This window comes from Clarias gariepinus, chromosome 14, assembly GCF_024256425.1.
Source record: "Clarias gariepinus isolate MV-2021 ecotype Netherlands chromosome 14, CGAR_prim_01v2, whole genome shotgun sequence".
NCBI lineage: Eukaryota > Metazoa > Chordata > Actinopteri > Siluriformes > Clariidae > Clarias > Clarias gariepinus.
The window spans coordinates 28,961,405-29,016,904 of record NC_071113.1 but is presented as its reverse complement, the minus strand read 5'-3'; the positions used below and the strand labels follow the sequence as shown (position 1 = coordinate 29,016,904).

Genomic DNA, 55,500 nt, shown 5'->3' with positions numbered 1-55,500 from the left:
AACAAGTCACCTCACACACCAATTAGGCTTTTAATCATACAAATAGACTAAAATGTAATAAATACCCATTCATAAAGTATTTCTAAGTTTCATGTGTGATCAAATACATTTGTCATAAAATCCAAATGTCATAAAAGCTTTTTCCTGTGTACAGTGGAGCAGGGGGGCTGAGACTTAGGGCACGCAGCGGGTAGATTTTTAATAAGTATGTATTTAATAAGTATGTATATATGTATATACTTTAATAAGTATGTATTTAATAAGTATGTATAAGTAGTATAAGTATATGTATATACAGTATAAGTTCAGCTGGGGAAAAGTTTTCATAAGTCTGGATTAGACCTGAATTTTTTTTTTCCAATTTATTTCCCTCTACTGTACTCATTATTAAGTCTAACAATTATAACAATATTCTAAGTCACCTTACACACCAGTCATGCTTTTTAACTATACAAATAGACGAAATTATCAAGTTTCAACTAAAATGTAATTAATTCCTATTTATAAAAGTATTTCTACGTTTGTCTAATTAAATACATTTGTTACAAAAATCATTAATTAATTTATCTTCTATACGGCTATATTTGTCCTGGTGGGTCTTATTTTTAGGCTTGTTTGTGTTTATTTATTTGATTTGTTAATTGAAGTTTGTTTGTAAATACATTCTTTATTTAACTCTTTATTCATATTAAGTTAGTACAGAGCTTTAGTGTAATTATATATTTTCCATCCCTGTCTATTTATTAAGGCTAGTCTTTGTCACTGTATATACACTGTACCTTTAGAGGAATAAATTATTGTTTTTTTCCCTATATATTTAGATGATTTTATTTTGTGTTTAGGGCCGTAAGTTTAAAGTTTTCTATTTAATTTAGTTGTTTTGTATTTTACATTTTTAATTAGTTTGGTAATTTCTTTTCGGTATATTAATAAATTGCTCCTTTTTTTTTTTTTTGCCATGCACATTTGATGTCCTTTAGCCGTATGTTTTTTTTATCATATGTAAAGAGAGAGTGAGTTACTGATCAGAAGGTCGGTGGTTCGAGACCCAGCTCAGCCAGGTTGCTGTTGTCGGGCCTTGAGCAAGGCCCTTAACCCTGTCTGCTCCAGGGGTGCTGTATTATGGCTGACCTTTTACTGACCCCAGTCCTGCTGGGATACGTGAAGTAAAAATTTCACTGTGCAGTAATGTACATGTGAAAAATAAAGACTTAACGAATACTTCTTTTTTTTTCATGTAAAATAGTGGGTTTATTTTTTACCAAAAAATGCTAAATGTGTTAGTGGTTGTTGTTGTTTTTTTTTTTTTGCACTGTTATTCAGACTTTTTATGTTCTGTGTTCAATGTGTGATGGTTTTATTTGCACTATTAACCATCAAGCATTTTGATTCTGAGTCTGATTGTGGAGAGAATCAGCAGTTCAGTATATTCTGTACTGTACATATGTATTAACTCATAGTTCAAATCTCCTGTATTGTAGATAGATTGGATGTTTACATAAAGCTTTACATCTTCTATGCACATCACGTTGATACTGTACTTTATGCAGGAAGGCATTTTCAAATGTTTTCTAATATGTTTTGATTTATTTCTGTTGCAAAAGAAAAAAAAAGTTAGCCAAGCCAACTCAATCCACTTTCACTATTTAGAGAGAAGAAATAATCTAAAAATAAAAATAAAAAAAACAATGAAAAATGAATAGAAAGAGGAAACCTCTTTTCTATTGTTTATAAAAGAATAACAGAATAAAACATTTGGTTTAGACCACACCCACTTTAGAATATGGAGCAGAACACAGAATACACAGACACAGAGAACATGGTGTTACACTCTTACAGTGTGTAAGAGTGTGAGGTTTGTTGACTCCCTGGTTGGTCATGCAGGCTGCGTAGAATTCAACTTATAAAGGAGGAAGTTCAGAAATGTATATAAGACCCGAGGAAAAAAAACAAGTGTGTAACGGTTTACCATTTCACAGTTTTTTCTCGTGGTGGAAGTAAAAAAAATAGAAACTTTTCACTCCTCCCGGAAAGAGAGGTGTTACTGGTACTGTAAGTGAGAGAAAGGAATCCAGGGTACAAAATTTTTTTAAGTGTGGTTACAACTGAGGAGATTGTGTTTTTCTTTTAATATGTGGTATGTATTATGGGATAAAACTAATCACATGACAAAATAGAAGCTGCTACACAGAGTGATGGAGGTTCACCCAGGTACTCCAGAGCGTCCAGGTATACACCCGCTCACTCATACTGGATACACTCTTATTTCATTTTGAGAAAGTTCTTTGTTGTATAACACAAGCTGTTATGATTGCAGATAACGAACATAAGCTTGATAAAGGATCAGTTGGGAAGTGTATGCGCTTGGTTCTTCTCTTTATCACCGTCGTGCTGGTTAAAGGACTTTTAATCATAAGTGCCAACTTTGGTAAGTCTGATATAAAAGTACATCTAATCTTTTTTCTTATCTCTGAATGTAAAGTCTTGGCTCTCCTTGACGAAGACTGGTGCAGAGTCTGGAGTATTAACACTGGTGCAGTAAAAAAAAATGTTTAATTAAAATAATTAAAGCTGAATGTCTCCATATTTCTATTTATGACATTTATTGTAATTTTTTAACATATATTTTTTTTATCATTTTGGATTTGCAAATCTTTTTTTCATTAGACGAAGTAACAAAAAAAAAGGAAATTGTAAACAACTACACAGCCTTAAAGCAAAGCACAAAAAATAAACAAGCAATTTAATGATTTTGGATTAAACGACTTTATTACACTGTATGTCTTTTGAATTTTATTAAGATTTTTTTTAATTGTGATTTTTATTGCCGAATCTGAAATAAAGCATACTTTTATTTTGTAATTGCCTTGATCAATTGTTTTGGATTCTTGTCTCATTTTCAACTTGCTATTTAGTTTTTTATAAAACAGAGATATATTTGTTTTGCAAAGACTACGGGTTGTTCGTCCTTCTGTAGCTGCTCTTATACGATAGTGCGGTGTTTTTTCTTCCACTCTTTTCAGTATTGAGGGTAAACGTTGGAGAATCTGGAGACCTAAAGGTGAAGTCAGTTTGTGTGAGTGACGAGAGCACAGACAGCGAGAAGTTACAGCTTCAAGCAGAAATCCAGAGACTCACAGCGCTCCTACACAACTTCACTACAGGTGCAAAAATTCACTTTTATTATAATAATATAAAGCATACTGTGATATTTATCTTACCCAGAGTGAATATGCACTACGATACACAACAGAAAACAAAATATATCATATATAACATACAGTATCTGTGAAATATAGCAGGGGTGTTCAAGTCAAACCAGGACTTGTAATTAAATTTCTGGTGAATGAAGGCGTAAAAGTGATTGACATTTACAGAAGACCTACCGACAAGGACAGTACGGTGATGAGACTCTTGGGCACAACGGTGCACGGTGCAAACGTTTTAAATAAGTCCACATGTCTGTGCATAATCCCAATCCTGGCCGAGGTGGCTCGGAGCCCGCTGCAGTCGTTCCCTTCAACATTCAGAAAGTGGAACGCTTGAATGCCATTAAAGGAATCATTAAAGGAGTTCCTGGGAGGCCAGCGTTTTAGATGTAAAGCAGGTGGTCTGATCATGGCTTCAGCGTATTAAGAAAACTTTGATTTGATTGTACGTTGATTGTATCTAAGCACTAGTGAAACACTGGGATAAGTGCATTAGTGCATCAGGGGATTATATAGAGAAATAAAGAGAGTTTCTTTTTTTCTCATAACTGTGTTCTGTTATTTTGTGTAATCAAAAGTCCCAGTTTGACTTGAACACCCTTTGTATAATGAAATGTTGGTGGATACAACTGACACATTTCCCTGTATATGGGAAAAAACACAGTAATAAGAAATTCATTAAATATTTCCCAATATATTATTGATACACACTCAACTTTTTGTTATGAGGTATTTTTATTCTACCAATATTATTTGCACCCACACCATTAATATAAGATTAATCATTTTTAAATCCCCAGCCTAAGTTCCTAGGTTCACTATTTATTTGTTTGTTTGTTTTTTGCTTGTTTTGTTTGTTTGTTCCTAAATGATTATTTCCTCCCAGCTTCCCAGGACAGTAACAGTATCTTTCAGCAGGATGTGTTTCCAGTTCACCCTGACAGACCGTCTCCTTCGCTCACACCTCCTTAGATTAGTCTTTTCTTTTCTCTGGGCCATGCAGACCCTCGATGCCAGCTTTGCCCGAAGAGATGGCACTGGTTAAATGGTCACTGCTACTTCATCTCAGCTGGACTTGAAGAAGACCGCAAGTGGGCCGAGAGCGTGGAGCACTGCGCCGAGCAGAACGCCAGTCTGGCCATCATTCAGCAGGAAGCTGAGATGGTAAGAAGTGATCAACAGCAGGGGTAGCATTTGTGTGAGAAATCAGAAGAAACATCAAAGTGTGAGATGAAAGGAGGATTCGTTAGTTAGGATTCTTCAGTTAGAATTGAGTTAGTTAAGATTTAGTTAGTTTCTATTATGAAATAAAAGTGTTCCTTGATTTCACAGGAGTTTCTCCTGAGTCAGTTGAGCAGGTTTTCAGAGACGCCGTTCCTCTGGCTCGGCCTCACTGACGCACAGGTGGAAGGTGTGTGGGTGTGGCAGGATGGAACTCTGCTACAAAACCACAGGTTGTAAGTATCATCTAATTAGAAATGTATCACTTTCTTGAAGGTGTGATCTATGTCTTATTAAGTCTAAAGCAACACCCTTATATGGGTTTATACCACAACACAACTGTGAATAAATCACAGATTTATGTTGACGCTCTTGTTTTAATACAATATAATTTAATTATATTTACAAAACCCACACAGCGACAGATGATCAACATCATCTCAGGAGAACAATAAACAGATTTAAAAGAAATTGTAATTTAGCAGAGATAATTAACACTCATGGAAGGAGTCTCCAATGTCAGTGCTTTGTAAACAGAAAGTTTTCTGTAACATGAACGGTATATTAAGAGTGAGGAAAAAGAGATGCTTGTGAGGAAACACATTTATTGCTAAACAGGAATCAATTTCTACGACTATACACATGCAACGTTTTAAAGAAAAGACATTACATAGGTAAATATAAAAGGTAAATATATTTTATTTTTATAAAAATAATAATAATAATAACAATAATAATAATAATAATAATACTTTTTTGCTAAACATCAATATTGGCTCTTCCAAATGGTTGAGATGTCAGTTCATGGTATAACTATCAATACATTAAAAAAAAACAAACAAACAAAAAAAACATGGATACTAGAACATTGTTTTTCTCATGGTAAGTGATGTACTAATTGAAAAGGCATACACCGATTGGTATAACATCAATATCACTGGCCAGTTAACTGAACAACACTGTGTACACTGTGAATTGATCACCAACCATGTACCAGTAAACAGGTGACAGGATGGTGGACACTCAAGATTCACCCATGGCCTCTAGGACCGAAAGCCAATTACAGAAAAAACTTTATGATAGAAAGACCAGAACAACCAGTGCACCACATCTTACCACATACTGGTCCCAGGAGGCAAAAGCCCAAAGCTACTGGCCCCGTCTACAAACTCCCCAGATCAACATCCCATTGAGCAAGCAAGCAAAACACAAGTCCAATCCATAATGATCCATTGCCAACAACCCGGTGCCATACTACACAGCACAGAGAGCCACGCCCTGTAAGGTCAGAGCTTCCCCAGCAAAAGTGAAAGCCACAACCAAGACGGTTTTATAATGGGTGGTCGATGTACTATTTAAAGATTTAGTGACATCTAGTGATTTTTTTATTTATTTTTATGATAGCTTACCTCAACCGAATAGTAGAGATGCCTCAATCAGGTTACGTTTAACACAGTTTTTCACAAAGATATAGTTGAGCTGAATGTCAAAGGATTAAAAACATGATCTTTTGTTCAGTATTAAGTAAAAATTAAAGAAGGCACATTGGCGGGGTAAAGGAGAGGAAAAGTCGTTAGATAATCCTGTATAGGAGAAAACAAATTTGTGAATTATTTTGAATTACTTTCCTATAACAGGAAGGCTTGTATTGGCTTATTTCTTATATAAACTAGTCTGTATTATTCTTTACATATGCTTAATGTGTGTGTGTGTGTGTGTGTGTGTGTGTGTGTGTGATTGTTTAGCATAAAGATGCAGTGGGACTCTGATCATAGAGACTGTGCGGATCTGAGAGGTGACGGAAGTGTGTTCGCGTCTGACTGCGAGTCCTACGGGCCCTGGCTGTGTGAGAAACCCATGGAGCCAGCAGGGATTTAAGTTGTATTAAAAAGCTCCAAAAGTATTGGCGCCCTTCATCAAAATAAATATATATGGCATTTCATAATTAATATTACCTGTACAGCACTGATGATCAATGTTGGAGACTCGGTTTGTCTTGGATTCCAATGCTTCTGCTTTTCATTCGTATCCAGAGGATGAGTTTGTCATGATGAATATCATGTCCCAGAATTGTTTCTCGGTTGATTTAGTTGCATGTCTCAGCTTAATATCTTTTTTCAAAGTTCCAAATTTTGCCAATGATTACCTTCCTGATACATGCAACAAGCATTTTGGGGGGTAAAACATCCTGCTTCAGATCCCAAAGCCTCAGTAATCCAGAGTCATGTTTCCCAGTACGCTGGTCAGCTTTTCCTCATGCGCATTCGCCCTCTTCACCAAACATAATCACCTAAACCTTTGGCCTTTTTTCCCCACCCATATGATCCGATCTGTAGTTCCACTGAGACACGGTGAAGATGAAGGAGCTCCATTTTGCGTCTTGCTATCAAGACGGACTTGTCGAGTGAAGGGTGCCAATAATTCTGGAGTTGGTTGTAGGCATGAGGCTGTTTTGATATATTAATCATGATATTGTTGCTTAGTGAGCGATTAGACCGGTTTTCACCTCCACTGACTGTAAATAATGTGTCTTAGTATCTACATGAGGTCTTCCCTCTCCCTCTCTCTTTCTTTTCCAGTATTAGTCAGGATAAATCAATGAACCTGAATCATAAATACAGAATTGTTGAGATGAAAGTATGAAATCAGTTTTGAAATCTAAAGGTTAGTTTTATCTCTACATCCATTTTAAAAGATGTGAAGAGGTTTTCTCTTTTTTTGTCTTTCTTAAAAAAAGTAATTTTATTAAATTTCTGTAGTCTGAATGCCGTCTTTACATGTATATATATATATATATATATATATATATATATATAATTATAAACCTTATTCTGACTTCATTAAACAAAAAAAAGACAAAATACAGTATATTTACACTACAAATTAAACACTACTATTATTATTAATAAAGCAAACAGATTTCTAATAAAACTCCATGCATTACTATCATTTCTCTCCTGCTTCCACCATATGAAAAAAATATGCTTTTAAGAAATATTTTATAAAGATATAATATCTACATTCTGGTTCAGTAATGTTCATTTTAACACATGAAGGCGGAATAATTACAAAATAAAGTGCAGTTTAGCAGCAATCACGGTAATAATTGAACATCGATAAAAGAAAGTCAGAGCATATACTACATGCATACACACACATACTGTACATACAGTACATACAATATTTTCAGAAAAACTGGCACCATAAATATATTAAATAATGCTACTATGTGGAAATGTTTCCTGAATTAGGCGCAGGCCGAAGAAAGTGTTCAATGTCATGTAGAACGACAATAATTTATAGATCGCTGTTGTTTTCGGGACAGGACAACGTCATGACAGTCCTCCCGTCCAGCGGGGCGAAGAGAGGGTAGAGCTTCCCGCGAAAATGCCCCGTGAAAGTGAAGATGTTTGATTTGTTCTCCACGTTGTAGAAGGAGATCTGGCCCTCCTCGTAGTCGATGTATATTCCTATTTTCTTGGGCACCAGGGTGAGAGGCAGCGGCGTCTCGGGGTCCGTGCAGGCGTAGAACTGTCGCGTGCTCCTCCACAGCGTCCAGTAACCCTTGGAAGGCTTCATGGGGAACCGGCCGTGCCTTTTGGAGGACGCTCCGGTGACTCCGACTCTCCAGTATCCGTTGTTGGCTAGATCCACTTCCCAGTAGCTGCGTCCTTTCGTGTAGCCCGTCCAGCCGAGGACGCACGGCCAGTTGTCGAAGCGCTGAGGGCTGTACGGCAGGTCAACTTCCTCCGAACCCTCCTGAACCTTCTTCTGATCCTCGGAGATCAGCAGCCAGGGGTGGGCTGTCAACGGGTCGAGGGTGACATCGACTAGGGCAGGAAGAGAGGAGAGTGGAAGAGGGTCAGTATCCAGTCAAGAATGAATCAGTCATTTTATTTTAAGAAATCGTCATTTATGACGTACCTGATGCGCTGGTGATCCAGTTCCACACTAGAGAATATGAAACACAATATATTACTCAGATGAATGCACACACACACACACACACACACACGCAATTACATTGTTGAGAAACGATCTACAATATCTGGTGCTGTACATGAAAACTTACCAGAGTTAGGGATGTACTGCTGTGTTCCTATTTCACACACACACACATATAAAGAGAAACAAGTCACAAAGGCTAAAGCAACTTTACTTTTAACTACCCTTTATTATATATATAAATATATATACAGTGGTGTGAAAAACTATTTCCCCCCTTCCTGATTTCTTATTCTTTTGCATGTTTGTCACACAAAATGTTTCTGATCATCAAACACATTTAACTATTAGTCAAAGATAACACAAGTAAACACAAAATGCAGTTTTTAAATGATGGTTTTTATTATTTAGGGAGAAAAAAAATCCAAACCTACATGGCCCTGTGTGAAAAAGTAATTGCCCCCTGAACCTAATAACCGGTTGGGCCACCCTTAGCAGCAATAACTGCAATCAAGCGTTTGCGATAACTTGCAACGAGTCTTTTACAGCGCTCTGGAGGAATTTTGGCCCACTCATCTTTGCAGAATTGTTGTAATTCAGCTTTATTTGAGGGTTTTCTAGCATGAACCGCCTTTTTAAGGTCATGCCACAACATCTCAATAGGATTCAGGTCAGGACTTTGACTAGGCCACTCCAAAGTCTTTATTTTGTTTTTCTTCAGCCATTCAGAGGTGGATTTGCTGGTGTGTTTTGGGTCATTGTCCTGCTGCAGCACCTAAGATCGCTTCAGCTTGAGTTAACGAACAGATAGCCGAACATTCTCCTTCAGGATTTTTTGGTAGACAGTAGAATTCATGGTTCCACCTATCACAGCAAGCCTTCCAGGTCCTGAAGCAGCAAAACAACCCCAGACCATCACACTACCACCACCATATTTTACTGTTGGTATGATGTTCTTTTTCTGAAATGCTGTGTTACTTTTACGCCAGATGTAACAGGACACGCACCTTCCAAAAAGTTCAACTTTTGTCTCGTCGGTCCACAAGGTATTTTCCCAAAAGTCTTGGCAATCAATGAGATGTTCTTTTAGCAAAATTGAGACGAGCCATAATGTTCTTTTTGCTTAAAAGTAGTTTGTGCCTTGGAAATCTGCCATGCAGGCCGTTTTTGCCCAGTCTCTTTCTTATGGTGGAGTCGTGAACACTGACCTTAATTGAGGCAAGTGAGGCCTGCAGTTCTTTAGATGTTGTCCTGGGGTCTTTTGTGGTCTCTCGGATGAGTTGTCTCTGCACTCTTGGGGTAATTTTGGTCGGCCGGCCACTCCTGGGAAGGTTCACCACTGTTCCATGTTTTTGCCATTTGTGGATAATGGCTCTCACTGTGGTTCGCTGGAGTCCCAAAGCTTTAGAAATGGCTTTATAACCTTTATCAGACTGATAGATCTCAATTACTTTTGTTCTCATTTGTTCCTGAATTTCTTTGGATCTTGGCATGATGTCTAGCTTTTGAGGTGCTTTTGGTCTACTTCTCTGTGTCAGGTAGCTCCTATTTAAGTGATTTCTTGATTGAAACAGGTGTGGCAGTAATCAGGTGTGATAAACCGAAGTTAAGTTATTTTTTAACAAGGGGGGTAATCACTTTTTCACACAGGGCCATGTAGGTTTGGATATTTTTTCTCCCTAAATAATAAAAACCATCATTTAAAAACTGCATTTTGTGTTCAATTATGATATCTTTGACTAATAGTTAAATGTGTTTGATGGTCAGAAACATTTAAGTGTGACAAACATGCAAAAGAATAAGAAATCAGGAAGGGGGCAAATAGTTTTTCACACCACTGTATATATATACAGTATTAGTGCTGATTTTATTTATTTTGTTTATAAATTTATTTTGTTAAAATGCAAATTATTCATATTTCTTTAGAATATTTTTCTTTAGAAAAATTGTTGCTTGAATTAAAGCATTCAGTACAAAATAAAGATTCCACCCCCTACAAAAAAAAGTCTGTAGTGTCCGTAACCATGTAAATTTCATGTTGCAATATCCTAAACATCTAGCATTTTAAAATAATACACTTGTTCAGATTTATTTCTTGTGTCATGTGAAATCTTAATTGTAAAGAAAAGTTTCATCTAAATGACAATTAAGATCATTGAAACATTTGAATTCCAAAAACATATGGACATAAAAGGGCATGGAACTGTATTTAGTGAATATGTTTCTTTTTATCCCATATAAATATAAATTCGTATGCATATTCATAATTCTAAATTTAATTCAAATTTGAATTCAAATTTTAGAAATTTTCTCATTTTCAAATTCTAATTTACAAAAAAACAAAACAAAACAAAGCATGGGTCGGGAAATTAGAAGCATTAAGTTAGGGTTAGGTAAAATACTGTTATATGATCCTATCTGAAAATTCATTTTTTTCACCTAGTTGAAGCACTTTTGAGCACCGATACCGTGCTCTGACTGATAGTTAACCTGAGCATGTTCTCACCTGCCTCCCAGGAGCGCTGCTTAGCCGAGAGCCACAGCTGAGAAACCACGTCCTGCATTAATGCAACAACACAAAAAGAAACTATAAGATTTTTCCACCCATCTCAAACCTGCATGATTAGCACGATTACTAGAGAGTATACTGTATAATTGCGTGTCTTATCATATATCACACATGCACAAAGGTTATCTGCTTGGTCTCTGCTTCAGGAGACTCAGGGCTGAACTTCAACCAGCGTTTCCTGGTAATCTGGACTAAACTGATCCTGCTCTTATCATGCATAACCTCAATAAACTGAAAAACATCCATGTCATTAAATAAATCTATAACTTAGCTTCAGCCTGCACACACAGCTATTCATGTTATTCTTATTAATTATTTCCTACATCAAAAAAAAATCACTAAATTAATTTTTGTTTATTTACATTTTTATTTTATTAAACAATTTTACTGAAATTATTACATGTTACTGCTATGATTTGTGATTTATGATTTTATCTTAAAAAGCAAACTTTTTTAAATAAGATAACCATTTGGGGTTTTTGTTCATGATTAATATTTTGATACACACGTGATACATGTTAGCAAGTGTAAAGAGAATCTTAAATATAAGAAAATGGTTTAGTCTATTTTTTTGTTTTTATAGATCAATCTAACTCAAATATGCTTCAAATGCTTTTTATACATGTTAAAGTTTTTATTCTATTGGCAGATCATTTTAATTTATTCTAAGGAAATAAAAAGCTTGAAATGTGCAAAAAAGCTTAGAAATATGTTTAATTTTTTTTGCTTGTTTATTGTAATTTTAGAGTCTTATGGTAGGATTTATGGAAGGAACTCGACTATGTTCACTGCTAAGGCAATGTTTTGTTTTGTTTAGGTTTTGCAGTAACTCTCATTTTTTGCCACAGGGTGCACAAACTTTTGCACTGGTATATCAGTTGTTATATAAAACCCTTCTGTGCTTGTTCTGTGTATCTGAGGGTATATAAAGGCGAGTCCACGGGTGATCTGACCTTGCTGTCGTCCTTCAGTAAGGACCAGGTGATGAACTCGAGCAGCGGCATCAAAGTACCCAGCCTCTTCTTCTTCAGCCCGAGCAGACGAAGCATCTGCGTCAGCTCATCTCCCAGCATGCCACAGCTCTGAGTGGGAACAAAAGTCAGCCATAAACACTGGGGATATTTGCCAGGTTCAAGTAATAACAGCTTCGTGATTGTGTTTTGTAAAGCTGCCAAGAGCGACTGAGTGGAGTTTAATCACTCTGCGTACAGGTGAAGGGTTCACTAAGGACGTCTTCAATCTCGCTCACCTCTGAGACACTCTGCAGCTCTTTGGCCCACTCCATCACCCTCTGCTGCACCACTTCTCCGTGTTCCTCCTCGTTCTTCTTCTGCTTCTCGTCCTCGCTGCACTTGAACCTCTCCTGCAGCCACGGGCTCTCTTTAGATACCTGAAGGACGTCGGGACGAGGTTTCATTAGCAGTAACATCACAACAAAATGGTTTGGGTTTAAGATTATTTTGGACTTTATGCACTAATGATTGCATGAAAAACATGCAATGTCTTTCCAAGCCACAAGTCTACAGCATTGGTGCTGATTTTTATTTTTTTTATGTTATACATATAATACAGAAAATGTGTGGCCAAAGAAGCTACTTCTGAAGTTTATGCAACATGGAAGTGATTAATCTTGCTTCCAGAAAATTGCTAACATCAGCCGTGTTGATTTTATATGTGTTCAGTGTTTATTATACTGTCCCACTTCAAACAATGATTATTTAAAATGCAAATTATTCAAATTTATTTATTTATTTATGAGTATTGATACTTAAATTGGTGTAAGCTTCATGAGGCATGACTTCTAAAAAAAAAAAAACGTTACTTAAATTAAAGCATCCCTTGTAAAATTAGGTATTTTTTCCCACCAAAACATTTGTAGTGTCCGTAACCATGTCAAATTCATGATGCAATATCTTAATTTATATTGCTTTACATTTTAGAATAATACACTTTTTCAGGTTGATGTCTGAAATCATGTTTCATCTGAACGACAATAAAGATCATTGAAAGTCTTGAATTCTAAAAAGTTTTCTACACTTTTTTACAATTTACTGTAGGAGAGACACTTTTTAGCACCAATACCATGTACTGTACATTCATGCAGCCAGTCAGTTGAGTTGATGAATTTTTTTATCAAATAGGATAAGAAATCATTATTATTATCATTAAACATGCATAAATTGCAGTTGTAGTGTAATGAACTCAAACTGGATTTGATTAGTTCCCATCAAAATGCATCTGAACAAGGAGCTGGAAGTATTCACTCAAAACATCACTCAAACAAAGTACAAATCATAGAAAAGCAAATAAGACAGAATTAGAATTAACCCTGTGAAAATTTACAGACCTGACATAAATTATTAAACAAATGAATAAATAATAAAGAAGCTGCCTATCAGTGTGTGTGTGTGTGTGTGTGTGTGTGTGTTGCTCCACATCATTCCTGTTCATCAATAACACATTATGATATAATTATCTATTGTTTTTGTTTTTTTCACTCTGTCTCACCTTGTCGACGCTCTTGAGTTCATCGGCCCACTGCAGGATGAGTTTGCGGCTCTCCTCCAGGCTGCGCTCGGTCCGAGGGTCGTCGTGTCGAGACGACGCACCTGAAGCACCTTCCTCTTCGCCGTCGCTTTCTTTCTGCACTCACATAACACACGTATCTCTGCATTACTATATTGTTATTAATTCATTTTCCAAAAACACATAAAGTTAACATGACGTCATGCTCCACTCTCCCTTCATCCTCTTTCTCTCGTTCTCTTTATGCATGTCTTTCTCTCACTTTCTTTTCTCTAAAACATGACGATGTGCATGAAACCTGTACTGTAAACCTAAACTGATGTCCTCTTTCTTTTATCAGCATTCACAGCTTTAATACAAGCAGGTCATAAAGCAGGACTCAGAGTCCCAGGGAGACAGTTTATCAAGGTACAATAAACATCACCAAGTCTCCGATTGCACGCGAGCAATAAATTATAATCATAACGAACTTACTGCAAAATTAGTGCGTACAAAAAGCGTACAAATGACGCAGTCTGTCTCAGCTCGATCAGGATTTACAGTCGCACAAACTGCTAGTGGTGTTAGGCAAATTGAGCATATAAAAAATAAATATTAATATTAAAATTATTAAAAATAATACTAAACAAAATGATAATTATTTTGTAATAGTGCACACTTTAATAGAAAAATAATCAGCCCTAAAATAAAAAACAAAAAAAAACAAAAAAACATACCCCCAACTGTTTAATTTTTTCTTTTGACCAAAACAATTTTCCAATTATTACTATATAAATATATTAAACATATATATATATATATATTCAATTCAATTTACAAAAGGCAAACAATCCATGCTTTTTAAAATTAAAAGTCCCTACGAATGACATCATATAACCCTGTATTTGATTTATTACAGTATTAATAGACCAATATAGTCATAAACCGAAACCTTCAAAGTTATTAAGAATTTCCTTTATTTAAATAATTAACCTTATTATAATTATAAATAGATTATAAGCCAACATTACTGTAAATATAGAGTGTAAAAAAAGGGATAGAATGAAAAATGAAGATATTTATCATTTACGGCTACATTGAATTTGCCGTTGTTTTCTTCCATGGATTTTTCATTTATGGACGTTCATCAACCGTTCCTGCCCTTATAGTGTAACTGTCTCTTTTGCCTTTTTTTGACCTGGAAACTATGAACAATGCAAACGTTTGTACTTGGCTAGGTCATAGATTGTATAGAATATAATAAAGTTATGACTTAACCGCCTGATGAACCTTTATAAACACATAAAAATCCATCTTGTGTGTCACCAGTTCAAGCAGAGAAATAAGGAAGTGTGTGAGGGGGAAAACCTCAGTCCTGCATGATCAGCATAAACCTTTATGAATATTGCTTTACATCAGTCTCTGATTATGTATTGTATTTTAAGATTTCCTGGAATTATACTGACAATCTTATTCCCCAGGGTTTCTGTTTCTGTCTCACCTTACAGACTTGTGCCACTTGTAACTTCCAGTTGTTGAGAAAGCTGATGCACTCCTGCAGACTGCGGAGGTCTTTCAGGCTCTGCTGGTGGTGTCTTTGCTACAGGGGACGCAGACACGCATGTGAACGAGAAGCTGATAAATAATATTCAACAATTCTTGCAATATCTATAATTTTAGATGTATTAGAGCAATGTAAAGTCTTGCACATTTTAAAATATGACTTTTGTCTCCATCTATACATTATGTTTGGACCTGACTGGACCACGTGGTGCCTTGTCCAGTTCTTACAGAACCACTGCGGTACCTGAACAGCAGCGTCTCTACAGAAACACAACCCTCTTTGGGACTACTACAGAGCTCTACTACAGAGGACCACTGCCTGCAGATCTCTAGACCACTATAGTCCCGCTACAGAACCCTGTACGGAACCACATGCCTTGTGTAGAACCTTTAGGACTTCCTATGGAAATCCAGCCCCTGTGTAGTACCTTTCTGGATATCTATGTACCTTCTGTAGTGCTGTTTTAAAACCACGCATCCCCAGCATTAATACAAAGTACCTCTATGAGACCAGGTGAAGTTATTTTCCATATCAATTATGCCATAGTGCCAGTGCAGCACTTAAAGAAGTACCTTAATGGTTTCCTACAGAACCACACACCACCAGAAGTCCCCTAACCGACTCGTACAGGATTACAATCCGCCTGCTTTATTGCCTAACTAGGTGATAAACCTTCTGAAGTACTGTTTCAAATCTCTAGAGATGACAGTCCACCTGTGGGACGTTTAGAAACCACACTGATCACGGCGGACAGCTATGACACATGTAAGTGTCATTACAAAAACCCATGAAGCCATAATCTGGAGTACCCTTCTAGACATGGACCTCCATGCAGAACTGATTTAGAACTCCTACAAGACAACGTTTCCTCTACAGTTCCTTTGTAGCCTTCTCTAGATCAGAAACACGTCGCTTAAAGGAAACAGAGAGCAGGCTTTACCTGTGAGCGTGAAGAGGTGCTCTTGCCGCCCTTGAAATTGCTGCTGGGAGCTGAGCTGTGAACCTGCACTGTTTCTTCTGGAAGATTCCAGCGCACCGCTCCGATCGAGTGGCTCTGCGTCTCGACCTTGGCCACAGCATTCCCTTCGGCCACAGACAGAATCATTATTATTATTATTGTTATTATTATTATTATTATTATTACATGTATTATATCATGTATTATATCATGTATTATATACATGATTTTTAGCATTTTAAATACGCTGGACTTAATACACATATACACATCACATATAATATTATGTAAGACAGATGGAAATTAAAACTAAAGTACATACTTTGACTTTTAAGAATCCCCTTCATCTTGCGCAATGTTAGAAGCTCTGCTAAATTATTAAGCAAACAAACAAACAAACAAACAAAGTTAATTAATGAATAAATAGATAGATAGATAGATAGATAGATAGATAGATAGATAGATAGATAGATAGATAGATAAACAAATAAATAAATAAGTAAATAAGTAAATAAATAAATAGAGTTTAAATCCAAAACAAATCTACACATGATTCAATAATAAATTATACTTATTTAATATTAGTACTGAATAGAGTAGTTTCATTATAAATAAGATAATAGAACAACACTCCTTTGTTTATAATTTTTGTTTCCTTAAAAATAAATAAATAAATAAATAAATGGGAACCCCAGCAGGACTCACCTTCACTGCGTGATGAGGCTGGTGGATGTGGCAGGTAGAAGTGGCTGGACACAAAAGCGACTGATCTCTCTCGTCTCACGCTTTTGTCTCTTTAGCACCATGTGAACTTTGGACCTGCTGTAAAAACCTGGTTTAAACGGCCGAGAAAATCTCCTCCGCTCGTCTTATGCAATACCTTAGAATAGTCACAGGGCCGACCCAGAGTAACCTCTGCATTTACAGGAAAATCACGCACCCATTACTGTCACCTACAGTTTAGTTTCTTTAAAAAAAAAAAAAAGCTGTAAGCCAGCTTTAAATAGGTTTAGCACCAGTAAAACTGAGTTAAATTAAATACAATTATTAAACATTAGTAAGTATTATATTTAGAGAGCTGTAAGTTTTATATATTGCAGTGGCTGCTCCTAAACACATTTCTACCTGAGTTACATTACATCACCTATAACCTGTAAAACTTAAAACTCAATTATTTAGAATAGCTTTGGATATTTTACAATTTTATGTGTTTTGGTTTGTCTATTTCTTTGCTATCTTATTTTTCTAATGCTGTGAAGCACTTTTGTTCAACTTAGGTTTTGATTGATTAATTGTTTGAGTGCTTATGATATTAATAATATTATTATATAATACTGAATTATAAATAATTAATAGAGAAAAAATACTTTTTAAGATCACTTTTTTTTAAAATGTTTTTAAACATTGCCTCAGATGAATAAAGTCAAATTAAGTGAATATTTCTATATATATTTTTTTAATTTTCAAAATATGAAATAAATCATTTACAGATTAGACCTTGTCATTAAAAACATACACCAATAAGCCGTAACATTACAATACAAAACATTATGCCCAATATTCTGTGTGTAGGTTCTCTTGTGCCGCTGGGATAACTGTGTCCTCTCAGGGCGTGGCTCTGCAGGTCCTGCAGTGTGTGTGTGTGTGTGTGTGTGTGTGTGTGTGTGAGTGTGAGTGTATGTGTCATCCGGAATGCTGGCAGTGGATTGGGGTGGGGCCTCTATGAATCAGACTTGCTAGTTAAGTGTATCCATGGATGATCAATCAGCTTTAGTGCTCTGGGTGTTCCGGTGCCTTTCTATTGTGTGCAGCATTGAGTTTTCTTTGGGATCGGACCGGAGGGGCTCACACTGGGTCCCCGTAGCAATGGGTGAACCTTGGGTTCCCGCGATCCTGTCACTAGTTTACAGTGGGGTATACCTGATAATCAATTTTATTCACAGCACTTGTCAGTGGTTCTAATGCTTTGACTGAGCGTTCTACGCATGCGCAGCATGATTTTATCACTCTGTGTTAAGTCTACTTGCATGATATTGTCATTATGACTAATTTCCTTTATAAAACCAAGAGAAAAACTTTTCAAATTTTTTGAGAATTAGCATTGTTACAATTAACACCTGGTGAGGTTTTTAGCATCTTGGTACACACTTGAAGATATTTGAAGAAGAAGTCTGTTGAGCAGTTGAACCTTTTTTTTTAAAAAAATATTTACTTCTGTTTCTCATCTGACATGGATGCAAATCCAACCTCACTGATATTGTAAAAATAACTGTCTAAATAATCTTCTTCTCTGACGAGAAACAAATGTCATGTCTACATATCATGATACAAGGAAAACCTTTATCACATTATAATAATATACAGCAGATAACATTAACATCCCTTCTCCCCACCTTACTGTAAATGACTCTGATGGAAATGAGGAAGACCTCACATGTTGTCTGATCCAGAAAGCGATTTCTGGGGAAATGTTCGCAGGTAACAGATTAGGTAACACCAGCATGATCTTTGCTCTAGTTTCTGTCCCTTGATGACACATCTCCAAGAAATCTAAATAATCAAGAGGCTGGAATGATTTTTACTACACCATAGTTCTTCTTATCTGTCTTATTCATTTGTACGTATTAGGAGTAGGAGTATCCCCCCCCACACCCACCAACACACACACCTACACACATACACACACAAAACACAAGCTGAGGGAGAATCTGTAGGCCCTTATTACCTATATAATTTATATGGTTATATGTTTATAAATATAAAAATCTGTATAAATAATAATAATAATAATAATAATAATAAACATATGAATTCATATTTATTATATGATGTTACTAAAATCTCCATTAATATTATTATTATTATTTTTTTAAATAAATAAGTTTTAAGGGAAACATTTATATATATATATATATATATATATATATATATATATATATATATATATATATATATATATATAATCTATGAACATTATATAAAATAAAATATAAATAATATATAATATTTAACATATGATATTACTAATATCTACATTAATACAGACTTGGCATGTCATTGAGTCACTTATTGTCTATAGTGCTCATACTCTACAGGTTCTTGGAGCTTTTCCCAGGAGACTTTGGGCACATGGCAGGGACCCAATACATCGCAGGGCACGCAATCACGCACACACACACTCACACACACTACGGGGAATTTGGGAATGGCAATTAGCCTAATCTGCATGTCTTTAGACTGTGTGAGAACATAGAAGCTCTACAAACGGAGACCCGAGACGGAAATCGAACCCAGACCCTTAAGGTGCGAGGCCACAGTGATAACCACTACGCCACCGTGCGTGGCATATCAGATCTTATGAGACAACACCTGGCTGAAGGACTGCAGATTTTCAGCTTATTACACAGAACAGCTGTGTGTCTCACTCTGTCTCACTCTGTCTCACTCACCTGAAGAGCTGCGACAGAAATAATGATGTCACAAGATTGAACTTTGCATGCAAACGAAACTCCCACCCTTCTCAAAGACTCAAATGATTCACATCGTCCTGGTGTTTATTACACTGTAGGTTAGATGTTTCTCCACCACGACACTGTCGGATTCTGGACTCTGATTGGTCAGAAGGTGTTGATGAATTTTCTATAACAGCAGGTCTGACTGTAGTGCGGCTCCAAATCACAGAATTGTACGAAATTAATACACTTGTTCTGATACCTTATCATTCCGATGTAAGCGACTTAATCTGAAACCTAATAATAAACATATTAGTAATGGAGCAAGATAAATGTATAATTGTTGATATGGTAAAATAAGAAAGGCTGTCATTTTTTACCCCATTTTAAATCCATGTGTTGGTTTAAGGGACAACAAATACCAACACTGCACTTATTTGATGATTTTTTTTTTTATATTATACATATAATACAGAAAGTGTGTGGTCAAAGAAGCTATTTCTGAAGTTTATGCAACATGGAAGTGATCGATCTCACGTCCTTTAAAATTTCAAGTTGCTTCAGCCGTTTTGGAGAGATGATTTTATATGTTGTCCCAAAAATGCTTATACTGTCTCACTTCATATAATAATCATTAAAAATGTAAATTATTTATATTTATATTTATATTAATACTAAAATTGGTGTTAGCTCCTAAAAGCATATGACCTGTAAAAGGTATTGCTTGAATTAAAGCATTCCATGCAAAACAAAACAAAAAATTTTACAAAAAAATCTGTAGCGTCCGTCAAACTCATGTTGCAATATTTTAACAATTTTGCGTTTTAGAATAATACACTTTTTCAGGTTTATGTCTTTTCATTTTAAATCTAAATTTATCAAGTTTCATCTTGAAGGGCATGAAATTGTTTTTAGCAAATTGTTTTTTTTATCTGATAAAAATATAAATTCTAAAAATAAATAATAATAAGTATGAAAAATGACATCATATGACCTTATTTGAAAATTCACTTTTTCACCGAGGTGAGACACTTTAGCACCAATACCATGTTTTGGCCGTTCTATATATTAACATTTCACATAAGGACTTACAGGAAAAGTCAAAACATAAACATAAAAAAAACAATATGTGTTGATATGTTGATTTTTTAAAGTAGAAATATTACAAATATTACAAAAGCTTGATGGTGTAACTCAGAAAGACTGGAAAATACTTTAAATGTTGATGCAAAAGAGGGCATAATGAGACACAGGTGAGAGTGATTAGTGAGACAGGGGACGTTCTGAGGCTGATGGACAAGTTGTTTTTATTTATTGTGCAATTTTAAGGATTTCAAACAGATAAAGCAGTCAACAAGATGTGTTGATCCTGAATATACCGGACAAGCCCGAGTCTACCTTGAACCTCCAGCCGTGCAGCCGGTCACCTCGTAATCTCATGATAAACAACTTTATCATCAGGGCTGTACATCTCCACGGAGAGGTTTTCCCTCGGCCACAGTTATCACAGATACAGTGCAGTATATGACTGTTTACATGAGCTCATATAAATCTCACGTTAAACCCTGACGCCTGCCTTATCCGTTAGATAACCAGCTCACGGATACACCCGCTGCTCCGTATCGCTCCGGAGAGAAAAACTAATCAAAAAGGCAATAACGACCATGAAGGTTTGAGTTTTTATTGCTTTGCTGCCAATTTAGCAGAGTAAACAGAGTATTAACAAACAAAATGTATACAAAAAAAAAAAATTCTGTAAATCTTTGTTTAACATCAAATTGGCCTGAATGACTGGCAGTTTGTTTTATTTATGAGAAAAAAAAATTGCAAAAGTAAAAAAAAAAAAAAAAAGGGGAAAAAAAGTAACTCTTCTCCAGACTAGACGTCCACTAAACATAGAGACACGTTCAATAATTTTTTTAAAAGATATTTCTATTATATCTCTGTAAATCTGTAAGTAAAAATGCTAACTTTTATTTAGTTGTTTACTTTTTTTTTTCCAGTTACAAAATACTGTCCGAGTCACTGTGACATTAGGTTTATTTTCAGTACCCTTAAGTGAACGGAATCATTCTGTACATCTTAATTCCAGTTTTGGAAGAACTGCTTGAAGATGACGTTCTCGCGGCCCTGCGGTATGATCTCCACCTGTAGGAAATAAAGATGAAAGTTTATTAAAGGTCATTTGCGTTCCAGCATTGATCGCATCAGAAACTTACAACCACATAATTTTTACAATCATAAAAACTTTATCGGTCAGAGTTTTCAGTAGGAGACACATTGCTTGTACTAGGGGACACTTTTCTTGTTCTTCTTCTTCTTCTAATAATCATAAAAGCTTGAAAAACATCATAAGGACCTATGTACACCAGAATTCTGTTAAATTGTAGATTCTCATTGGACAAAATTGAAACTGATTAAATTTCTTTAGCCTATATATTGATAACAGATAAATTCTATACGTAAGGTGTTAGTTTGAACATGTTGAAGTTTCTCTAGTAGCGCTTTAAGCAGGAATGCATACAACAGATTCTGAACAAAAATGGATTTAAACTTTATTATTATTTTTAATTATAATTATTGTACAGTAATTATCGTGGCAACATGGTGCCATAGTGGTTAGCACTTTGGCTTTGCGTGTCAAGGGTCAAGGGTTCGAGTCCTGCAATTATAGTGAGTGTAAGTGTTGATATGCTAAAGTTTATACGCATTTATTTAACATTTATGGACGGAGTCTTCAGGGCTTCGACGGAAAGCTGTGACTTTTCAGACTTCTTCAGGACTTGACGGAGGAGTTTATGGATCTATGGATCTTTCAAACCTGACAAGCTGCATATGATTAACTTTCTATTGGTGAAAGAACAAATGTTTACACTTTTTGTAAGTGAGAACAGGAACATTAAATGGATAAAACATACAACGTCCTGTACGGTGGGTCATTTACAAGTAAACATAGCTGTAATAATTGTTGTGGTGTAAGAGCAATGAAACATTACAGAACATGAAGTTATGAGAAGTTCAGGGTGTTAATAATAAATCTGCTTCGTTACAACATGGTGCGGTTGATTGTTTTTCTCTTAACCGCACAACATGGCGTGTTTTTTGGATTACTTATCAGACTTTGCACCAAAAAATTTCTTGAATTTATTAAGTGACATTCATGCTTTTTATTAAAAAAGAGAAAAATGTATGTTGTTATACATAATAAATGAATTATTTCATTATATTTTTTCAAAGAGGAGATCTCTGTATGCAGTGAGAGAGGACATGAAGTTAGTTGGTGTGAAAGCAGAAAGGGAAGAGCCGAAAGACAGAAGAAGAAGATTTATCTGTTAACAACAAATTTCACAATCACGTTAACCCTGTTGATCATCTACACAAAGCCTGGTTATCTTAGGATCCTAGTTATCTGGATTTTATCTACAGCCCCCTAATAAAAATAATAAATAAATAAATAAATAAATAAATAAAAAGAGACAACAACCAGTCCTGGCTATGACTTTAACAAACCTGTGTTTTCATCTTGGGGTAGTTCATCTTCTGTATAAAATCATCTGCGACCTTCAGAGCAGCTTTTTTCTCTTCCGCGTTAGCACCACTGCCTGTAGGAAAGGGGGGTGGGGGGGGGGCGGTTAATGTAATCGAGGTATTTGAGATAAGCATTAATCTTAAACGACGTCAACAACCACGATAAACTCGTGTGACGTGAAACAGCAAATCGTTACAGTTGTCTCGGGAGAGACAAGAAGAGGTTTGGATCAGATCTACACTGAATAAGATAAATAAGATAAGAGAAGATAGTAAAAGGCTTGGGTTTGCTCCTGCAGTGTAGCATTGTGTAAAAAGTCTGATAAGCAGCACATAAAAGGTAAAGTGGTTTCAGATGTTTCCTATCAAGGTGTCGCCTCAACTTGGCAAAGTGTTAATCTCAATGCCTTTCCTAATGCAACCCTCACACTCTATCCAGGCTATGCATTGGTTCTGAGTCCAGTGGCTCCGCCAAAGCCGCATAGCAATGAAAACAACAATCACAGAACAACGGACAACATTATGTCATCCACTGTGAGCGAAACGGATAATTTCTTTATATACCTCGGCTTACGAATTTAATCTATTCCGGAGGTGAGTTCTTAAGGTGAAATGTTGTCTTGTGAAACACATTGTCCCATAGGAAATAATGTAAATTCAGACAATCTGTTCCAGCCACCCAGAAATTACCAATTTCCAACACTATAATCATTTTTTTTTTGCATATAAAAACAATCAAAACTTTCCAAAAAAAGACATGTAAATGAAGTAAAATATGAACGAAATAAGACATTAAACCTCACCTAACCTTACTTTATGATTCCTCTTGGCACTTTAAAAAACAAACTGAAAGCGGCTCCCTTTTCTCCTTGCTAACATTCTGAGAACCCACGGTTCAACTGTACAACACGTCTTCATGTTCGTATGCCGAGGTACCACTGTGTACGTATACTGTATATAACGTTTTATTGGGGCTTGGGACCATCACTGGATCCAGTGACACCAACCACTAAGCTTGAAAGTGACTTTTAAATTTTAAGCTTCTAGACATTTCCTAAAGCAATCGTGCACATTTTGTAAATACAAGGATTTGTGCATAATTTCTCAAACAACATGAAAATTCTTATTGTTTCATTGGGACAAAATCACTAAAAGGAATTGTACATCATTCTTCCTTATAATGCTCTCTCAGTTTGTCAGAAACTCGTCATGTTTTAGCTTGTGGTCTTTCTGAATCACAAAATTAGTCTATTCTCGTATAGACGAAACCTTTAGACACATGTGCTGATTTATTTTTCGCTACCCTGGAAGTGATGCAGCTCCAAATCGCAGGTTTATATTGTTATAAATGTTATAATATGTAATTGTTGCTATAGTAACAGCTCGTTCTGCGGAGGCTGCACATAAACAGATGTGATGAAGTTTTCTGTAGGGTTTATAGAACATTTCAGGGAAGGAGTCTCCAGTGTCGGTTTGGTAAAGCCGTAATTTAATTCAATAAAGTTTATCAGCATCTTTAGGACGGAGGAGTTTATGTGTTGTGCTTTTGTTCTGACTAGCATGACAAGTGTTTTCCTCAACTCATTAATAAATGAAAAATAGCTCTGGTATAAGGAGAATAAACCTGATATATGAGATATATAACCCGAGATATGCTGTTATAGAAAATTAATTAAACTTTGGCTGATCACAGTGACGCTCTTGCATTACATCTCCCTGATATTAATTCGTTTCCTATAACGACATGATACAGCCAGAGTGTTTCACTTTATACTTAACGTTTTCAGTGTGTTAAGCCTTCTCACCTTTCCAGACAAAGATCTTGCCGTTGGCTCCGTTGTCCAAGATGAAGCAGTCGTCACGTACGAGCAGGTCCTTGGCAAACGGACTCTTTTCAGAGACTTTGGTCAGCTTCATCGATCCTGTCGCATCTGACACCTACGACATCAATTGCATCAGGATTTAATTTCTGGTGAAATGTGGTGATTTTAAACCGCGGCACTTTAATGAAGACTTGATCAAGTACCTTGTATAGAGAAGCCGTGTTCGATGCGTCTGCCTTGCTGTCATCTTCGGGACTGCTCTCTTTAAGCACCGGCATCGGACCAAGAACCTGTTCATCACACAGGGAGGAAATGTAACGTGAGCATTTAAATATCTCTTATATTATATCTTTAGTGCAGTTTTGTTGTTAAAATTTCATGTTTTTAGGGGAAATCACAAAGATCAGGCGTGATCCAGAGATTACAAAAGGTTTTCTGCATTTCTAAATCAGAACAAGGAGGAGGATCTACTCACCTGTCAATCATGTTCTCTTTTTCAGTTTAAAGCTGCACCTTTTATTATTATTATTATTATTATTATTATTATTATTATTATAATATTCTTCTGCCCTTACAACATATTTTGCTTTTTGTTTGTGTGACTAACTTTAGAAGAAACTTAAATAGATGAGGGAGTCATTTCCAGTCTCAAAGCAGCTCGTTTCACATCAACAAAACAGTTCTGAGAGTAAAAACTTCCTTTATTTCTCTATATAATCCCCTGATACACTAATGCACTTATCCCAGTGTTTTACTGGTGCCTGGACACCATCAAAGTTTTCTTAGTTCACCGTCATGATTGGACTGTCTGTTTGACTCACATCTGGACCCCGGCCTCCCAGGAACTCCCTTAATGACTTTTCCCAACATGTGGTCAGTAAGACTTTTAAACCTTTATTAACCAGAAATGTTTTACATTTAGACACTTTAAAGTAGTCAAGTGTAAATATTCTGTTTTTTTTTTTAATACAGCACAAAAAATTATTTTTTTGTGGCTTAATAAAGACACACACCCAAGTTTTTTCATGAAGGTTCCTCAATCATGTGCATTTCACAGTAGCATTAAACACTGTATATCCAAACTAAAGTGAGAAAAGTTATTATGAGAATTATTGTTAATAACCTAACACTGCAGAACACCATGTCCTAAACCCCGGGTCACATCCAGGGCATCGCTTATGATTCTCACCTTCAGCATCTCGGGTGTCTCCTCTCCCTCGTTGACTTTAGTGATCTGCGCTTTGCCGTGTCTCTCTGTGTCTCTGATGAGAGCGGCGATCTCCTGCACCTTCTGCTTCTCAAATATATTGGCTTGAGAGCCGACCCACGACACGATCATCTGGACACGGACACACACACACACACACACACACACACACAATGTATCAGCTAGGAGATCTCTCTGTGTATCTATTCATCTTTTCATCTGTCCATTCATCCATCCATACATACTTCTCCCAGGTCGAGGATGAAGCAGTCTCCTTTATTAAAGCTGGACCAGTTCAGCTCCACCTCCTTGGCCCTGATGTTCTTCTTCCCTTTAATGTGATACAACCTCTGAACAGGACCAGCACTAGATGTCTGTTTCCTAAAAGCTGACTCTACTCCTCCTTCCTGAGAGAGAGAGAGAGAGAGAGAGAGAGAGAGAGAGAGTATAAATATATATATATATACACACACACACACACACACACACACACACACATTACAGTACATACATACATACACATACACACACACACACATATTTATATACAGTAAAACCTTGGATTACGAGCATAGTTCGTTCCGGAAGCGGGCTCGTATTTTAAAACACTCCTAAACCAAATTTAATTTTCCCATAAGAAATAATGGAAACTCAAATTATTTGTTTCACAGCACCAAAAAATAAATAAACACAAAATATAAAGTAAAAAATAAAACAAATTTAACTGAACTTTACTTTAAAAAAAGTAAAAAGAAATCCCGACAGATAAGTGTTTCGCTGTGTGTGTGTGTGTGTGTGTGTGCGAAGCCCCTCCCATCCCAAGAGAGAGTGTATAAACAAGCTCGGTGTCAACTTACGCGCGCGCACACATAAGAGAGGCTGAGGGAGAAAATGGATTTTTAACCTTCTAATGAGACTTTATTACACAGTAAACCTTTCTTATTTGAATTTCACATAAACACACATTAACGGAAAGACTGTTTTGTCTGAAAAGTTAGCAAGGTACATCGCTAATGACACTCGTGTGAGCACATACTAACGGAATCACTGCTGTAAAACAAACAAACAAATTAACCGGCACTTTACCTTTGAAAGGAATTGTGACAGAGCAGTGTTTATGTAAAATGCAGAGTGTGTGTGTGTGTGTGTGTGTGTGCCATTAATTTCGATCTTTTATTTAAACCCAACCCCCCAAAATTCATGCCATCCCCCCCCCAGACACACAAACAAAAAATTTTATTTTAATTGAAATTTAGGGCACTTAGGACCCTATAAATGATTCACGACGTTTTACACGATGTAATGTTTCAGCACACTCTGGTACTGTGGGCTTCTTTCTCATAGTGACAACTCAAACACAAACCCAGCTCCTGGTTAAATGTGTTAACCGAGTGTAACGGGGAATGAGTCACCACGAGAAGTGCCGATTCATCGTCGCAGATAAAAGGCTCACCGCAGAGACCTACGCATGGCTTTCTGAGAGCGTGTAAATGAACCACACTGAAGTGTTTATCTTGAGGAACTGTAATACTGAGAAACCACCCTTTCTGCAGATCCTGGAAAAGTGTATGAAAAGTGTTTGTGTGTTGGATTTTGTTGTTAAATTAAAAACATGAACATGTAGAGAGTCGTCCAGGCTCGTATACAGTACGATGTGTACTGTGCATATACAGTATGATGGGACGTGAAATTGTCTTCAGCTATTAAGATATGATATTTCTTGCCTCGGCTTCCTGGGAATCTCGTTTCCCAGTTAGGTAACTGGGGTCAGAGCGTGGGGTCAGAGCGCGGGGTCCACCAGCTTACAGTACCCCTGGAGCAGATATTATTAAGGGCTCAACAGTGGTGGTGCTGGGGCTCGAACCCTGAACCTCGAACCTTCCCATCAGTAAACCGCCTGTCTCTTTGATTCACGTCTAAAACGCTGGCCTCCCAGGAACTTTAATGACTTTTCCAAACATGTGGAAATGTCTTGGAACGAGGTCAGGACTGTATGGGGGACGCGGCGATAACTCCCAGCCAAGTTCCTGCAATGTGCAAGTGGTGTTGGTGAATGAGTGTGTGATCGTGTTTACAGTCCCCGCAGCCCTAAGCGTTTGAGCCGCCCGTGCCCATATGTACATCGAGATGTGTATCAGTTAAGGTTTCTCACCTTATAGCTAATCCCGCGGGGGAAAAGGCTCATGAACTCGGGCGACTCGTAGCCCTGCACCTGTCTGTGCTGGACGGGGTCGCCACCCAGGAAGTTATCCAGCTGTGTGGCCAAGACGGCACAAGCGACCTGCTCATCACGGGATGACTTCTCACCTGAGAGAGAGAGAGAGAGAAAAAAGAAACTATTGTTACCATAGTTACAACTGTTTTTATTTGTTAAGTTAGACTTGAGTGCAAAAGTTTGTACCCCCACAATGATTTGTGGATGAAAATGTAAAGCCTCATCTCTAATTTCAACAGATAACCTAATCTAATCTAACAAACAAACAAAGCAGAAATTTAAAACCCAAAATGAAAAAAAAAAACCTGTTACAAAACCAGTTTGCCTGTTGTCACAAGCCTCTCGGTCTCCGCCCATGTGGTACCCCTCTGGCAAATTTAGAACAGCTAGTTTGTTGGGTTTAAAGTGGAGACAGGTAATATATGTGTGTGTGTATATATATATATATATATATATATATATATATATATATATATATATGAGAGAGAGAGATTTTGTTTAGTATATAGCAAAGTCAAAGGTTTGCACATGATTGCGCAATACTCAAGTAATATACAAAATATAGCGGGCATGTGTTGTATGAGAAGATGCTTTACTTTAGGTTCATAATAAAACATTTCACATTTGATATCTCTCACAAAAGACACAATGCTAATATTTAATCAGCTAGCTGTTCTCTAAACACTAACAAAAGGTTTATTGTGAAAAAAGCCTGCTGTATTCAGAGACGTACTGTATACATGATATGCTCTGTCGGTTCAGGGAGGAGGTATAAAGGTCGATGTAGGAGGGCATGGCACGGGCATGAGGCAGATCAGGAATTTATGTGTTGACAACCAGATTAGCAGCGTTACTAAAACAGCAGATACACACCGTGCCAACAAACCTAATGCTGCAGTGTCACTACTGAAACTTTAATGACCCACCTGAACCTCCCGCCCTTCCCGTTTTCCCCTTGAGTTTTCCCTTTTATTGCTCTTACGTGGTTGAGCCATCTGAGTCACTCGTACAACTAATTCTTTTAGCTTATAGCACAGTACTGCTGGATTCTGGATACTGATTGGTCAGACGGTATTAATATTAATTAATGTGCTCTTTCACAGGGTTATGTATAGTACACACAAGAAAAAAGATAGGATCCTTGATACAGTATGATGTTTCCTGTAATCTCTTTCTGAAAATACAAACTGCATCCATGTTCTAAAAAGTACTGGCAAAACACTTTGGTTTTGCAAGGTCAGCGCTTTGTCTTCTTCCTTTTGAGTGGATGAACGGGTCTGAGCATTACCGCCACCTACTGGAGTTTAGTGTGAAGCGGGAAAAAAAAAAAAAAAACTATCGCTGCTCTACCTCGCTCATGTCTGATTGTAAATATCTATGTTCACAAGGGATTTACGATGCGTTCATGAGGGTATAAAGTAAACAATAAGGATATAAAGTGAATTATGATGCACTTGCAAGCAGCATGACTTTGCTATTAACCTTTGAGATTGCAATGACAAAGAAGGAAGGATGACACAAGAAAAGACAAGGGGAAAACTTATCATCTTCCTGTTTAAACTCTAACCCCCCTCGTAACACATCTAACATCTTTTCCTCCTTTGTAAAAGACAGCGTGAAAGGGAACACAACTGCACATTTTTCCTGATGCGTTTCCAAATGAGAGAAAATTTTAAGAGGGAACTCGTGTCTAATTAGAAGGTGGAGTTGCCTCGAGATAGTTCGTTTGGATTGTTTGGAGCTGTTGCCCCATTATGAACTGTGGAGATGAATTTAAAGTCTGGCACTTTGCCTATCTGTTCCTGATATCGTTTTGCTACCTCATGAGTAAAAGCTCGTGTCAAACTCTTCCCTACTCCACAATACAGTAAATAAACCGACAAACAATATCCCTGAGCTGGTTTAAACAAGTCAAAGCAATAAACTGCATGGAGTAACCGACTTGAATCTGAAATTTTGCAAGATATTTTCCTCGACATACGAAGCATTTAGATAGATAGATAGATAGATAGATAGATAGATAGATAGATAGATTTTTTTTTTCTTTAAGATTTAGTGAAGACGTAGCACCATGAGTCTCAAGATTGTTATCCAGGACGGTAAGCAAAAACAAAAAAAGAGCCGCTTTCAGTTTGTTTTTGGTCAGTTTGGTGCCAAGGTGAATCATAAATTGTGAGGTTTATTGTCTTACTTATTTCATATTTTACTTTATTTACATTTGATTTGTTTTTAAACGCAAAGATATGATTATAGTGTTGCAAATTGGCAATATTGGTAGTATTTCTGGGTTGCTGGAACAGAATATCTGCATTTACATTATTTCCTATGGGAAAATAAGTTTTGCAATACAAATTTCGTGTTAAGAACTCTGGAATGAATTAATTCGTATACGGAGTTACTGCTGTAAATTAAATTATCATACAGAGATACTATAGTTACCAATTATACATGTGACATGTGTATCGAAGGAGCAGTGCATTATGGGTATTCTGCACCATCTAGGCTGCCATCTGAAAACTATCCTACAGCAAGGTATGGTGGGGTCTCAGAAATACTTTTAGACATGAATAGAGAACAGAAAAACAATGTGGTTTGTCATATAGGCCTATTTCCCTTCACGGTTATGCAAAAAAAAAAAAAAAAAACTTTTTTTTCTTATACACTTAAACCATTTCTTTAGCATATTTCATAATCCAGGCAAACCTAAGGCTTGAGATACGAAAGATTAAAGTCATTGTTGGACAAGGTGGTGGTGGTGTTAATCTTCCGGCTGCTCCCGTCGAGGGGTCGCCACAACAGGCCATCTGATCCGGACACAGCTTTAGCGCAGGTTTTATGCCACATGGCACAACCGTCCAATGAGAAACTGAGCCACTAATGCACGTCATTATTATGCGATAATTATTATGAGATGTTAAAAATAAATGTAAAAAAATAATCATTTATTCTGGATTTGTTTTTACTTTTACTTGTTAAATTTACATTTCTTTATCATCAGATAGTTAAATCGTACTATAATGATGTAAATTAGCTAAAAGCTAATACCTAGCATGTAGCAATTACCTTTGGAGCTATTAGAGTTCAGCTAGTTTGTATCCTCATGGTTATTATGAAGCTAGCGAACATTTGGGAGATTAGCAATAAAGCTTAGCTTTAATAGTTACCAGGTTGTTTATTGAAAAAGAGCTGATTGACTAGGAGCTAAAATAAAAAATGTGTGTGTGTGTGTGTGTGTGTGTGTACGTGAAAGGTTTTGTACTTATCTCTTGTGAATCTTTCCTCTACTTTTGCTTTCATACTTTACTTTTGCTTAAAAACAAAGATTACCTTTGAACCCATCTTTAACTAACATAATAATAATTTAACTTAGACTCCACCTTTGACCAGAGGATTTATGGATTTATATAATAAGTATTTTTACCCAGAGTGATGGAGTACTGCACAATCTTTGTCTTTACCAACTGTAATTAAGCCTCCATTTTAAAATCTCGTAATCACGTAATTCATACATGCACGTGTGTGACCAAAGTGTTTTTTTTTAATTTTATTTAAATCCCCAATAGAATCAGTTTTGATGTCAGCGAGGTCGTGATCTCACCGATCCACATGTGCAGATCAGCTCCTTCGTCTCCTCTGTTCTGCAGAACCAGGTAAGAGTCTCCGTTAAAGAAAGCGCCGACTTCAGACTGAGCCAGCGGCACTGCCTTCAGCTTCTCCACCCGCCAGCAGTGCAGCCCGCGCTGTCTCACCTCGGGCCCGAACTGCCCCGGAGCGGCTTGGAAGGGGAGCATTCTGCAGGAACAGAACAACACGACATGAGAAAAATCTACGGACATAAAAGGTGCCGAGTAATTTTCTGTAACAGCAGCACTGACTGATGTGTAGCTCCACGATATATGAAATTAATATCAACGCATTAATCGTAACTAATACCATATTCTCTCTACTTACACAGGGATTTAGATCAGTGGACATTGAACATGATCTAAACTATGCTATAATATTTGGATCGATATGGTGGAGGTTTGCTGAAAGAAAGGAGTCTCCAGTGTCAGCACTTTGCAAGCGTTTGGAAGATTTTAGCACGGAGAAGTTCACGCATATCTGTAAGTGAGAGGGTGGGAAAAAAAGAAAAAAAGGAAAAAAAAAGGCATGTAAAGTGCTTAGAAACACAATATCAGTGAGAAGAGGAAGAAATTTTGGCGAAGTTTCTTAGACGTTTCCTGACTGTAAAACACAAGTATAAACACAAGTGGAAAAAAGCATGATGTAACAATCAGCGCCTATTACTAAATAAAGCGAACCGTGGTGGTGTACGAGCAAGAGTGGTACCAGTGTCAAAGGTCATGCTGTTGTGCTGAATATCAGCACGGCTGAAAGCTAGTGCACTATGTAATGTGTGCAATCCCTTGTTCCACACACCAAGTCGTGCCCTTGATCAAGCATTAACGATTATTAGAACATGTGTAAACCGGAGTGATACATAGTTTTAAAAGCTGCCGTGCTGTTATAGCCTATATCAGCACTGTCTTGTCCAAATACACAGGACTACTGGGTCAGAACTAAATGTTGCACAAGTTCTTAGAACATCATGCTTTTCAGGATTTTATTGGCATCAATAAAGTATCCGTCTTTCTGTCTGTCTGCCTGTCGTGAACTGAACATGCTTTGCATTACGAGAAGACAGATCACAGTTGTAAGTGAATTGCACTGTAAGTCACACTGAAACCACAAATGCTCTCTTTTTTCCTCTCTCTCTCACTCTCTCTGTCTCTCCCTCGCTCGCTCGCGTGACACGGGGGAATGATGTTGCGCTGAAGCTGCAGATGATAAGCCACTTTTAGCCCCTGATAACGACTAAGGAGCTTTGGGAGATGGGTGGTTAGATTGGAGACAGTCAAGATGAGATCTCACCCACCTAGGCCGTGTCCTAATACAGTTCAACTCGATGTAACAGTTAACATGTGGTGGTAATGTTTGAAAAGTTGAGTGTAATCCTGTAATAATATGCAAATATAAATCTACGCAAAAATACCAGTAGAGATCGCCTGCCTTTACATGCATATGCACGTGAGTAACATCCAATTCTTAATCCATTGGGTTTAATATGATGTTAGCCCCGCCCCCTTTGCAGCTATAACAGCTTCAACTCTTTTCCGTAAAGGCTTCCCACGAGGTTTAGGAGTGTGTTTATGAGAATTTTTTAATGTATATATAATATATATAAAAATGTGCCGGTGTGTGTTAACAGGGAAACGTCAGACTTCAAACTGTGTACAGTCTTTGGGTTTTTGGATATGCTAGGTAAAACAAAAGAACTTTTATAACGGGTAAAAACTGTAAAAAAAAAAAAAAAAAAAATGTAAGTAAAACTTAAATTATTAATATTATTATTTTTCTGATTACAGAAAAACAGAAGCAACCAAAAACAACCATAAACACACGTGATGAAGTGTATCTGTGCTATTTCTTTGCCTTTGTGATGCATTTTCTATTTTTTTTGCTCAGTCTTGTTTGTATAGTTGGTTAAAATAAACATTATATAATCAAAATATGTCATGTCTAACTCTATGTCACTGTAAATTGCACAATCGTAAGCCCTATGTATGTTTATTATAAATAATAATAAAAAAAAAACAAATACTGGCTAAAATGCTCTGAGCTTTAAGGGTTACACAACACTTCTCCATTGTGATGCTGTACATCACAATGAGATACACGCATGATCGGATTTAGGATAATAATAAACACAAGCGAGGTTACCCAAAACCTATTATACTCTGTTTGGATTTCTATTATATTTAGAGTTTGCTCTCAGTCAGCCTATGAATATAAAACCCTTTGTAAGGCTGAAAGAGGAAAAAGACATAAAAAGACAAAGCAGGCAAAAGCATGTGACCACGCCTAACTCTAACAAGACAACCACAGAGCACATGATCGAGGCCATTGCTCAAATCCACCGGTCATGATTCATGGTTTTCCATCATGACTAATAAAAAAACAAACAGACTTCAGTGTTCAGACTTACATGCCGATCTGCTTTTTCAGTCTCCCACGAGCTGCCATGTTACTGGTACCGAAACAACACGCTAATGTTCTCGGGTTCAGCAGAGAGCATGTTAGAAGAGCAGCTCTGATGCCCACGAGCTAATGGGCTAGAAGTCACATATTCAAATTCAAGACGAAACCCTCACATCACTTGGGAATAAATGACTACAAGATTACAGCGAGTTCATGGCAACAAGGCTAAAAATACTGATATGCAAAAATGGTAAGTTTCAGTTTTCATGTGATGTGATGTTCATTTCCTGATTCAATTTAAAAAATAAAAAAAAAGGTTGAAAGTGAAAAAAAAAAATCAGAACAGAAAAAATAATGTTTCCAAAATCAGGAGTAATAGGAGTGTTCGGCACTTTAATATTAACACCAGTACAAACTTCTCAATCCAAACATCTACCATCATCTCAGGAGATCCAAGTCATGTTCACATCAAACATCAGAAATAAAGTCTGATCTCTGTGAATTCTCTTGATCGTTGGTACCAGATGGGCTGGTTCGAGGTTTCTAATCTCCTGAGGGTTTTCACACACATGCAACAATCTCTAGACTTTATACAGGATGGCGCAAATGATAAGAACATCCTGTATGAAGAGGTTCTTCAGGCTGAATGATCGGATCAGGTTCAAACTGCCGGGAAGCTTACAGAAAACTCAAGTAATCAGCCTTTACATCGCTATGAAGAGAGAAAAAAAAACGCTCAGAAAGCACAAAATATTAAAAGATATTAAAGGATGAGCCACAACAGCAGTTCATCATGTTTAACCACATCATGTTCCGCTCCTGTGGGCCAAGAACAGGAATCTACGCAATCATGTGGGCATGGACGCGCCTCAAAGCCGGCAGCTGAAGATGAAGAAGTTTTGCACAATAAGCAGATGCACTTTGTGGGTTCCTATTACAGTGAACAGTGAGTGAATGCTTTATACAAATAGTTTGAAAATTAGAAAATGAAAAAACAACAAAAAAAATGCACAAATGAACAAAATTGCACTTCAATTTTTGTAGTGTTGTTTTTATGGGCCACCATTACATTATTATATGTTTTCGTTAATATTTAAAGATATTTATTCATTAATTCATTCATGCATTTGGATTATGATTCTTTGCCATAAATAGAACCAAAGGGTGCTTTACAGGTACCGAACACAACTTAATATTATAATTTTTTTTTTTTTACATTTTTTAAAGCTGAATTTCTGTTTCTCTGATTTAAAATGCCCTTGATGTTTATTTAAAATAAGTACTTAAAAATAAACAAATAAACAAAAGCACAGGATCCAACACAACAACTAGTGCAAATCTAGTCAAATTTTTTTTTTTTTTTTACAATTGTTATATCTATGATTTTTTTTATGCATACCTTTTGCATTAGAAACACTGAGATACTGTAGAACAAATAGTTGTGAATATATAAAGGATTTGTGTAGCAGACACACAGATTCAAATTGAAAAGAAATATTTCACATTTAAATGGAAGTAAAAAAAGAAAATAGGTCACAGGTTGTTTTTTTTCTCTCTTCACCCACATTTTTTTTTTTTGGATAGACGTGTTTCAGTTGCTGCTTATAGAAACCAAACAGGAAGGAACAGAAAGTAGAGCAAAGCACCAGAGAATGAGATGAGGGCCTTCAGATGCAAGGTGTGGCAGAAGGTCTTAAAAACACACACACACACACACACACACACACACATGTCTAATTTAAATACCAGAACAGAACAGGTCTGTGCACTTAACTGCAAGATCCCTTCCGCCAGTTCAGGCATGCTTTCTTCTGGCTCCGGCTCCATCCTGCCTCTGCTCGGTCTGTCTACTCGTGTTTGTGTGTTATGTCTCTGTTTGCGTCAGGGAGTGTGTGTCCTGGTTAAGCTTACGTGTGGCAGGTAACTGGACCCGGGGGAATAAAACCCGAGGACGCCCCACGGCGAGGAGAGTCGGGTTGCCTGACGGAGAGAGCCACACGCCGGCCCCGTCGCTCCCGCGCCTCCGTCTTCACCCTTCTATCGCTCTATTCACGCGGCTGTGTTATGAGGTGTAGGGTTTGAGTGACTGAGAGATCGGGAGATGATTGGCCGCGACAAGAGGCCCAACATTGGAGGAATTGGAAATTAAATAATGCAGTGAAAGGAAAGAAAGATGAGGAGGATGACAGGGGTCAACAGCTCCATGTCTGAGCCACCCGAGGCACGACCTGTACGCATGAAGCTAATCAGTCAGGGAAATATGATAGCAATAATAAAACAATAAGCGCCCGGGGGGGTGGAGGGTGGAGAAGCCTGATACTTGCGTGCCTGCAGTAATAATCTGACATGCTTTCCAAGAAAGTCAGCTGAAAGTTTTTCAGTGCAAACAAAACAAACACAACAGCAAAACTAAAAAGAAAAAGAAAAAGAGGGAAAAAAGACTGTAAAGTGTGACTTTTCTAAACAAGCTGACGATTTGTTGCTTACCTTGGTGTAGTTGGTGCAGCTGAGGACCTTCCGTAAGTTTGAAGATAAACAGAGGAAGAGATTTAGCAGAGGAGGAGAAGGCTTTAAGCACAAAAAAAAAAACCCATTTCCTGTTTCTCCTCTGAGTCACAGCCCTTAGCACACCCACCTCAAACCCAGAGCAGGGAGGGTACAACAGAACAAAAAACTGTGAAGGAGTGAAGGATAAGGGCGGATCGCTCTCCAGTTCATGGCTCGCTGTTTGCTTTGGTGTTTCTGCGTTCTGACTGCATCAGTTACAGGACTTCAGACAGACGGTTTGGTTTTTTTGAGTAACGATGCAGAAAATTGCATTTCATAAAAACCACTGTCCTCTCCCAGTGTCTCATGTCAGGGCATGCTCAACGTCAATGTCAACGTCAAACCCGATCTTCTCACACACACACGTGTTACTCTCACAGTTACAGGAAGAAATGTGTTACTTCATAAGGGAAGATGTGTGTTAAAGTACATTTCAGCACAAAAAACATGACACCACGTGCGTAGTAGCGGTTAGTACTGCGGCCTCGCACCTCCAGGGTGCAGGTTCGATTCCCGTCTCTGTGTGCATGGAGTTTACATGTTCTCCCCGTGCTTGGTGGGTTTCCTCCGGTTTCCTCCCACAGTCCAGAGACATGCAGATCAGGTTAACGGGCATTCCCAGATTGTCTGAAGTGTGTGTGTGTGTGTGTGTGTGATGGATTGGCCCACTGTCCAGGGTGTACCCTGGCTCATTGTATACAGGTTAAAGCAGTATAGACAATGACATAAGGAATATCCTTCACGCTAATATATATGAAGCATGTGTGTAAAAATAAACGCATCGTATGAAATAAGACGCGCAGAATCATTTAAAAGAAAAAAGGGAAAAGATGTAAATCAAATAAAAATGACACGTGAGAATTAATCATTTAAAAGAATTCAAAGTGAAAATAAACTAATTGTATAAAATAATTTGAAAGACCTGAAAATAAATGAATTATTTAAAAATTGTATTTGAGAATTTATTAAAAAGAATTACGTGTGAAAGTTAATTAATTATATTTTTAAAAAGTTGCATGAGTGAATCATTTCAAATGATTCATTCCTAATAAGATTTTTTTTATGATTCATGTTCAATTTATTTCCGCCTGATTCTTTAAAATGCATAAATTCACTCCTTTTTCACTCATGATTCTTTCAGATGATTCAAAATTAAATATGCGAATGAACAATTAATCATAAAAACAAAACATGTTCAAATGAATCATTTGAGAAATTTGTATGGAGGAATAAATGAATCGTGGGTTCGGCGCAAAAAAAAAAAAAGATAAATGGCCTTAAACTTGATGATCTGAACCAACGTTTGATGTGTTGTGCAACATTTTGAGATGCTTTTCTGCTCACCATGATTGTAAAAAGTGATTGTGTTTGTGAATGTTATGGACACAGAACAAGAAAAGATCAGAAATTAAGGATTTGATGTTTTTTTAAAGAATTTAAGGCTTTAACAGCCTGTGAAGACGAGGAGGAGTGAGATCTACAGTTGGCGGGCGGTGAGGTGACCCACTGGAATTAAACCGCTGTTAAACAACAAGGAAAAAGAAGAAGTCTGGGTTTCATAAAGAAGACCTTTTTGTTTGCAGAACTAACACTCTGGAAGTTACGGGGGGTTTTTTTGGTCCCAGTCTTCGAAAACTCTACAGTTTTAGAGATTTTAGGCCTTCACTGACTAGATAAATAAATGAAGAGGGGAGAATTTGCTCCTAATGAGGTGAACGGTAGGGTTTAAGTGATAAAACTGTCAAAGGAGCTGATTTGGATTTTATATATATCTTTGCATCTGGATCTTTAGCAAAGTTTAAATCCATCCAAAAGGTTTTTTTTTTTTTTTTTTAAAAAAAGGAGAGACGATCAAGTTTTAAACAATTTGAGACATGTTTCACCCCCAAGAGCATGTACACCATCTGGGTTAAAAAAAAAAAAAAAAAAAAAAAAGTAGTTTTATTTTAGGTTCAACATGTTTTTTTTTCCTTCCTCCTCTCAGAATGGTGCACAGTAACAATATCTGTATCTTAAACTTTTTTCGTCCCATCCTGAAATCTGCTGGCGGCAGAAGTACAATGATGTAAAAGGAAAGGCGAGCTCACAATGCGTGATTATTGGCGTCTCGCTTCCCAGCAGAGTTGCGCAACGACGATTAAAAAAGATTTTTCTTTAAAAAAGGATTTTCAAGCCGAGACGGTCTTCCGCCTGTGGTCGTCTCACTTCACCCGGAGGATTTCCACTTCCTCTATCGCGACAGCCCGAATTACTACTAAAATATGACCAATTACCTAAAGTCACCTAAAGTAATAAAGACACAGCAACGACTTATAGGCAAACATTTTATTGTTTCATTATCAAGTCAAAAACAAACAAATAGATACAGAGAATTAGAGAAGTCCTCTTCTATACAGTGGCAATTCACGCTTAAATCTTCCTTTATTAACCCTTTTCGAACCCGGCCCGACTGAGGGGGAAACCCTGTCTCAATTTACACTTACTCACTCATATACACACACACACAAAGACTTAAGATCTCTCAAACATTCATCCATACACACGTTGTACGAGCCTGGGCACATAAGTGACTGGAACTTTAAGAAAACATCGTTGAAGGCAGTCTAGGGCAGAGACTGACGTGCTGACGAACCTGTTCGAAGGCTTTATAAAGCAAAAAGCGCTTGCACAAAGCCACCCTGACTGGTCAGGATCTAAAGAGCAAGACAAAGGCCTCTCATGTCAGGAGTGAACCCTGGTTCCACCTGTTTATACACAAATGTTCTGCATAAAGGTTTCCAGTATTATACAGTATTCTTTTTTTCAAACCCATCCATCGCAAACCCTTCGGTGGTGGGGTAAAGAAAAAAAAAGAAAAAAAAAAGAAAAGCACAAACACTGATTTCTGATGCAAGAAATATTGGGTTACATTTGGATTAACAGAGAAGGACAGTGACGAAGATGAACAGAAATGCTTGTCCAAAGTCTTTTAAAAAATTAGTTTCAGCAATCGGCTCACTAGACACTGTAAAAAAAAAAAAAAAAAAAAAAAAAACTTCGTCGCCCCCTGCTGTTTAAGCATATAAACCACGCGTACGAAGGCGAGAGCGTTGAAATGAAAATCCAAAAGTAAACCTGAACAAATCTAAACACCTCTACGAGAGAAGGAGAGGAACAATTAACATTTCTCTTTAGTATCTTACCGAAACTCTTTGTTTCTTTTAAATAAGGAACTTAAAAAAAAAAAAAAAAGTCTGGGGAAGTATTTATACAGAAAAAAAGGTTCAGCTTGCCACAAGCAAACCACACGTATAAACAACTAACACTCTCCTCAATCTCCTCCTATAACACTCTAAAATCAGTAAAAAGAAAAAAAAAAAAAACATTTTTCAGAAAAAATTCACATTCCTCTACAGTTTAGAGGGAAGCTATTGCTGACTAACTTCATTTTTTTGTGTGTGTTTATTTCAATTTAAACAGGATGCTGGTGAAAGATTTACTATCCAAAAAAAAAAAAAAAAAAAAAAAAAAGTAGTAATAATTAATGAAGGATGGTAGGTAAGCCCTCGATGTGGCCGGTAACTACTAACAACCCTTTCTTCTACGCTATAAATGATCAGCATATGACCGTCTGGTCAGAAAGGTCTGAATATTGAAACTTGCGGATTAAATTTTTAACTCACATCTGGCTCTTAGAAAAATTCAATAATTAGAGTTTCAGTTCTTTCCATTCGCATGGATAAACAAATGGAGCACAGCAGATATATACAAAGCAGAAGAGAAACAAAACAAAGGGGGGAAAAAAGAAAGAAAAAATACAATGTCAACGTTAAATACGTTTCAGTAAAATTTTGAATCTGAGCGCCGCACTTTAGTCTACTTTTTTTGTTCCAGTTCCATGTGCAGTAGATATGATCCACTTCCTAAAGACTTTTGGCAAATTAAGCTCTCAGATTTCCATTATATATATATATAAATTTATCAACACTGGATTAGAGATGCCTAGTGTAAAAAAAAAAAAAAAGAAAAAAAAAAAGAAAGAAAGAAAGGGGTTTCAATTATATTCGACCCCAAAAACCTCTCAAATCCAACCAGACTCAAAAGGCAGTCGGTTCCACGGTTCACGTCTATGACGGTATCATAGTGAGTTTGCAGAAGTGATTCGAGAAATGTCCGAGGGGTCCGCAAGATTTCGGGACGTTTCACACGTAGTTTTTTGTCGTCTGAAGCGAAGACGCCGACATCTGACGATGATGTCGTCCCGTGCTGATGCTGTGTTTTTATGAAGGACGGGACTGCGTCATGATGGAGAGTCTGATCCAGGCAGTTGTGCGCTTTAGTTGTTTTCCTCGTCGCTGTCGTCGGGGCTGATGGCCGGACTGTACGTTGGGGACGTCGGACTGTACCCGGGCGAGGTCGGGCTGTAGGTAGAGCCTTTGGGACTGGTGGGCGAGTACGTGGGCGAGGTCGGGGAGTATTTCGGAGACGTCGGGGAGTACGTGGGCGACGTGGGTGAGTACTTGGGGCTGGTCGGGGTGTACGTAGGAGACGTGGGAGAGTAAGTCGGAGACGTGGGGCTGTATTTGGGCGTGGTGGGCGAGTAAGTCGGAGACGTCGGGCTGTACTTCGGAGACGTGGGCGAGTACTTGGGCGACGTGGGCGAGTACTTGGGTGAAGTTGGGGTGTACTCTGGAGAGCTGGGGCTGTACGACGGAGAAGTGGGCGTGTACTTCGGAGACGTGGGGGAGTAAGACGGCGAGCTCGGGCTGTACGACGGCGAGCTCGGGGTGTACGTGGGAGATTGGGGCGTGTACCGAGGGCTGGACGGGGAGTACGACGGAGACGTGGGGGAGTACGACGGAGACGTTGGGGAGTAATTCGGGCTGGTGGGCGTGTAATTCGGAGACGTGGGTGAATACGAAGGTGAAGTGGGGCTGTAGGACGGGGAGGTGGGCGAGTAGCTGGGCGAAGTGGGCGTGTAATTGGGCGACGTCGGGCTGTAACTGGGAGACGTCGGGGAGTACGAGGGTGACGTCGGGGAATACGAAGGAGATGTCGGGGAGTACGAGGGGGAAGTGGGCGAGTAGGAGGGGGAGGTTGGTGAGTACGATGGAGAGGTGGGGGAGTACGACGGGGACGTCGGGCTGTAGCTGGGAGACGTGGGCGAGTAGGAGGGTGAAGTCGGGGAGTACGAAGGAGACGTCGGAGAGTAGGATGGAGAGGTGGGCGAATAAGAGGGAGACGTGGGAGAGTAAGAGGGCGACGTGGGCGAATAGCTGGGCGAGGTCGGGGAGTAAGATGGAGACGTGGGGGAGTAGGAGGGAGAAGTTGGGGAATAAGACGGAGAAGTGGGGGAGTATGATGGCGAGGTCGGGGAGTAGCCCGGACTCTGTGGGGTGTAGCCTCCAGGAGAGCGCGGCTCGTATGCCGGAGACGTGGGGGAATAGTTAGGAGACATGGCTCCACCTAGAGAAGAGGGGAAAAAAAATAAAAAAATTATAAGCAAGAAGTAATATGACTATATATAATGTCAGGAAAACTAAAATTTTAAAAACTAACCAGGAGAGGGAATGTAAGGACTGGCTGGACCAGGAGACCCTGGAGAGCCCGGTGTAGGAGACCACGCGGGGGAGTAACCCGGAGAAAAGCCGCTGGCGTCGGAGGCGGCACTGGGAGAAAATCCAGCAGCCCCTGGGGTCATTCCACTTCCTGTGTGGGAGGGAAACAGAAAAAAAGACCAATAATGAGGCAAAGGAAATATGAATGTAGCAGCCGAGAGCTTCAATTAAAAGCGACATTGCACTTACCGACGCTGGGAGACCATGCACCGTACGCTGGAGTGGCTCCCGTGTTCCAGGGCGTCATGGCTGGAGACATGCCACTCATAGGGCTGGGGGCGGAGCCAAAGAACATTCCAGTTGCTGCAAAGCAAATGGGGAGGAAACGCATGAGGGAACGTGTTTAAGGTAAAACAAATGTTAAATAATTTGCTCTTGTTTACACTTCGTCCCACTTACGTCCAGCCACGCTGATGCCGGGGAGGTTGGTTGGAATTTCCATGCCGTATTTGCATTTCTCAGCATCCAGGAGCAGGTCGAAGCAACCGGTGCCTGCGGGAGCCAGCTGTCCGAGCATGATGTTCTCAGACACGCCCTTCATGGGATCACATTCCCCGTGTGACGAGGCTTCCATCAGGACATCCACCTACACAAAAGGTCAGACAAACGATTTAGAAACATAATGTAGGTTAATGTCATGCTGTTATGTGCAACATTGTGATTCTTCCTGTGCAATGTTTAACCAAAACATATCTTAAAACCAATAAAAAAAAAAAAACACCAGTTATTTTGGGGTATTTAGTACCTAAAGTCAGAAGAGAAAGTTAATCAAGTAAATTTACTTTATTACTATATTCTTAATTATAAGAATATATACTTATTTAATGCTTTTGTACTGGAGCATTTTTATTAATGGATACTTTTTACTTGTACTCCACCACATCGTACAATTAATTAACATACTTTGTACTCCACTACATTTCTACATAGGATTAAGTTCCAGAGAGAGAGAGAGAGAGAGAGACCTTTTACTATGACTTAAAGACTGAGCTAATACAAGCTCAGTATATTTAATAATTAAACTTGAAAAGTATTTAACTGCTAATCAAGTAGACCTGTAAGTGGATAACTATTAATGACCAAGTAATATTTTACCTATTGTAATAAAGTACATTTATTACTTTGTGTACTTTGCCCAACACTGCTTAAAGTGTAGCTGTATTAAATGTGATGGGAAAAAAAATTGAAATTGAGATTTTTCTTCCAGATAAAACAGCAATGACTTTCAATCACAAAGACATACTGAAAAGAAAATCCATTATTAAATACACACTGGTACACTCCATAGTTGTAAAAGTAGTAAAATAGAATTGAATAAAATTAGTTTTTCTTCCCTTTTATTCTTTATAAAATACTACATTTGATTTTTTTCCCCATTAAGTTCCATCCAGGCCAAACTCAATGACATGATTATCTTTTGTATATTCTAATTAAATTCTCCTAACTGGATTTATAATGTATCTAACAATTAGAACAAAAACATATATATATATATAAAAAAACAAAACACTTTCTTACCGTCTCTTCAAAAGAGCACTTCATTAGCGGGCCTGTGTCCTGCCTGTTGATGCCGTGACGGGTGATGGCCATGAGATGACCTCTGCAGGTCATGGTGTCGCACAGGAGAGCAAGATGGCGGTAGTTCACATAGGAACCGTCGAATGAGATGACGTGGTACAACTCTCTCTCCAGAGCCTTACGCACTGCCTCGATACCGAGCACCTACAGTGGGGGGAAAAAAGAAGTTGGTTTAAAAGTGGCTAAAACTTTGATCATTTAAAAAAAATTCTAATCTGGGCCGTTTTCCTAAAACCGATAGTAATTTGAAATTCTTACAGTGAAGATCTCCACGATATCGTTGGAAGTGGTCCTGACTGGGTCGACGTCCTTCTCGCTGAGGACTCTCATCAGACTGACGCCGTCCGTCTCAAGGATCCACTCCTGCAGAGCTTTAAACTCTCCCTCCTCTGTGATGATTGTCTTCTTCTTGTTCTCGGTTTGAGGGAGATGCATGTACACCTGAAAGACATGATGACGGCGATGAGTTCTCCTGAGGTAAACAAACAGGTTACTGTGATTGAGGATTGATTAAAATATTTCACTTCGGCACACCTTGCTAATCTGTTCGATGCCCTGTAGGGTCATGTCCGTCAGCATGTTGGACTCGATGCAGCGTAGAAACACGTCGTCGTCCATCTTATCCACCACCTCCTCGTCCTGCCGGAAGAACCACACACATTCAGGATTAATATAATGTGTGTATAATGTAAAAGGCAATACAATTAAAACACACTGATGGTGACTTGATTTAACTAAGCTTGCATTAGTGGTGATCTCACCTCTTGGAACTTATTCTCGTCGCTGTTCATGATTCGGATACGCAGCACCAGCTTCTCTGCGTTATCGTCGTTGAAGATGCAGTTAAGATCGTCGCCAAAACCTGGGAGACACAGACGAGCGCACAAGCTGAGCACAGAGGAAACCTAAAAATCTACCCTGCCTTTTTAATTCTAATTACAGAACAGAGTATCATAATTAATAATTACAATTACATCAATTCAAAGTAATCCTTTAACTCCATACAGTCTATGAAGAATATGAAGTCTACCAAAAGAGACAGTTAACCCTAGTTAAAAAATATATAATGAATTAAATATATAAAAATTTTCTATTATTTCTTTTTTGGTTGGTTTCGTCCCCTAAACACAGCATGCACTTTTAATTAGTGATGTCATTATGACGGGTCTGAAGCTTGTCCCGAGCAGAAGTGGGCGTGTCCAAAGGAAGCCTTGTTTCTAAGAGCGCGTTCCCCGAGTGTCACGTGACCAACACTCACGTGGTTGTCATGTGAAGCCTCATGTTCGCCGGGATCACGTGACAACCATTACATTTAAGATTTTTGTTCTTAAATTCATAAAACAAGATTCAGGAAAGCATTTCATAATGAACTTTACATTTACTTATATATTATATGAAGGAAAATGCACACCTTTGGCTTGCCATGTTACGATCTAGTTGCTACACGAAATTTGTCCACTAGAATTAATTTAAGAAGTCCTTGAATTAATAAATAATGGAATAAGAATAATAACGAAAATTAAATTTATATTTTTTAAAATTCTTCAAGACTACAAAATTCAGCCTTAATACAAACTAATGAGCTCACAGACTCCTCGTGTCTCACCTGCGTTGATCTTCTCAGCGATCTGCTCCATCGAGAGCTTGCGGTCGGTCATGTGTTTGCGGTCCAGCTCGATACGGAGCAGCCAGGGTGAGATGCGCGTCACGTCGAAGTCGGGCATCTCGTAGTAAACGTTCACCCACTCCTGATCCTCGGACACCACCGTGCTCTGGGGGTTGGGGTCGTAGTAGATGGCGGTGTTGGCCGTGACCTTGCGCAGCGTGGTGTGTTCCAGGCGACACAGGATGTCTTTGGCGCGCTCGGCGTCGCGTGCCGCCTGGCCCAGTAGGAACACTGTCAGAGACGGGGTCTTGGGGCGCTTCGAGATGTTGATCAGCTCTTTGAGTCGAGGTACACCCAGGGTGACGTTTTTAGCCGACACACCGGCATAATGGAAAGTGTTCAGGGTCATCTGAGTGGCAGGCTCACCCAGAGACTGAGCGGCCAGAGCACCCACCATCTCACCCGGGTGAACCTAAAGCGTTCGTTAGAAAAATGAAATTAGTATCCAGTACAAAACAAATAGTGACTCAGTTAACAACACAGACAAGTCCACAACTTACAAACATGTTCTGTGAGCAAGTTCGTAAGTCGGATTTGTTCTTAAGTCAGACAAAGTGAGTCATGTAGGCCTTTAACACGAATATACAATGTAAAATACAATCCACTTGACCAAATCAGTCCCATTTTCCCCATTTCATATGTGTGGGAATTCCTGACTCGGATGTTAAGTCTGGGACCACCTGTAACGTAAATTAATAATAATTTTTAAAGATACTCACAATTGACTGGTTAAACTTTGTCTCGATCTCTCCCAGGAGCCAATCGAAGGCCTCGGTGCTGAGACGGAACTCTTCGGTCATGCGTCTGGAGCAGAGTGTGGAGCGGAGATGGATGTTAAAGAGCAGCGTGGCGTTCTGCTGGGCCTGCTTGCTCAACGGATCGTCACCATTCACGATCACCAGCTTCTTACTCAGCTCATGCACACCTAAACACCGAAAGATCTTAAATCAATACATTTCTAAGTCTATACTGATTTAAAAAAAAAAAAAAAAAGTATAAATTATTAAAAAGTTGGACTTAAGACATAAATCTATGTGTTGGGGTATAAAGAGACAGTCTTGACTGTGTGTAATAAGTTTACACACCCTCCACCACTCTTAATGGGTTGAGATCTGTTGGAGTTCTTGGGTTGATGCGGAAAATCTTCTGTGCGTTCCAGATCATTCGGGCCAGGTTGCACGGCAGCACCACCTGCATGAGAGAGGAGGAAATTACAACACAGTGAGACAAAATGCATTATAGGAAATAATCCTATAAACCATTCACAGCATCTATAGTACATGTGTGATGATTAAGAATATAAGAGTGTTGTTCAAAAACGACATCATATGCCTCTTGACCTCCATCTTCAATTAAGTTTAAAATCTGCCCTTAGATTCAGATAAGATTTTCCTTAATATGTGTAAGCCATATAAGCATTACCACTTTAAAACCAAAAACACACCTTGCTGTCTCCTGAGGGAAAAATAGCTCTCAGGATCTCTCGGTCCTCCCTCATTTTCTCAAACTCCTTCTCCAGAGCGCTCTGCACGTGTGCGTTGGTCATCACTTCCTTCAACACGTCCTCCTGTAGCGTACGCCGGAGGGCTCGCTCATTAGTGCAGTCAAATCTGAACCTGGTGGATTGATTAAAAAAAAAAAAAAAAAAAAAAGAAATTACTTGGAAAGACGGGATTTGAGGTCTAATGCAATAATCCATGATTAAAAATTATTTTGTGTGACAATCTCCACAAATAATTTTTTATTTATGCATGTTTGCAATTTAAGGTGGGAAAATGTCATTTCTCTATAATTCTGTAGAGGCTGCTCTAAACTAGTATATAAAAAAAACAACAAAAAAAAAAAAGTAAAATTTATAAAATTGTGATCCTTACAATAAAAATCGAATCGGCTCCAGGATAAAATATTGTGATATTGTAATGGAGTGGAGCGCCCCCTGGTGACATCTTTAATAACAATGTGATTACTCACTTTTTCTCAAAAGCTTTGTGGGATGGTTTAAGTGTGGCCATGTTCTGGAACTCGACAGCCTCTCCTGCCAGGCCGTCCTCTCCGTATCTCAGCTGTACCACCTGGTTAATAGAGTTCCTCACTGTGGCGTCGTATTTCACCATAACCGACTCCATAGACTTGATCAGACGGCGCTGGATATAACCTGAGAGGAACAAAATAAACGAATACAAAGCGATCACTATGGAGGTCTTCGATTCAGTTACACACACAAGTGCCCCTATGAACGCTCTTGTTCCTTACCTGTCTCGGCTGTTTTCACAGCCGTATCGATAAGACCCTCTCTTCCTCCCATGGCGTGGAAAAAGAACTCCGTGGGCGTCAGACCGGCGAGGTACGAATTCTCTACAAAACCCCTACTCTCAGGACCGTAATCATCCTTGATGAAGTGAGGAAGAGTGCGGTGCTTGAAGCCAAATGGGATTCGTTTACCCTCAACGTTCTGCTGCCCTACCACAGCGATAACCTGGGCAAAAACAAAAAAAGCTTCGTTACTCTTCAGAAAGTGTATATACATATAAAATAAATATTTTAAACTCCAAAAATAAAGCCAATAACTTTTACATGATTACAAGTAATTTCAAGTGAAAAATAAAAATAAAAATGACCAAGATGTCCACCTAATGGAAAAAGTCTCACCTGTGAGATGTTAATCTTGGAGCCCTTGGACCCGGCCACCACCATGGATTTGAAGTTGTTGTACTCAGACAGGGACTTCTGAGCGGAAGATCCTGTCTTGTCTCGAGCGTCATTCAGGATACGGTTCACCTGGTTTTCAAAGGTCTGTCTCAGAGTGTTACCGGGAGTGGGCTCCAGTTCGTTGTTGTGAGCTTTCTCAATGACCTAAAAAAAAATATATACAAATACACAGTGATTAGGTTTGGCTGAAGCTTTAAAGCCCGAGAGAGTACCATGGACACGGATCTGCTCTGCGTGTTTGCAAAAAGTGACCAGCAGGTGGCTCCAAAACCAGCTTCACAAATAATCAAAATTTCACAAATTTTAAAACTATGGCTAAAGGAATTAAATTAAAAACATTAAAAAGGTTTTATTTAGAAGTAATGTCAGAACGATTCCTTGTAAAATTATCAAAATCCTTTAAGCAACCCTTAAAGAATCTATTTTAATTACTAAGATGTACTTTTTACTGATATTTATATGAAACCCAGGATGTTCCCCCTCTGTGGGCCTTCACGATCTAAATTTAACTGTGTAGACTCGTAAATCAGGTCCTGAGGTAAAAAAAATAAATAAAAATATATGTATATACAAAACTCACTCACCTCTATCACATCTTGCTTGGCCTTCTTGATGGTGTTCTGAATGTCAAGATAAGTCTTTGCATCAGCGATAGAGTCACCGATACCAATAGAGTGACCTATAAATGTGGTGGGAAAAAAAAACAACAGGATTTTATTAAAAAAAAATTCCTAAAAATAAATAAATAAATAAAAACCATGGCCAGCGATGAACATTAAAATCAATTAATGAGAGCTGAACTTCAGTCGTGATCACACGTGCTGCGTCACTAATGAAATCTCACCCTCGATGAGCAGCCAGTTGTTGACGACAGTCTGAATGTTTGAGTAGAAGAGACGGGTGATGTCATGACCCATCTCAAGGTAGGAGATGTGGACAAGGGAACCTGCGGAGGTTCCGAGGGACTTCTTACACAGGATGCCCATGATCAGCTCTCCGTTCTCCACGATCACCTGCAACAAAGTAGGAACGGTGTCGTCAGAGAGGCTCATCATCAGAACGCAGTTGACTAATATAAAATATAAAACTTTTTTGCAATTGATCTTTAAGATTCTCTGGCCATATTCTTTATAAAAGGGAAAACATTTTTAGAAGAGCTCTATAAGAAACCCATGATGTTTTCCCCTCTGTGTAGACTCGTAAATCAGGTCCCGAAGTAACTTAGTGGTACCTCTAAATGAGATTAGCATCAAAGAAAGAACTACTTGCAACACTTTTCTGATAAGAGAACTCTTATATAAGACCTTTAACGATTCTTTAAAAGATCCAAATTAAAGAGTGGAGCCTAACAGGTGAGACGCACCTTTGTGTCTCCTGGAGAGATGTGCTTATACGGGCCGCTGTCCTCGTCATCCGGATGCGTGCTGTGTGTACGGATCACGTTAATGTGACCTGGAATGATCAAGCTGAAGATCTGCTTGCCGGTCCACAACGGGCGTGGCTTTAAGATGGCTGGCTGCGGTACTTTGCCGTCCCAGGAGGACAAGAACATCAGCAGGTTCATCACTTCATCCTGATCGAAGAAATTTAAAAAACACTTTGTGAGAAAAATAAATTTTAGTGTTATTCGTCACAAAGAAGTCAGACTGATACGCACCCTCTCCAAGAAGACATCTCGCTTGGTGAACTTGCGCACGGCGGTGAGCGTGTCCTGCACAATACCCATGACAGGTCTGTTGGACTGGGGTGTGACGATCATACGCGGCACCATGGCCAGCTCCTGGATCTCGGCTCGCGTCTCGAGCGACTGGGGCAGGTGCAGGTTCATCTCGTCTCCGTCAAAGTCGGCGTTGTACGGAGTCGTTACGCTGTACGAGAAAGGAGATCAGAGTTTTATTCCGTTTTATCCATAAATTTTAGTAATGCACACTAGGCGGAAAAGTTATTATGCATTAAAAGGTGCAGTAACTAGTTTTTAAAAGGCTTTCTATACATTTTATCACCAATGAAAGCTATAAGATATATAAAATACCATATCAAAATACAGGGATCTGACCAATGGGATGGAAAAAATTATAAGTGCTTTGTACATTGCAATCCACTTCTCGGGTCAGCAGATGGCTTTAGAAACACTTGTGTGAAGTAAATTAGATATACCTGAGGTTGAGTCGAAACGTAGACCAAGGCAGGATTCGGACCCTGTGACCCATCATAGACATTTTGTGCAAGGTGGGCTGTCTGTTAAAGATGACGATGTCACCGTCGCACATGTGTCTCTCCACCTGATGAAAGAAAGTAAAAACAAAAAACTTAAATATGTTAAATAAATTGTTATTAAAATAATTTTAAAGATAGAAAGCTGCAGTACTTTACCTTATAGCCGATCTGAAGGTGAAGGTCACTTGGTTTCGGGTGGAACCGAAGGTCAATTCGGTCTCCGTTATCACGGATGATGTATTTGGCTCCGGGATACTGACTGTTCCCTCTTCGCACGAGCTCCTGGAGTCTGAAAAGGGGACCAGAATGAAACCATTTTGTTACATGTGATGATTCCCTAAATGCGAGTTACCACAATACATTATGTATACGGATTTTTTTCTGATCAAAAGCTTTAAGTAAGTTTGATTAATTTAGCTTAGCCGATTTTCAGCTAAAAGTTTCTAGTTACCCAACATTAACTATAACCTTAACTAATCATAAGTCAAAAATGTATATCAAACACATTGTCTCCCAGGAAGTCCGCGTTACCTGTCGATGTTAAATGGTGTGACGATCTCCGGGAAGGTCATGTTAGCAGCGATGGAGCGAGGAACGCCCACCTGGTCGATCTGCAAGTTAGGATCGGGCGTGATGACGGTTCGGGCCGAGAAGTCCACACGCTTCCCCATCAGGTTTCCTCGCACTCTACCTTCTTTCCCCTTCAGCCTCTGTTTGATGGATTTGAGTGGACGACCGGATTTTTGCATCGCCTAGAAAAGAAGGGATCGGATTTACAGTTCTCGTTTCCAAGCGGATTCATTAGAAAATTAACAGTTAAAAGTCAACAACTTAAATAAGCTTGTATCTATTTCGAGAAATTTGTTACATTGTGTTTGACGTTACACTCAGTCTGACAGCTTATTTAATTTTTTTATATTACATACTCTGGGCAGGCCAGGCAGCTCATTGTCCACCATAGTGGCCACGTGGAACTGCAGGAGCTTGACGTCTTCTGCGATGACGTGGGCGGCAGCACCACTCTGCTCGTTCCGCCGGAGCTGGTTGTTGATTTTCACAATGTCGGCTAACTTGTGCGTCAAATCGTCCTAAAGAAGAACCACAAGCTTAGGTTAGTATTTTAAAAAAAACAAAAAAAAAAAACACGCATGTATGTTACTGTCTGGTAAAAATGAACCACAATGACGAAGCTCACACTTATTTTAAGACTAGAAAGACTTGAACTTCAACAGAACTTGCTTTGCTATTTATAAAAAATAACTCGTGTGTTTGAATTACATTTGACTTCACTGTTTTTAAATAAAGTTTAATAACGTAAACAAGGTTGAATTTGTGTGTCTGACAATTCATTAAACGAGTCTAATCCAATTCTGCCCAGACGATATTGTTTGAGAATTTTTAAATTAGTTGTTTTGCTATATTTAAGAATACGAGTGTTTATAATTGTAAAATTTAAACAAGATTGTGTGCGTGTTTTACAATTTAAAAAGTCTGACCATAAATTAAATATCCTCCTATATGGGACTAGTGTTTTTGTTATAGCTCATATTCCTCAACAAATACAAATTTAGTAAGTGTTTTATACTTTTAATCAGGGTTTAATTTGTGCGTGTGACTTTTTAAAATCTGCGATAGTTCTTACTCAGTGTGTTTACATAGTTGGTTAAAATTTAATACAATTTCTGTTCATATTGCCTCGGATGTTCTGGGGAGTAAAAAAAAAAAAAAAAGAATTCCAAGACATTATATATTACACAATATTCAAGCCTTGATGTAATCACTAAAACACAATAACACACAAAGAAAAACTAAACTGCTCTGAGGTCTAAGGGTTAATAAACGTGTTGAATATGGTCACATTTCAGCAGCACAAGTGTCACTAAGCTCACTGGACAGATTATTATTAATTAAAATAACTACCCCCCCAAACCCCTGAACTCAAAATTTAAAAGTTGTCTATGGCTTACAATAATTTCTTAAATAATGAAAGAAGTAAAAAGTACTTTAGCTCTTTTAATAACCCTTGATCATTTGTTGTGTTTGTAGAGAAATTGAGAAATTGAGAATTGTTTCTTGCTCTTTGTTACTTGGTGGATATTTAATTCCACGTAAAGACTGAACTACTGCTATAAGCGTTTTTTAGGATAAAGGTTAAGCAACGCTGTGGTAAAATAACCGTCCACACAAACCTTACCGTTTCTGAAACTCAAGACTAATCTCCGAGACCCACCTGATTCCTGGCCGAGCCCTGCATGACCACGGCCGGTCTGACGGCGAGAGGCGGCACCGGCAGCACGGTGACGATCATCCACTCAGGCCGGGAGAACTTGGGATCCATACCGAGGATGTGATCCTCTTCGTCTGAGATGCGTTTGAAAATCTCGTGCACACGTTCGGGGCTGAGGAGGATCTTCTTCTCCTGAGAGTCTTCGTTCACGTGCTTCCACTCGGCGTACAGCTCCAGGCCTGAGCGCCGAATACGGGGCTGATACCGCCCACATCCACCGTGACCCTGATTCATTAAAAAAAATTATATTAAGAAGACCCGTTAATACAAGACAGGCGGTTAAACAAACGGGGGCCGATCCGGCCGGGCGTGTTCGAGCTCACCTTCTCTTTAGTGAGGTCCTCATCGTTCTCCTGCTGCTCCACTCCGAACTTGTTGTCCATCTCTTCCCCGCCCTCACAGATGTTTTTACCTTTACACAGGTCGTAGACGTGCAACAGGCGCTTTTGAGGCTGACCTTTCGACTTCGTCAGGATGTCTTTGATTTTCGGGTTGTTCTGTAATGTGGAATGACAAACGATTTCTTTAATACTGACTATTTTTAACAATGTTAAATTCATATACAAGCTTGTGCTTATCAGATTAACGTCATATTTCTTAGTGTAAAAAAAAATGAAATAAGAATAAATAAATTAAATAAATAAAAATATTTAAAAAAAAAAAAAAACACACCGCATCGACCAGAAGCTTGGAGCAAAAGAAACAAACACAGCGGAGAACTTTCATGATCTTATTGATGAAGCCAACGTGAAAGACAGGCTTGGCCAGCTCGATGTGACCGAAGTGACCGGGGCATTCCGTCATGTTACCTGCATTGTAAAAACAAAACATAACAGGTATTTTATTGATCAGCACCACTACATCTGGTTTATAGTGGTGAATAGAATCACGTCGCACCTGCACACGTCTGGCATCGCCCAGACCTCTCGATGACCCCCTGTCGGGGGTCCATGAGGCCGCCCAGTTTGGGGCGTCCTCCCTCTGTGGTCTCGGGGTACTTGATGCCCCCTTCGGTGACGGACATCCGTTTCTGAAAAAGGGGAAAAATACGAGACTGTGCTTTATTTCCATATACATTGAAGAGTGGGAAAGAAGGAAAAAAAAAAAAATAAACACTTGTATGCAGCAGTTTGGTTGTCGGTGCAATATACAAACTTACACACTCCTAACACTCACCTCATACATGCCTTTTTTTAATAAATATTTTTGCACATATTAATATCAAAAGCAATGTGTTCATCACAAACCATGTTGGCATCTCATCAAACCTTAGAAATTAACGCATCATTGATCACGTGACTGCCATGCCACTCAATTTGCAGGTATGTACATTACTTAATCTTCAACCTCATACCCAACATTTCAGTAAACTCTGATGTACAGGGTGGCATTAATATCAGATAAGATTCAACACCTGGGAGCATATTGAATAAACTGATCCCAAACCATGTTTCTTTTAAAATGCAACATTTCCATGGTCTACTGTGCATAATCAGTGCTAACATTAAATGAAGTGCATGTAAAAAAAAAAAAAAAAAAAAAACTAAAATTTTTGCATGAAAAATAAAACTAAAAAAAAGGCATGCTTTTGATTTCATGTGTCATTTTTTATTGTCAGGAACAAAAAAAAGAGATGACATTATGTCAAGCTTAGGGAGTTAACCGAGTGGGAAAAAAAACAGACTCGTATAAACAAGCTGAATTAATTCTTTATAGTAAAAGCAGCAAAAGTCGATTTTATTGGCACCCTAGATTTCTGTTCAACTTTCCGCACGTGCGCGAACTGTTACTGAGTGGCGCGTGAGTTAGCTAGTAATGCTAAGCTAGCGCTAAACAAGGCAGGCAGGCGCGCGCGGACGAGACTAAACCTACTAGTAAATGATGTAAAGTGATTATGATTTTTTTTTATTATGTATAACAAAGCCGTTGTCCAAATGAAGAATGAAGAGAAAAACCTATAGCGCAAAGGTAAAGACCTACAAGCTCATCTGGGCTGATGATGCCGAACTGAACTCTCTTGATGAGGCGCAGTGGGCATGCGCTGTCGCTGGAAGGCGGTCCGTGCATCCTGTCTATTCAAAGAGACGCGTCCTCCCCTCGGCACGCCGCTTTTCACAGAGGGAACGGCTCTGAAACGCCACCAAGACCCTCTTCCTGGCACCGAAAGGTGACCGGAACGTGTCCGATGGCGGTTCCCAATCAAACCACTCAAGATAACAGTTTATTTATGTTTATAATCTAACTCCTTTAACTATACCGCTAGCCCCTTTCCTTCCCTTGATCTAAACTCGGGTGCGCTCTAAGCGCATCTGAAAGAAAACGGCTCGCACACGGCGTTATATAGACTGAACAGCAGCTACGGGTTGACATAGTCTCTTTCACAGGGGCGAATGCGTCCGTGACTCTGCGCTCCTGAACGTTCATTGGCTACACGAACTCTGAAAATAAATTATTCATAAGAGACGACGCACAGCCAATCAACGTTCACGTTTTCTAACTCAACGAATCCTAACCAGAATAAGGCGGGACGTCATAAAACCAGTTTTACTATTGGTTTATACTTAGAAAAAGCGTAATAGTAAGCCATGTGGGTGGTGATAAATTTAAATATTCATCTATATGAAATGTGATTTGTCGGTATGATAATAAATATGTAACAGATAGTAAGAACTAACCAATAGG

The 55,500-nt window shown here is 38.4% G+C and overlaps 4 protein-coding genes across 7 annotated transcripts; 1 reads left to right on the top strand and 3 right to left on the bottom strand.

Moving 5' to 3' along the window:
- The first annotated feature begins 2,088 nt into the window (after nucleotides 1–2,088).
- On the top strand, nucleotides 2,089–7,222 carry LOC128540943 (CD209 antigen-like protein E). The gene is made up of 6 exons (XM_053510958.1): nucleotides 2,089–2,229; nucleotides 2,318–2,428; nucleotides 3,024–3,164; nucleotides 4,213–4,373; nucleotides 4,542–4,666; nucleotides 6,176–7,222. The coding sequence occupies exons 1-6, from the start codon at nucleotides 2,196–2,198 to the stop codon at nucleotides 6,306–6,308; spliced, it is 705 nt and encodes a 234-aa protein (XP_053366933.1). The 5' UTR covers nucleotides 2,089–2,195; the 3' UTR covers nucleotides 6,309–7,222.
- A 6-nt stretch (nucleotides 7,223–7,228) lies between these two features.
- Nucleotides 7,229–16,717, bottom strand: si:dkey-219e21.2 (E3 ubiquitin-protein ligase TRIM39). 2 transcript variants are annotated; one of them, XM_053510956.1, is made up of 11 exons: nucleotides 16,677–16,717; nucleotides 16,294–16,341; nucleotides 15,954–16,096; nucleotides 14,951–15,049; nucleotides 13,453–13,587; nucleotides 12,194–12,334; nucleotides 11,898–12,026; nucleotides 10,882–10,933; nucleotides 8,503–8,529; nucleotides 8,355–8,381; nucleotides 7,229–8,260 (listed from the first exon to the last, which is right to left on the bottom strand). In XM_053510956.1, exons 2-11 carry the CDS (start codon nucleotides 16,316–16,318, stop codon nucleotides 7,728–7,730), a joined length of 1,311 nt encoding a protein of 436 aa, XP_053366931.1. In that variant the 5' UTR covers nucleotides 16,319–16,341; nucleotides 16,677–16,717; the 3' UTR covers nucleotides 7,229–7,727. The 2 variants fall into 2 exon arrangements, with proteins under 2 accessions (XP_053366931.1, XP_053366932.1); XM_053510957.1 differs by having other exon boundaries at nucleotides 16,294–16,338; nucleotides 16,677–16,716.
- A 4,373-nt stretch (nucleotides 16,718–21,090) lies between these two features.
- On the bottom strand, nucleotides 21,091–36,854 carry capgb (capping protein (actin filament), gelsolin-like b). Of its 2 annotated transcripts, none has more exons than XM_053512074.1 (9): nucleotides 36,705–36,854; nucleotides 31,795–31,988; nucleotides 28,134–28,288; nucleotides 26,227–26,388; nucleotides 25,964–26,113; nucleotides 24,978–25,064; nucleotides 24,757–24,889; nucleotides 22,934–23,025; nucleotides 21,091–21,571 (listed from the first exon to the last, which is right to left on the bottom strand). In XM_053512074.1, the coding sequence occupies exons 2-9, from the start codon at nucleotides 31,985–31,987 to the stop codon at nucleotides 21,506–21,508; spliced, it is 1,038 nt and encodes a 345-aa protein (XP_053368049.1). In that variant the 5' UTR covers nucleotide 31,988; nucleotides 36,705–36,854; the 3' UTR covers nucleotides 21,091–21,505. The 2 variants fall into 2 exon arrangements, with proteins under 2 accessions (XP_053368049.1, XP_053368048.1); XM_053512073.1 differs by lacking the exon at nucleotides 36,705–36,854 and adding an exon at nucleotides 34,225–34,380.
- A 2,220-nt stretch (nucleotides 36,855–39,074) lies between these two features.
- Nucleotides 39,075–55,110, bottom strand: polr2a (RNA polymerase II subunit A). 2 transcript variants are annotated; one of them, XM_053511513.1, is made up of 28 exons: nucleotides 54,799–55,110; nucleotides 53,716–53,848; nucleotides 53,491–53,627; nucleotides 53,142–53,315; nucleotides 52,762–53,043; nucleotides 51,458–51,619; nucleotides 51,063–51,283; nucleotides 50,688–50,820; nucleotides 50,472–50,596; nucleotides 49,972–50,182; nucleotides 49,678–49,887; nucleotides 49,159–49,327; nucleotides 48,899–48,993; nucleotides 48,255–48,458; nucleotides 47,859–48,081; nucleotides 47,577–47,760; nucleotides 47,050–47,221; nucleotides 46,691–46,796; nucleotides 46,325–46,530; nucleotides 45,546–46,017; nucleotides 44,701–44,801; nucleotides 44,474–44,578; nucleotides 44,198–44,380; nucleotides 43,880–44,083; nucleotides 42,761–42,947; nucleotides 42,551–42,664; nucleotides 42,303–42,452; nucleotides 39,075–42,209 (listed from the first exon to the last, which is right to left on the bottom strand). In XM_053511513.1, the coding sequence occupies exons 1-28, from the start codon at nucleotides 54,883–54,885 to the stop codon at nucleotides 41,080–41,082; spliced, it is 5,880 nt and encodes a 1,959-aa protein (XP_053367488.1). In that variant the 5' UTR covers nucleotides 54,886–55,110; the 3' UTR covers nucleotides 39,075–41,079. The 2 variants fall into 2 exon arrangements, with proteins under 2 accessions (XP_053367488.1, XP_053367489.1); XM_053511514.1 differs by having other exon boundaries at nucleotides 53,491–53,505.
- Nucleotides 55,111–55,500: the final 390 nt, after the last annotated feature.

Coding starts and splice junctions, on each gene's coding strand:
- LOC128540943 (XM_053510958.1), top strand. CDS start 2,196: ATGGAGGTTCACCCAGGTACTCCAGAGCGTCCAG. Junction 2,429..3,023: donor AATCATAAGTGCCAACTTTG/GTAAGTCTGATA, acceptor CACTCTTTTCAG/TATTGAGGGTAAACGTTGGA. Junction 4,667..6,175: donor CTGCTACAAAACCACAGGTT/GTAAGTATCATC, acceptor GTGATTGTTTAG/CATAAAGATGCAGTGGGACT.
- si:dkey-219e21.2 (XM_053510956.1), bottom strand. CDS start 16,318: ATGAAGGGGATTCTTAAAAGTCAAA. Junction 16,097..16,293: donor GGGGATTCTTAAAAGTCAAA/GTATGTACTTTA, acceptor CTGTGGCCGAAG/GGAATGCTGTGGCCAAGGTC. Junction 8,530..10,881: donor GCAGCGCTCCTGGGAGGCAG/GTGAGAACATGC, acceptor TGTGTGAAATAG/GAACACAGCAGTACATCCCT.
- capgb (XM_053512073.1), bottom strand. CDS start 34,262: ATGGCAGCTCGTGGGAGACTGAAAAAGCAGATCGGCAT. Junction 25,065..25,963: donor AGACACCCGAGATGCTGAAG/GTGAGAATCATA, acceptor TGTGATGAACAG/GTTCTTGGTCCGATGCCGGT. Junction 24,890..24,977: donor ACACGGCTTCTCTATACAAG/GTACTTGATCAA, acceptor TTGATGTCGTAG/GTGTCAGATGCGACAGGATC.
- polr2a (XM_053511513.1), bottom strand. CDS start 54,885: ATGCACGGACCGCCTTCCAGCGACAGCGCATGCCCACTGCGCCTCATC. Junction 51,284..51,457: donor AGCTGCCTGGCCTGCCCAGA/GTATGTAATATA, acceptor CTTCTTTTCTAG/GCGATGCAAAAATCCGGTCG. Junction 44,802..45,545: donor CGCTGAGAAGATCAACGCAG/GTGAGACACGAG, acceptor TGTGTCTCCCAG/GTTTTGGCGACGATCTTAAC.